Source organism: Coregonus lavaretus (genome assembly GCF_964263955.1).
Source record: "Coregonus lavaretus genome assembly, chromosome: 25".
NCBI classification, from domain to species: domain Eukaryota; kingdom Metazoa; phylum Chordata; class Actinopteri; order Salmoniformes; family Salmonidae; genus Coregonus; species Coregonus lavaretus.
The window spans coordinates 3167164-3239252 of NC_140012.1; the positions used below are offsets into that span (position 1 = coordinate 3167164).

The following is a 72089-nucleotide window of genomic DNA, read 5'->3' on the forward strand; positions in this document are numbered from 1 at the left end:
CAGTCATTACTATGGTAGTCAATATTTGAATGAGAGCTTTATCTTTTGAGTGATAAATCAACGGGTTGCCTGTTTTGTCGCATTGACTTGTTTTTGCTCATTTCATCATGGGGCCCAGAACTTTAGCCTCCATTCCCTTATTTACTAGTAAAGTAATGTGTGGGGCAGCACCGGAAACATTATACCATTTTGTCACAAAGTCTGAGCAGTCCCTGTCTGTTACTTCCATTGCCGCTCCCTGTTTTCCTATAATTATGTACTGAGACATAATTGGTACTGATTTCCCGTTTGCGTTTAACAACCACAGCTGTTCCAAAAGATTATCACGATAGGGATCATATTGCATTGTGCAATGATCTATCTGCTTCTGGTATCTGAGCCTGAATAAACCTACCCCATTTCTTGACTGTCTTATCTACTTCTGTCTCAATGCCCCCTAACCAATATACATTTGCTGTGCCCTGTGTCATTACCATTTGCAAGTTTAACCCTGCTTTATCTATAATCACCCCTTCAGAGGAACACCGAATTTGTATACCCATTTTGCATAGAGCATCTCTTCCTAATAAGTTGACAGGGGTGTGTTCTGATACTAGTATAGAATTTGTCGTCTCCGGAGGAGACTGCAGCCACCATTCTTGTATCGGGTCACGGGTGCTGTTACTGGAGCCTGGATTTTCTTCTTCCCTTTGTCAGTTCTTCCAGCTGGAGTTGAGTCAGCTTTCTTTGAATGTCTCTCCCCTGTTCCGTGAGTCTTTGTTCATCCTTCCTGTGTTTTTCTACTGCATCAGCGGTCACAGAATTCTTTGTGTGATTTTGAGGTTAGTCCTACCACATCCTCCAGCCTGCTTTTCACTGGCTGGGGCATGGCCTCTATCACTGAGTTTTGGAACAAAGTTGTCATCAGTGGGTCCCCCTCTGGATTTCGTTCTGTTTCCAGTCTCCATCGTTTGAGTTGTTTGTGTAGATAGGCAGCTGGATTCTCTGTTTCCCCCAGTGTTCCCCCTTTTAGTGACAGGATCAATTCTTGACGGATATTCCAGTCTCAGTGCTCTCCAGACTTCAGGGCGGTGTGAGTCAAAGTCCGTCCCGTCTCCTTGCATGTCTCTCACTTTCCTCCTCAGGTCACTGTTCCCCAGTATATCCTCCATCTTTGCCACTCCTACCACCCTTGCCAACAGTGCCTTTAGATCCACCACAGCCAGCAGTTTCCCCATGGTTTGTTCCTCAAAGGTCCTTATCCATTTTCCTGCCCCATCATGCAAATCTGGCAGGCGGGCAACCAATCCTTCCAGGTCCTGTGATCCCCACGGAACATAATGTGCCTGGGTACCTTTTATTAAGATTGGACATTGCGCCTCATATCTTTCAGGTTTTTCACTGTTCTCCTATTCCGCACTCTTCCCTCTCTTTTTTCTTGGTTATAAACTCCCTCCCTTGATTCAGCCGCTGCTCTTTCTTCTTCCTCATCTAGTTCCCTGCCAGTCTGTTGTCTCAACCAGTTCTGTTCTATTTCCTTTCTTTCTTCCTTTTTCATCAGTTTTCTCATCATTTTGTCTATTTCTCTTTCTATCAGTTTGTTTGTTGCTTCAATAGTTGTCATATCTTCATCCGGAGATTCCTCATCGTCTTCCTTCGTCACCTTCATTTTTCCTAAGGCCTCCTTAACCCTCCATAGCAGTCCAATCTTTTTGGATTTATTTATTTGTTTGATTCTTTCAGGTCCTTTTCTCTCCTTAGAGAAGGTGTTTCCCTTCCTTCTTCCATTTCTATTTCTCCTTTTATTGATACACTCCGGACACCTGTGGATATTTTCCACCGGTGTACGGCGGAGGTCCCATGGACCAGTCCATATTCTTTCTGTTTGTTTTCTCATCATCCTTTCTCAACATGTTTCTGGCTCCCTGTATATTTTTCAGCAGTCCTTCTCCTTCTATTTTAAACATGTTTAGTACCTCTTTTTCTCTTTTGGCCTTTCTCTTCTTTCCTGTGTCATTTGTTTTATAATTTTTTATTAGTGTTTCCATTTCCTCACACACCGAGACGTCAAACGCTCCTCCTTCTGGCCATTTGATGCCCATCTTCCTGGTGCGTCGTTCCCATTTTTAGATGTTTTTATTATTTCTTCCTTTTATAGGGGATAACAAGCACTCAGGATTTTTACTGCCGTTTGGTTCATATCTATAGCTTGTATTCTTGAACTCCCCAATGCCAGTCCCAAGTTCAACCCCCTTTTGGCTTCTTGTAATATCCATACTATTTTGTTCCCTAGTTCCTTTTTACCTTATTTGCTTTTTCCTATTGTTAATTTGTCCAGACTCTTGATTCTCCTAGCCAGAACTTAGTTATCGTAAATGTGTGTGTTCGGTTTTCTCTTATATCTCCTGATGTCTTTTGTGTGGAACACCTCATAAATCTTCTTTTTATTCTTCTTTTTCTTATTTCCAAACCACTTGACACCATGTATCTTTCCACTCTTAGTACTTTAATGGGCATTCACGCACCATTCACTCTTCCTCTCCCAGTGCGAGACTGGGTGCGTCCTCTCTGCCAGGTTACACTTAAGCAACGATCCAGGAGAGGTGCGCAGCCCCTTCCCCACCCAGGACAAGAATCTCTTTCACACTTCCAGTATTTTTTAATCAGACACTCATTCACGTTCTTCCTTTCCAGTGCAGACTGGGTGCGTCCTCTCTGCCAGGTCACTTTTATGTGACGATCCAGGAGAGGTGCGCAACCCCTTCTCCACTCGAGACAGAAGCTTTCACACTTCTTACTTTCAGTACTTTAATCACACATCCATTCACACTTTTCCCCCTACTGCAAATTGGGTGCGTCCTCTCTGCCAGGCCACTTTAATATGACGATCCAGGAGAGGTGCGCAACCCCTTCTCCACCAGAGCAGGAATTGTTTTCACACTCACTTGCACTCTCACACTTCCATACGCTTTCCTAAGCGACCTGCAAATTCAACCCATTTCCTGATTCACTTCCTCAACACAAAAAAAGCAGTATTATACAGGATTTTTGCCTACCTGTGCAGTCCTCTTAGTGATACACTTCCTCGACACACTTAGAGTGGTATCCGCAGGACTTTTTGCCTACCTATGCAGCCCTCTTAGTGATATACTTCCTTGACACACTTTGAGCGGTATTCGCAGGACTTTTTGCCTACCTATGCAGCCCTCTAGTGATACACTTCCTTGACACACTAGAGCGGTATTCGCAGGACTTCTTATTTATTTTCTGATCGCCCAAACTGATTGGCAGCCGCTCACGCTGAAATGAATCAGACAGAATGACCAGCAGGACGAACAAATGAATCAGACGAATTGCACAAATGCCTCAGATGAACAACCGAGTGACCTCGATGAATTGAATGCACAAATTGAGTCGGACCAGTTGACCAAGATGAAAGAGTTGCTTTCACAAACTCAAGCAGGTCCAATAAAGCCACTCTTCTACAAAACGAGTCAGACAAAACAATCGAATCAAACGGATTGATCAAGCTGATCAGATGAGCAACCTGAATGAGACAGATGAAACATCCAACTTGACCACAACCGAATGAATCACAGCCGCTCAAGCAAACCACCCACCTGCTCGGGCTGAGCAGATATTTTCCTACTTAGGCTTTTTCTATGTATTGCAACCCTCAAGGCTTTTTATTTCTTTATTATTTTGCATGCATTTTTTTATTTCAAAAGCTCCCAGTTTCTGTTTTTCTAGTTCTTAAATTTGGAGAGACCTACTTGGTGTCCTGCAGCTGAGGCCGGGCCCCGGAGTGAACCACACAAACTTTATACTATTAAGCAAGAATTTGCTTACATTTTTAGTGGCCACTTGTTTGTGTAGTTCGTCCAAGCCATCCACAGTCACAGGTGTTCACCATCTCTGGTCCCTGTTTGTCACTCCTGGCAAGCTCGCCATTTATGTGGTAGAAATATTAGTTAAATAATATCTCTCAGAAACCGGAGCCTGTGAATTCAGAATATACTTTATTACAAAGTAACAAAGCCAAGCTGGTCCATGGAGCAACTTTTATAACTTCTCCTTTTATACAGTTTCATGCTTACACAACATGCATAGTCATGCTTATACAACATACATAGTTACTCCTCTTTATGTAAACGGTCTTTCAGTGCCACGCCACCATTAGCTTTCAAAGTCTACATGTCATCTCTCTAGGCAGGGCCTTTACCTCTTATCTCATTATATTGGTGGCGTGACTCTGACACTTTCCCAAAAAAGTATATACATACATACGTTAAAGGACAGTTACACAATGTATCGACTATAGTCACTATCCAGGCATGCATCTGGATTAAAAAGTGTCAATCATGTTTATTCTGTTTTGCCCTTATCATTTCATAACATATGTACTAGAAAATTACCCATAGTGACTGGTCTCAGACGATCCCGCAGATGAAAAAGCCGGATGCGGAGGTCCTGGACTGGCATGGTTACATGTGGTCTGCGGTTTTGAGGCAGGTTGGACGTACTGTAAAATTCTCTAAAATTAATTTGGATGCGGCTTATGGTGGAGAAATTAACATTAAATTCTCTGGCAACAGCTTAGCTCTGGTAGACATTCCTGCAGTCAGCATGCCAATTACACACTCCCTCTACACTTGAGACATCTGTAGCATTGTGTTATGTGACAAAACTGCACCTTTTAGAGTGGCCTTTTATTGTCCCCAGAACAAGGTGTGCCTGTGTAATGATCATGCTGTTTAATCAGCTTCTTGTTATGCCACACCTGTCAGGTGAATGGATTATCTTGGCAAAGGAGAAATGCACTCTAACAGATGCTCTCTAAAATTGTGCACAAAATGAGAGAAATAAGCTTTTTTTTAATTATTTGTATGGAAAACATGGGAACAACACTTTACATGTTGCATTAAAAATTGTTCAGTGTAGTTTCTAACTCATTAAGTTCTAATTTATATTAAGTGATACTTAACAGTCTTCACCATTAAGAACCCCTTTAAAGGGTATCTTAATGTAAAGTGTTACCAAAACACAAGACATGGAACAACGTTGGCAAACTTAAGGTTGGGTACACAGTTGACTGTGTTGAGGAACAAAATGATAACTAAATGAATGACCTCGAGTGGTGTAGAGCAGTGGTTCCCAAACTTTTTTCGGTACTGTACCCCTAAAACACTTTGACCTGCCTGAAGTACCCCCACATGTGCGTGCGACCGGCGTGATCCATAGATTAGGTGTAAATTTGAAAAGAAAATAGGTCAAGTTTGGCAGACTTGTTTTCAATGTCAGGGAAGTAGGAGTTGAACACACTGTTGAGTTTGGATAAATGTGAGCTTACTATTTGCACCATAGGAGCTCTGTCAACATCACCTGTAGAAAGTTAGGTGTCAAGCTGCTGGAAACAACTTATATCCCCATCTTCACAGTTCCTTTCCCAGAGTTTGATCTTCTTCATGAATCCACACACTTTGTCATACATGTTTAGAATGTGTGTGTCTTTACCTTGCAGTTAGATTCAGCAACATAGACAAGGCGGGCTACCCAGTCTGTCCTCGAACACAGCCACAAAGGGGTGTGAGTGCTCATACAGAAAATCACTTCGACGCGCAGTTCAAAAAGCCTCTGTAGCGTTTTCCCTCTGGATAGTCAACAGACGTCGGTGTGAAGTAGTAGCTGCTGGTGTTCAGTCCCACTGTCATCACAGAGCCTTTGATACAGTCGGTAATTCAGAGGCCTAGACTGGATAAAGTTACTTTCACTGTGTCATTCAAAACATCATGTAACTCAGGATTCTCTTGCTGGCCAATGCCTTTCTGTGAATGATAGTGGGATTTACCTCCATGTGGGCAATTAATCATTTCACTCTCCCAGGCAAACTGCATAGAAAATCGACCAGAATTATCTTTTCACCACTTGATCAACGCCCATGTCATCGATCCTACGGCACACTACATTTTTTGACAATGGTACAGCCTTCACTGCATCAGCAGCTATCTTATCATAGTTTCTGTGAGGATAACAGCAGCAGGCACTAGCGCACGGAGCAAAGGATCACGTGCACTTGGCGCGAGCAGATGATAAACCATTGATCCAACGGGCGGGCGCGCAGAGGCCAGGTATGACAGTGCCATGGCACACGCACCATAAATAAAGTAAAAAATGAGGCCTATAAATATAAAATAACTAGAGATTTCATACCAGTGACCTCAGTAAACGTTTTCCTGCCTATTAAGATTTAAATAACATTAACATATATTTTGTTAATATATAATTTTTCCTTCAGATTTTGTTAAAGATCTTCCCACGTACCCCTGGTTGGGAAACATTGGTGTAGAGAATGACTATGCCAGGTCACTTACCATTCACAGCATACTGATGTTAGCATCTGCTTTGGATAGAGCATTGAGAGCATTTTAAAATATGATTACAATTATGAAATAATATAACATTAGCAAGATTTTTAATACTACATTGCCATACATCAGGGTTCAAATCACGCTAACATTGATATTCCTGTTCTATGTAGAGTTCACTGCTCCCCGTAGACCCCTGTAATTCAAACCCTGCAAAAGATAATTGTGAGTCAATCCAATCACCAAAATGTGAGTTCTTGCCAGTCTTTAGTGGTTCAAACCAGACTAGACTCTTCACTATACCAATCAAGTCCAGTCGTACATTTTTTGTAACAAATGTTTTTATTGGCTTCTCTAATCAGTTTATAAATGCAATAACATGTACAGCCCTGGAAATCATATCACAAGGGTCTAGAACAAAAAGGACAGGGATGGGGAGGTGTCGGCTACAACATTTGGTGTTGTGGTGACAATCAGAAAAAAGCCATACAAAAACATCACATCATGCATATTGGAAGAAACAAAACGAAAATAATGAACACACATTTTTAGTGTTTTTGTACATTTTTGTAAACAATATCCTTCTAGAGATCATATGAAAACATTTATGGCAAGTAACAAAAATAAGGGATATAACAACATAAGAGAAATTAACATTTCTATGAGGCATCTAGAATACAACACTGCTTGGTGTGAAAAAAAAAGATAATACATTTTGCACTTCAATGAGTCAATTGCTCTTCTATAATTGTAAACACAAGCGGTGTTACATGATTATACAATATGTTTAACCTACACTACAAGTATTTTCACTACATACATGAAACGTGTGTCCCTGCTTTGTGACGCTTCAACAGTGATATGAGGTATATTTAGGTCAATCCTATCGTCTGATTCTCTCAGCCTCCCGCTCTCTTTTTTCTTTAAACGCATAGAGTGTGTTTTGGAGTGAAGTAGCTGGTCGGTCAGTCTTTTGTTCCCTGTGATCTGAGCAGCTTCAAAGTCTATCAGCTGTGGAGCTCACAGACGTTGGAAAATATCAACACTGGCTGCCGAGAGAGAATGGCTTGAGCCGCAGAAGACAAAGGCCATTGTTTTTTCTCGCAAAGTTTGAAAGACAGCATTTTGGGTTGGATGCATAACGTGAAGTTGAGCCTGTATCACTGAGGTTATTTTTTAGTATCAGGCCTGATTTCATAGGGTGAGGACAGATTGAGGTGCAGTGAATACTTGCACTTTCAAAACATTCTGTAAAAATGAACTCTTGCTTGGTTAAAGACATGCTACTTTGGCGACTAGTAAGTATTATTTTTACCTCCAGCTTTGAGCTGGATGTGTCGTTGTGTAGTTCATACATGCATAATATATATGAACAGAATCACTGTCTTACCTCAATTAGCCATGAAATCCCTGGTTTGAAATATATTTTTCTGGAAGCTGTGAACCGCCATTTTCCTTACATTTACCCCCACGTGGGACAGCCCCCTATCAATTCAAGTTTCAGCAAATGAGCTTCAGCCCCTCGCCATCTGAGTGACGCACACACAGTATAGCGAGAGAGCGGGTAATGACATTGTGCACATATCTGCACATTTGTGACATAGTACGCAATTTTCATGGACCACCTTTGGCTCGTGGGCATTACTTTGAGAAATCCTGGCTAAAAAGTACTCAAAAGTACCAGAGAATATTTTAAAGAATAAATACAGGAAAAATAGTTCGATTTTTTGCATCCAGTAGTCTTAGTACATCAGTGGGAATAAAAAAATTGTGGAGTTCCAGCATAATATCTGCACCTCTCGAAACAACTTAAATACAAAGAGGTACTCTCAGAACAATGGGTAACATACAATTATAACATATCATAATTTGTACAACCCCTCCACCTGACCAAACCGCAAAAAGACTAAAGCAAAAATACATCTAAATGCCCATGGTCATTCCCGTTCAACACCCTCACGCCCTATCCCACCCACCCCTGTTCAATTTTCTCCTCTAATAAAAATAATTTTGTTTTGCTCATCCTTAATTGGGTCAGGTTGTTTTTCATTTTCAATGAAGATTTAGTTTTTCAAAAGTGCTTGTTTGATTTCCATTGACAAAAAAAGGTAACAGCCAGGAGTGGAGGGCAAAGCGGTAAAAATGTTAGCGTGTGTTTTACATGTGGCCCTTTATGGAGGAAATGTGAGCAGTTGTTTTCACATTGACACAGAAGTACCATAATCTCTACACAGCTGCAAGTTGCGGAAAGGGTTGTTCGATGACGAAAACTGAACAGGAAGAGCCATTGAATTTGTTGCAGTATTTTTGTTCTGCCCTCCTCGAGGGATAAATAGTAACAAAGCTTTGTAGTTTCAAAGTACACCTGTAAAAAGTGTGCCAATTGCATCTCATAATACAAAGTTCTCCTTATTACACAATTTTGCCTTAATTCCTGAGTAATACAATTCTTGTAACAGACAACATATAACTTTTTTTTGCCATTTGAATTCTGGGCCTTTCCCTGACAAACTTCATTATTATTATTGTAATTATCAACATCATTCATTATTACTTTACAACTGTATGATGATTGGTAAAACAATGGTTTACACAGAAATAAAAATAATTAAGCAAGTTCATAGCTACCCCCTAATTTTTTGTTTTAAATTACATAAAAATCTAGGTTAAATTCATATCATAGCAACTACACTAACAAAATAAAGACTAAATACAGATTAAAAAAAGAGAATATCAAAAAATTGCATTTGAGGCCTTGAAGACCTTCCCTGGTAGAGTTCTCGTTATCAACATTTAAATGGCAGTGTTTACATTTTTTCCCCCCCCTTGCTACAAGAACAAAATGAAGAGGGGTATAAGGACACGAAGAAAAAAACAACACCCACAACTAGGTTCACCTAGTTTTAACCTTTACCTGAAACTTTGGCTTGTTGCGGTTTTCGATCCTGTACTAACTGGCTCGCTGACGTCAGCTAACAAACTGGTATACCCTGAGAATTCTGACACGGTAGTCCGTATTCGGTGGTCGACCTCGGCCCTGGGGTCAGCGCTGTAGCCCAGTGGGGTATGGCGGCCCGACTTGAACTGGGAGCCAAAGGCCTGGGCGAAGTTCTCGATCTGGTAGGTAGCCCGCAGGTCCACTTCCTTGGGTGCATCCAGGTCGGAGTAGTTGCCGGAGCCATTGGTGCCGTTGCTCCTGTTGCCCTTGGCACCCTGCTCCTTGGGGGCTCCGCCGGCAGCCGTCAGCTCCTGGGGTGTGAGCTGGAACCCAGGGGAGTGGTGCTGCTTCTCCAGCTGCTCGGTAAGCTCCTGAGAGGGGGTGAGCTGCTGGTGGCCACTGAGGTGGAAGGCCGGCTGGGAGGGGGAGCCTACCAGCATGCCATAGTGGGACTTAGAGGATGACAACGAGGAAGAGGAAACTGCGGGGATGGGCAACGGCGAGGAGATGGCTGACGGGTAGCCACATTCCAGCGGGGATGTAGTGTAGACATGCTTGTCAGGGAAGAGGGGCCCCGTGGGGCTGGAGCTGCTAGAGAGCAGAGGGAAGGGCCTGCTGGGGCCCAGAGTGGGGAAGGGCCCGCTGTGGCTGGTGCGCTCCAGGGCCTGCAGCAGGAATTTGGAGTACTCGCTCATCACCACCTGCTTGTCGCCGCCGTTGGGTGAGTCGTCATCCAGCTCTGAGGTGACAGGCGCAGCCGGCTGCAGGTCCACGTGGTGCGGGCCACTGCTGTCGGTGAGGTCAAAGGTCACGTCGTTGTGGTGGTGGTGGTGCGTGTTGTCTGACTTGTGGCTGTAGTGGTCCAGCAGGCTCTGGAGCACCTCGTCTGGGATGCCTGACTTGTCGTGGTGCTTGAGGTCCAGGGGCAAGGCGTCCAGCATGGCCAGGGTGGGCTCGTTGTGGTGGCCCAGCGAGCCCTGAATCACACTGCTGGACTGGCCCATGTGGAGGGAGGGCACCCCATAGTCGTTGTTGGCCATATGTTGAAGGTAGCGACGCTTCTTCACAAACTGCATGGCGTCATCGTAGTTGTTGCTGGTGGCTGACAGGCCCTGCTTGATGCCCCCACCGGAGGAGCCCTGGAGGAGGCCCATGGCCTCGAGCCCTGAGCCCCCCACAAGCTCCATGGAGCCCTGCTTCTGAGACAGCAGCTTCTGCCCCTCGTCCTCCATGGAGTGGAGGTGCTTCTTGGCCTTCTTGAACACCAGCTTGGGTGTGAGGCCCTGCATGCTGGGCCCGAGGTCGGAGTCCTGCAGGCCCCCTGACGACGCAGTGGCGGCCGCAGCCTTCTTACGCTTGCGCTCGCTGCCTTCGCCTGCGTTTTTGGACTTGCCCCTCTTGCGTCCAGAGGTGGTGGTAGCATTTCCCTGAGTGAGTGAGTAGTTACCCTGGCTCATGTCCGTGTCGGCCAGCTGCAGCATGCTGGGGTCTAGGCCCTTCTTTATGGCTTCTCCACAGGACCGCTTGTGCTTCAGTAACCGATCCGTCCTCGAGAAAAACTACAGGGGGAACGGGGGGAGACGCACAGTAGAAAACAATTTCTAGTCACCCGATTGAGAAAATCGATCAACGACAACAAAATGTATTTGCCCACTGTTAGATGCACCCAAAGTCCTCTCGACCAATCGTTACTATTCAAAACAATTGATGACAGAGCACATTGCAAGCATCCAACAGTGTGGATTGCCCATGATATTTTGAGCAAACAAATAGGCTAGATTGAGACAAACCGCAAACATCAGTGTGACATCATGAACTGGCATTGTCAATCGGACCTGGGTTCAAGTACATGGGTATTTAAGTATTCGTTATTTAAATACTTATTGTCTGTGTATTTGAGAGACTTTCAAATAAATGTGGCCAAATCAGCCTATTTCTATTTGAAAGTTAAATTCCTTTAAATGGCTGAAACCATTTTCAAATACTTATCTCCAAATACATTATCTGAAATACGCCTAGGACCAAACAAACCTGAGTTTTAATGCATGGCGTATTGACATGTGTATTTGAGTATTTTCAAATACATGCCAATATTCAACTACTTGAAATCTATGCCATTTTTCTAAATACTTACTTTTAAATGTCTTTGAAAATAATTGAAATACCCTAAATAGTATTTAAACACAGGTCTGTTGTCAATCAAAAATATTTGTATCTGCTTTGAGGGTAAATCCTAGCTACCCTTGTGACTAACTGACTGACCTGTTGGCAGGTGTCACATCTGTATGGCTTCTCTCCGCTGTGGGTCCTCTTGTGCCGCTCCATGTGGTACTTCTGGATGAAGCACATGTTACACTGGTCACAGCTGAAGGGCTTCTCTCCTGAGAAATGAATGGGACAACATTGGCAGTTAGAACCAAATGTACTCACTCAAAGCTAGGGCTGAGCCATTAACCGATATTACTCCATTCAAATGTTTTTGTTGTTGTTGTATTTTACAAAATTTTTCGATCGTCTCATCGCTGCAACTCCCCAACGGGCTCGGGATGCGAAGGTCGAGTCATGTGTCTGTAGTGACGCCTCTAGCACCGCGATGCAGTATCTTAGACCGCTGCGCCACTTGGGAGGCACTACATTTTCAATTTTTAACAACTAATTGACTGACATTGGTTCAATTATTTGTTTTTATTTATTATTATTTTATTTTTTTACACCAAATACAAACATATACATACGAACAACAACTTATAGACGCACACAACGACTACATCTCCTCTGCCCAGACCCGCATGCTCACACCTCCATCCCTAGTGCCTGCATTATTGTTTACCACATGGCCTTAAATTGTACCAATTCGTTTCTCTCGGTCACCGATGCTATTTCAATAATACATCATTAGATTTTTCCATTGTGTTAATGAAGGTGGATTAATTGATTTCCAAGTATTTCATATCAGTTTTTTTCAAGATGAGAAGAGAATTGTCCAGCCCATTGGGTATCTCACTATATCCCCATATGCCATGTCTTGAAATATGCAGACAGACATTGTAATATTTCTGACAGCCAACTTCCTAGCTCCGCCCATAACTTTTGGACTTTATAGCATTCCCAGAAAGCATGGATTATTGAATCATTGTTAGTTTTACACTTAAAACATGACTCTGCCGTTGGGCTGTAGAATTTGTGATTAGTTTATACTGAATTAAGCATACATTTTCGTTAACTGTAATTTCATTAGTTATGCTCCAACTTCCCCTCCCATCTTGTGCCAACATCAGTTCTTTCAAGTCTTGGTTTCAATAGTTTATATTGTTTTCTAAGAGTTTGTCAGTTGGATATGCTCTCTGCAAGGTGTTGTACAGTGGGGAAAAAAAGTATTTAGTCAGCCACCAATTGTGCAAGTTCTCCCACTTAAAAAGATGAGAGAGGCCTGTAATTTTCATCATAGGTACACGTCAACTATGACAGACAAAATGAGAGAAAAAAATCCAGAAAATCACATTGTAGGATTTTTAATGAATTTATTTGCAAATTATGGTGGAAAATAAGTTTTTGGTCAATAACAAAAGTTTCTCAATACTTTGTTATATACCCTTTGTTGGCAATGACACAGGTCAAACGTTTTCTGTAAGTCTTCACAAGGTTTTCACTCCCTCCAAAGATTTTCTATGGGGTTGAGATCTGGAGACTGGCTAGGCCACTCCAGGACCTTGAAATGCTTCTTACGAAGCCCCTTCTTCGTTGCCCGGGCGGTGTGTTTGGGATCATTGTCATGCTGAAAGACCCAGGCACGTTTCATCTTCAATGCCCTTGCTGATGGAAGGAGGTTTTCACTCAAAATCTCACGATACATGGCCCCATTCATTCTTTCCTTTACACTGATCAGTCGTCCTGGTCCCTTTGCAGAAAAACAGCCCCAAAGCATGATGTTTCCACCCCCATGCTTCACAGTAGGTATGGTGTTCTTTGGATGCAACTCAGCATTCTTTGTCCTCCAAACACAACGAGTTGAGTTTTAACCAAAAAGTTATATTTTGGTTTCATCTGACCATATAACATTCTCCCAATCCTCTTCTGGATCATCCAAATGCACTCTAGCAAACTTCAGACGGGCCTGGACATGTACTGGCTTAAGCAGGGGGACACGTCTGGCACTGCAGGATTTGAGTCCCTGGCGGCGTAGTGTGTTACTGATGGTAGGCTTTGTTACTTTGGTCCCAGCTCTCTGCAGGTCATTCACTAGGTCCCCCCGTGTGGTTCTGGGATTTTTGCTCACCGTTCTTGTGATCATTTTGACCCCACGGGGTGAGATCTTGCGTGGAGCCCCAGATCGAGGGAAATTATCAGTGGTCTTGTACGTCTTCCATTTCCTAATAATTGCTCCCACAGTTGATTTCTTCAAACCAAGCTGCTTACCTGTTGCAGATTCAGTCTTCCCAGCCTGGTGCAGGTCTACAATTTTGTTTCTGGTGTCCTTTGACAGCTCTTTGGTCTTGGCCATAGTGGAGTTTGGAGTGTGACTGAGGTTGTGGACAGGTGTCTTTTATACTGATAACAAGTTCAAACAGGTGCCATTAATACAGGTAACGAGTGGAGGACAGAGGAGCCTCTTAAAGAAGAAGTTATAGGTCTGTGAGACCCAGAAATCTTGCTTGTTTGTAGGTGACCAAATACTTATTTTCCACCATAATTTGCAAATAAATTCATTAAAAATCCTACAATGTGATTTTCTGGATTTTTTTCCCTCAATTTGTCTGTCATAGTTGACGTGTACCTATGATGAAAATTACAGGCCTCTCATCTTTTTAAGTGGGAGAACTTGCACAATTGGTGGCTGACTAAATACATTTTTTCCCCACTGTATATCTTCCCTATTAGGAATGTTAACTGTTAGTTAGCCACCGAAAATAAATTGGACTGATCATGCTTTTCGGTCTATAGGTTAAGTTGCATTATTTTGTGGAATGAAATTGGCATGTGTATTTTTGTGTCTTTGGTGTGAAATCCAATTTGAACTGTAATACAACCAAGAATGCACTTGGAAGCTTTCACATCCGCTAGAGGCCTTGCCTGGGAGCTGAGGGAAAATGAAGCATGCCAAACGCAGCTCTGTGTGGGACCATTTCGTTCAAAAGGGTGATGAAGTTTGCTGCAAGCTTTGCAATGCTTATTAAAATTCAGCAGCAGTACCAGCACGACGAGGCATCACATCAAGAACAAACACCCGCGCGCCATATCGGTAGAGGATGCTTGCAGCCGACCATCACGTTGATTCTAGCGGGGAAACTGTGTGATGCGTGCCAGTCTGATGTGATCACACAGTTGGTGTGTAGAATGATTGATAGCGATATGATGCCAATCGGTGTGGTCGAGGGAGAGCGCTTAAGGGAGTTCATTCGTTACCTTGAGCCAGAGTACTGCATGCCATCAAGAGGTACGATAACAAATTGAATTGAAAAGCACTACAAGAAGAAAAAAGTGCTGAAAGTGATGCTAGCCACAGCCGACAAGTTTGCTCGCACAACTGACTGTTGGACTGGACTGCGCTGCCCATTGAAGATCAACATCACCATGACATGCCACTTTGACGTTGACTGGGTGATGGAATCAACGGTCATCCTGACACTGAGTCTATCCATCAGACACACAACTGACAACCTCGCGGAGAAGCTGACCAGTGCTGTTGAGACACGGGGACTCAATGACGCACACAACATTGTGGCAGCCAATTCTCCTGCTCGCGTCCCCTGGGACTCCTTACCATACTATGCACACACAATTCAACTCGCCATCAACGACGGCTTCAATATGTATGTGTGTCGCGTGATTGTTGCTACTGGGAGGCTGGTTAGACACTTTAACCATAGCCATCAAGACATTGGAAGCCAAGCAAGTCCAAATGCAGCTGCCGCAGCACCACCTGTTCCAGTCATGTAAGACACGCTGGAACGCGGTCTGTGACATGTTTGAGAGGTTGGTGGATCAGAGGTGGACAGTGACAGCCGACCGGACCATCAAGGCCTCTCGCGCTCCCAGACGATCACTGGCAAATAATGACGGAGATCAAGCCTGTCTTGGCAACCCTGAAATGCACAACCACTGTCATGTCACCCCATCACATTAATCCTCCTGCAAACACACCTCCTCTGCAGAGAGGATGACAGCTGGTGGGTGTTAGAGTTCAAGGGTAAAGTTTGGGAGTCCCTAATCTATATTAAAATGAGGCTAATAGTGTTATTAAAATCACTACAGAGAGGGAAAAAAGTATTTGATCCCCTGCTGATTTTGTACGTTTGCCCACTGACAAAGACATGATCAGTCTATAATTTTAATGGTAGGTTTATTTGAACAGTGAGAGACAGAATAACAAAAAAATCCAGAAAAACGCATGTCAAAAATGTTATACATTGATTTGCATTTTAATGAGGGAAATAAGTATGACCCCCTCTCAATCAGAAAGATTTCTGGCTCCCAGGTGTCTTTTATACAGGTAACGAGCTGAGATTAGGAGCACACTCTTAAAGGGAGTGCTCCTAATCTCAGTTTGTTACCTGTATAAAAAGACACCTGTCCACAGAAGCAATCAATCAATCAGATTCCAAACTCTCCACCATGGCCAAGACCAAAGAGCTCTCCAAGGATGTCAGGGACAAGATTGTAGACCTACACAAGGCTGGAATGGGCTACAAGACCATCGGCAAGCAGCTTGGTAAGAAGGTGACAACAGTTGGTGCGATTATTCGCAAATGGAAGAAAGACAAAAGAACTGTCAATCTCCCTCGGCCTGGGGCTCCATGCAAGATCTCACCTCGTGGAGTTGCAATGATCATGAGAACGGTGAGGAATCAGCCCAGAACTACACGGGAGGATCTTGTCAATGATCTCAAGGCAGCTGGTACCATAGTCACCAAGAAAACAATTGGTAACACACTACGCCGTGAAGGACTGAAATACTGCAGCGCCCGCAAGGTCCCCCTGCTCAAGAAAGCACATATACAGGCCCGTCTGAAGTTTGCCAATGAACATCTGAATGATTCAGAGGAGAACTGGGTGAAAGTGTTGTGGTCAGATGAGACCAAAATCAAGCTCTTTGGCATCAACTCAACTCGCCGTGTTTGGAGGAGGAGGAATGCTACCTATGACCCCAAGAACACCATCCCCACCGTCAAACATGGAGGTGGAAACATTAGGCTTTGGGGATGTTTTTCTGCTAAAGGGGATAGGACAACTTCACCGCATCAAAGGGACGATGGACGGGGCCATGTACCGTCAAATCTTGGGTGAGAACCTCCTTCCCTCAGCCAGGGCATTGAAAATGGGTCGTGGATGGGTATTCCAGTATGACAATGACCCAAAACACACGGCCAAGGCAACAAAGGAGTGGCTCAAGAAGAAGCACATTAAGGTCCTGGAGTGGCCTAGCCAGTCTCCAGACCTTAATCCCATAGAAAATCTGAGGAGGGAGCTGAAGGTTCGAGTTGCCAAACGTCAGGCTTGAAACCTTAATGACTTGGAGAAATCTGCAAAGAGGAGTGGGACAAAATTCCTCCTGAGATGTGTGCAAACCTGGTGGCTAACTACAAGAAACGTCTGACCTCTGTGATTGCCAACAAGGGTTAAACCACCAAGTACTAAGTCATGTTTTGCAAAGGGGTCAAATACTTATTTCCCTCATTAAAATGCAAATCAATTTATAACATTTTTTACATGCATTTTTCTGGATTTTGTTGTTGTTATTCTGTCTCTCACTGTTCAAATAAACCTACCATTAAAATTATAGACTGATCATGTCTTTGTCAGTGGGCAAACGTACAAAATCAGCAGGGGATCAAATACTTTTTTCCCCTCACTGTATATTGTAGGCAAGTAGTAGCCAATTGTTAGTCATTGTCTTATTGAAAGAATTAGTAGAACGAAAACGATTCATTTTTTCACATTTATGAACGATTTTTGAAGGATAGGATATGCAAAACGGTATATTTATTTCACAGGTGGACGCTGATAATCTGACCTCAATGGGACACCTCATCGCATCGATGTTGGACCCTCGCCACAAGCATCTGCAATTTATTTTGCCAGCTGAGAGTGTAACCGCAAAAACAAAGCTGCTCGAGTTGGGAGGGTCGGTGGACTTGGCATCCACTGACACAGATGTGACTGCGTCAAATGGAGAGGCCCCTGATGCTGCTGAGAGAGAGGGTGACGGATCGAGCCAGGGAGCTTTGGGTCCTCAGCGGCAATGTGGGAACGACAACAACGCCATGCTGTTACTCCTTGGGTGTGACTACAGCCCCCCACTTGAGAGAGGGGCAGAAAACGAGGTGAACAAGTACTTGAGAGACATCTCCCCATCACTCGATGAGAATCCACTTCACTGGTGGAAAGTCAACAGCGCAAGATTCCCGAGGCTCGCCACTTTAGCAAGGCGCTACTCATCCATTCCCGGGACATCGGTGCCCACAGAGGGTGTTCTCAGCTGCTGGATTGTCAACAGACTGTGCACAAGACTAACCCCACAGCACGTTGATCTTCCGCAACAAAAATGGTTGACACCCAGAGTAAAGTTAAACTATACAAATATAGGCCTATTGTTTTCTTAGGCTACATTTATTTGCCACAGTATTTGTTTCAAGTGTAGGCATACAATTTGCTGACGATAGTCCACTTCGAAGGGTCTACTGTTAATTGAAAGAACAATATTAATGGTTTTGTAAATAAATTGGAAATGCTAAATAGATTGTTGTTTATTTATTTTCAATGGACAGCACCTCGAATGTGGCGCCAGAGCACATGCGAAACAGGTATAGTCAGCGGAGCTCTGTGGTGCTGAATGAAAAGTGCCTCTGTCTTGTATTTTCTGTAGGGCACGTCATTTTACGGTTTTGAGAAAATTTAACCACTTGTTGACCGGTTAATGAGGGTTGGTTAGTTGGGTGAAATTTGCATCCCTATTACCTATCATATGAAAATCCTTTTCTGACTCAAATAAGATTTCCTCAAGGTTGCATTGATGTCCAAATCATTACAAATCGACATTTTGTGATATAAAACATTTTAGCTGCATGTATTTAAAACGATCTACATTGGTCAGTCCAAAATTACTTTTTAATTCTGTAATGGAAATAAATGTATTTCCGGTTACCAAGTCATTTACGGTTTCTCTGCCTTTAGTTTTCCACGTGGAGCAATTTATCTGTAAATTCTGAAAAGCTATGTAAGGACTGTTCCATAAGGTTGTGTTTATAGGGAGTGATATTGGTTCTTGTCGAATCCAGTGCATTCGGAAATTATTCAGACCCCTTCATTTTCCACATTGTTACGTTACAGCCTTATTCTAAAATTGATTAAATTGTTAGTTTTTTTCATCAGTCTATACACAATACCCCATAAAGAAAAAGCAAAAACAGGTTTAGAAATTTTTGCAAATTTATAAAAAACAAAAAACAAATCCCTCATAAGTATTCTGACCCTTTGCTATGAGACTCGAAATTGAGCTCAAGTGCATCCTGTTTCCATTGATCATCCTTGAGATGTTTCTACAGCTTGATTGGAGTCCACTAGTGGTACATCCAATTGATTGGACATGATTTGGAAAGGCACACACCTGTCTATATAAGGTCCCACAGTTGACAGTGCATGTCAGAGCAAAAACCAAGCCATGAGGTCGAAGGAATTGTCCGTAGAGCCCCGAGACAAGATTGTGTCGAGGCACAAATCTGGTGAAGGGTACCAATAAATGTCTGCAGCATTGAAGGTCCCCAAGAACACAGTGGCCTCTAACATTCTAAAATGGAAGAAGTTTGGAACCACCAAGACTCTTCCTAGAGTTGGCCGCCCGGCCAAACTTAGCAATCGGGGGAGAAGGGCCTTTGTCAGGGAGGTGACCAAGAACCCGATGGTCACTCTGACAGAGCTCCAGAGTTCCTCTGTGGAGATGGGAGAACCTTCCAGAAGGAAAACCATCTCTGCAGCACTCCACCAATCAGGCCTTTATGGTAGAGTGGCCAGACGGAAGCCACTCCTCAGTAAAAGGCACATGACAGCCCGCTTGGAATTTGCCAAAAGGCACCTAAAGGACTCTCAGACCATGAGAAATAAGATTATCTGGTCTGATGAAACCAAGATTGAACACCTTGGCCTGAATGCCAAGCTACATGTCTGGAGATAACCTGGCACCATCCCTACGGTGAAGCATGGTGGTGGCAGCATCATCATGCTGTGGGGATATTTTTCAGCGGCAGGGACTGGGAGACTAGTCAGGATTGAGGGAAAGATGAACGGAGCAAAGTACAGAGATCCTTGATGAAAACCTGCTCCAGAGCGCTCAGGACCTCAGACTGGGGCGAAAGTTCACCTTCAACAGGACAACAACCAGAAGCACACCGCCAAGACAACGCAGGAGTGGCTTCGGGACAAGTCTCTGAATGTCCTTGAGTGGGCCAGCCAGAGGCCGGACTTGAACCCGATCGAACATCTCTGGAGAGACCTGAAAATAGCTGTGCAGTGATCCTCCCCATCCAACCTGACAGAGCTTGAGGATCTGCAGAGAGTAATGGGAGAAACTTCCCAAATACAGGTGTGCCAAGCTTGTATCATCATACCCAAGAAGACTCGAGGCTGTAATAACTGCCAAATGTGCTTCAACAATGTACTGTGTAAAGAATACTTATGGAAATGTAATATTTAAGTTTATTTTTATACATCTGCAAAAATGTCTAAAAACCTGCTTTGTCATTATGGGGTATTGTGTGTAGATTGATGAGAAAAAACTATTTAATCAATTTTATAATAAGGCTGTGACGTAACAAAATGAGGAAAAAGTCAAGGGGTCTGAATACTTTCCAAATGCACTGTACCTTTCATTTTCTTCCATATCGTTATAGTGTTCTTAACTATGAAGTTCATGTTCATAGCTTTATCCTTTGAAAATAGACATGAAAATATTCTGGGGATGAGCATGCGCATCTTCAATATGTATGCATCGTTCCTCTTTATTGCATTTAACTATATGTCGCAAGTAAAAGCCTTGGGTAGCGAGTTGATGCAATTCCATGACTGGAAGGTTAAAAACACCCTCAGACTTAGGAAGAAGTAGAAATTTCATTTTTATTCTATTCATTGTCTTAGCCCATATAAAGTCTGTTATACTTTGTAAAGAATGTCTTTGTGCAGTAATTGGTATTACCGAAAATTAAAATTAAACTTTGGGAGCCATGCCATTTTAAAAGAGGTTAATTCTGCCTGTAAGATTTATGGGAAGATTATTCCATTGAATCTCTTAAGGATCGGACCCTTTCTTTCAATTTTCGCCTAAAATGACATACTCAAATCTAACTGTCTGTAGCTCATGACCTGAAGCAAGGATATGCATATTATTGATACCCCTTGAAAGGAAACACTAACATTTGTGGAAATGTGAAATTAATGTAGGAGAATAACACATTAGATCTGGTAAAAAAACACAAACAAAAAAAACATGCGTTATCTATTTATTTTTTTGTTCCATCATCTTTGAAATGCAACTGAAAGGCCACAATATAATATTGCAGTTTAGGCGCAATTTCGATTTTGGCCACTAGATGGCAGCGGTGTGTGTGTGCAAAGTTTCAGATTGATTTACATTTTTACATTTATGTCATTTAGCAGACGCTCTTATCCAGAGCGACTTACAGTTACTGAATACATTTTTTTTTTATATACTGGCCCCCCGTGGGAATCGAACCCACAACCCTGGCGTTGCAAACGCCATGCTCTTTTAACTGAGCTACATCCCTGCCGGCCATGCCCTCCCCTACCCTGGACGACGCTGGGCCAATTGTGCGCCGCCCATGAGTCTCCCGGTCACGGCCGGCTAACGACAGAGCCTGGATTCGAACCAGGATCTAGTGGCACAGTTAGCACTGCGATGCAGTGCCTTAGACCACTGCGCCACTCAGGAGACGTGTGCCACTCATTGATCCAGTGAAGCATTGCAATACTGGACTATTTTGTATCAAGTCTGCCCAAATGTGCCGAATTTTCAAGTACATACAAAAATTATATGGTAATACAAAATGTAAGTTTACACACTCCCAGGAATGTCATACATGATGGATCATTAGCTTATACACTAACTTCTACACATCTAGATGGCTGGCTGGGTGGGGGTGAGTGTGGAGCCAGAGACAGCAGGGGTTCAAACTGTAGAACCCAGTTCCTACATTTGAATATAAAAATTGATTTTATCAAACAAAACTATGCTACATTTTATCTCTGGGACCCTTAGGATGACAAATCAGAGCAAGATTACTGAATGTAAGTACATTATTTACCTTCAGAGGTGAATGTATCAAACCAGTTGCCGTGATACATTTTTGTTGTTTTGCACTCTCCTCAAACAATAGCATGGTATTTTTTCACTGTAATAGCTACTGTAAATTGGACAGTGCAGTTAGATTAACAAGAATTTAAGCTTTCTGCCCATATAAAGACATCTCTATGTCCTGGAAAGTTTGCTGTTACTTACAACAGTCATGCTAATCACGTTAGCTCAACCGTCCCATATAGGAGAGACCGATCCCGCAGAGGTTAATTAGATCTGCTTTCATATGGTTGAGTAATGGAATAAAATTATCTTTACATAGTTGCCACTTATTAACCCTTTAGACCCCAATATAATTATAGAAAGCTGCTGTAGATTACTGAGAATTTCAAGGTAACTGTAAATGTAAAATGAGCTTTGAGGAGGATTATTTAAGATACTGTTTGAAGAGGTAGGGTTTCAGAGGTTTTCGGAAGATGGGCATGGACTCTGCTGTCCTAGCCTCAGGGGGAAGCTGGTTCCACCCTTGGGGTGACAGGACAGAGAAGAGCTTGGACTGGGCTGAGCGAGAGCTCAGGAGGTATAGAAAACACACACATAGTTGACAAAGCTACAAAAGAGCAAAATTAGATAATCTGTAAATAACTAGGTAAGATACTCAAGTGAGAGAGTGGTGTGGAGCCTTCATCTCTTTCCTTCCTCGAACAACTCAGCAGAACCTTCTTTGTTTCGGCGATGGTCTTAGTTTTACGACAAAACCGCCACTTACAGCTGCCGCTGAGAAACCAGGGGAGACTGAAGAACTAACACTAATAGCTAATTGCCTGACAGAGGTGGAGAGCACACCTCCCTGTACAAATTGCTGATTGCCTAGAAGAGGCAAACAGACAGCTCAAAAACAAAGAACAAATGACAATTACATGATAACTTAGTTTTAAAGAACACAACCTCTTCTTTGATATGACACCACATTCATGTCAATAGGAATAACACTCATTTTGTCTTCCATTGTGTAAAGATACTCACTATCAAAAAACATAACACTCAACACAACAAAAAACCTAGAGTATTTAAATTGTAGTACATTTGACTAAATTACTAACTCAAAATGTACCAAGTATGATATATTATACTTATAAATATTATTTACATATAAATAAAACAATTATCCATAATGTGACCAGAATACAATATTCAGAAAGTATTTCAAAACCCACACAAAGTAGGCTATTTGATTGACAACAAATCTTACTTTTGTAACAATGTGCTCCTGTAAGTCGCTCTGGTTAAGAGCGTCTGCTAAATGACTAAAATGTAATGTAAATGTAATGTAAAAATGCTAACAACTAGTTTCTACACATCTCCCACTCTTTGCCCTGCGTCCACTCCAGATGCACATCACACACCCACTTGCGCCCTTCAAACTGCACCTGCTTTCTTATGAGTTACAACTCAGGCCACACGCCCTGGTGCCACACTCTTGGCTCCCCTCTTCCTGATACTGCAGCTATATCATAAAGTGAATGCACAAGCTGCATTTTGAATGCCTTCAGGGACCACCGCCTGCGGTTTCTGGGAAGGGGCCTTTGCAGGTTCCCCCACACAATGTACGCATTTATGATGGCAATGTTGAGCATCCCCCAAAACACATACTTCCACCATTTTCTACCTGTGCGTCCAACATTGTATTAGCTCCTCAGTTGGTCAAGCCCGCCCATTTTCTTGTTGTAGTCCATTACAAGCTCTGGACAGATATACAGTTGAAGTCAGAAGTTTACATACACCTTAGCCAAATACATTTAAACTCAGTTTTTCCCAATTCCTGACATTTAATCCTAGTAAAAGTGCACTGTCTTAGGTCAGTTAGGATCACCACTTTATTTTAAGAATGTGAAATGTCAGAATAATAGTAGAGAGAATGATTTATTTCAACTTATTTCTTACATCACATTCCCAGTGGGTCAGAAGTTTACATACACTCAATTAGTATTTGGTAGCATTGCCTTTAAATTGTTTAACTTGGGTCAAATGTTTCGGGTAGCCTTCCACAAGCTTCCCACAATAAGTTGGGTGAATGTTGGCCCATTCCTCCTGACAGAGCTGGTGTAACTGAGTCAGGTTCGTAGGCCTCCTTGTACGCACACGCCTTTTCAGTTCTGCCCACACATTTTCTATAGGATTGAGGTCAGGGCTTTGTGATGGCCACTCCGATACCTTGACTTTGTTGTCCTTAAGCCATTTTGCCACAACTTTGGAAGTATGCTTGGGGTCATTGTCCATTTGGAAGACCGATTTGCGACCAAGCTTTAACTTCCTGACTGATGTCTTGAGATGTTGCTTCAATATATCCACATCATTTTCCTTCCTCATGATGCCATCTATTTTGTGAAGTGCACCAGTCCCTCCTGCAGCAAAGCACCCCCACAGCATGATGTTGCCACCCCCGTGCTTCACGGTTGGGATGGTGTTCCTCGGCTTGCAAGCTACCCCCTTTTTCCTACAAACATAACAATGGTCATTATGGCCAAACAGTTATATTTTTGTTTCATCAGACCAGAGGACATTTCTCCAAAAAGTACGATCTTTGTCCCCATGCGTAGTCTGGCTTTTTTATGGCGGTTTTGGAGCAGTGGCTTCTTCCTTGCTGAGCAGCCTTTCAGGTTATGTCGATATAGGACTCTTCACAAGGTCCTTTGCTATTGTTCTGGGATTGATTTTCACTTTTCGCACCAAAGTACGTTAATTTCTAGCAGACAGAACGCGTCTCCTTCCTGAGCGGTATGACGGCTGCGTGGTCACATTGTGTTTATACTTGCGTACTATTGTTTGTACAGATGAACGTGGTACCTTCAGGCATTTGGAAATTGCTCCCAAGGATGAACCAGACTTTTCTGAGGTCTTGGCTGATTTCTTTTGATTTTCCCATGATGTCAAGCAAAGAGACACCGAGTTTGAAGGTAGGCCTTGAAATACATCCACAGGTACACCTCCAATTGACTCAAATGATGTAAATTAGCCTATCAGAAGCTTCTAAAACCATGACATCATTTTCTGGAATTGTCCAAGCTGTTTAAAGGCACAGTCAACTTAGTGTATGTAAACTTCTGACCCAACTGGAATTGTGATACAGTGAATTATAAGTTAAATAATCTGTCTGTAAACAATTGTTGGAAAAATGACTTGTGTCATGCACAAAGTAGATGTCCTAACCGACTTGCCAAAACTATAGTTTGTTAACAAGAAATTGGAGGAGTGGTTGAAAAACGAGTTAATGACTCCAACTTAAGTTTATTTAAACTTCGACTTCAAATGTAAGTTCCTACCACTTTTAAAAACAACTCCAAAACCCCTGCCACTGTCAACTGTGTGGTAGAAGGGTGAATGGTGGGACTTTGGGCAGACACACTCCATGGAAACGTAGGCTCCCCTCTCGGGTGTGATCTCACTCTTCCCCTCTCGGGTGTGATCTCACTCTTCCCCTCTCGGGTGTGATCTCACTCTTCCCCTCTCGGGTGTGATCTCACTCTTCCCCTCCCTCCTCTCCCTACTTCCGCCTCTCCCCCTCCTCCCTCCACTCCCTCCCTCCACTCCCAACCCCTCCCTCCACTCTCCCCTCCCTCTACGCTCCACATCTACCCCTCCAATCATCTCCAACTCCTCCCTGCCTTTTGCTGCTGAGCCCTGACTCTCCACATCACTTCCTACACTTTCACTGACCTAGAGGAACAGAGTAACAGAGGGAGAGGAGCAACAAATAGAATACAATTGTGGTCAGCAACATAATCTCTCTCTCCCTCTCACACCGACTCTTCCTTCCTCTCTTTTTCTCAACCATACACACTCTTCCTAATAAGGGGCTTCCATAATAAATTGTGTGATATAGTTACACGCCTCCCATTTCTCTCTCATCAACTCTTACCTGACAGACTAACTACAGTGTTCGTCAATGTTAGCTGATTAGTTACGAAGCTCAGTTCCCAAATTAATTGCATCAGTAGAAAACAGGACAAAACAAGCAACTTGTTAGCTGGCTATGTAAACAAATATCCAACTCATCATATGAGGTCCAGTGCGTTGGCATCTACTACCCTAACACGACAGCAAAGCTGTCAAATAATAGGAAAATTAGGCAATGTATAGCCTATGAATAAATTGCACCTAGCAAGCATGACAAACCATAACCGAAGCCCAACAGATAAACACATTACTCTAACCTTCATTTCGGTGGCTAGTTAGCTGGTTGTCTGTATGGCTAGCTAGTGAAAGTGACAGCTGAGGTTGACGCTTAGTGAGCGCAGCCCAAATTTACCGCTACACACAGTGTTCTTGCATGACAAACTAACTAGTTAGCTAGTTAGCTATAGCAAACAGCTTGGGCCGTTTCCCTATGAATTACATCGGTAGAAACAAGACAAAACAACCAACTAGTTAGCTGACTATATACAGCTAAACACTGCAACTATTTCCATGAGACAGAGAGCAATCAATCGAGCTCCACCGCTGATGTGCTCGCCTGTACCAACCAAGTTATGACATGACAGGACTTCCTAATCTCAGAGCTATTCCCCAAGTTTCACATCAAACATCGACAACACCAAACATATCTGCTGTTTAGTTATTTCACCCACCTCGACATTGTCGCTTTTCAAAGTGCAAGGACGTGTCCGAATCTGTATCACCAACCAACATAGATACAGCCGCTTTCATAGTGAAAAGTCATGTCCGCATCGACGCCGTCATTTTCAGTAATGAAGTAAAAAAAAAAAAAAAACAGCATACCCCATTTCTGGTTGATGACAAAAGCAACGCGAATACGACAGGTTGTTAGCAAGTTAATTTTGCGATATTGACACAGATAGTTAGAAAAACAAGGCCATTCGAGGCCGCTATAGTAATATCAAGAAAGGATGTCGACTGCCACTATGGGTTCTAAAGATTTAAGCATCCTAAGTATTTAATACTTTTTGGTGGTCCATTTTAAGGATTGCTGTAGATCGGGAGTTATTTTTATTTTACCTACTGCCATTATTTCGTTTGGGTCCTGTCTAATTGTTTCTGCAAACGGGACATCACCATCTTGTTCCCCTTTCTATAGCAATTTCATCAGATAACGTATTATTTGTGTATATTTTAGCTTTAGGACATTTATACAATATTTGTATTACATTTATTATTTTTAGCTGGAAAGTTAAAACCTTCCAGAGTTTTGAATAGAAAAGGCCATTCAAGACAGTCAAAAGACTTTTCAGTATCAACAGCCATTATTGATATTTACATTTTAGTCATTTAGCAGACGCTCTTATCCAGAGCGACTTACAGTTAGTGAGTGCATACATTTTTCATACTGGCCCCCCGTGGGAAACGAACCCACAACCCTGGCGTTGCAAGCGCCATGCTCTACCAACTGAGCTACACAGGGATAAAACGTTCTTGTTTTTTAGCGTATTGTATTAAACTGAAACATGTCAACTTGTCTATTTTTAATATACCATGTTTGATTGATATGTATCTGGTAAGACTTTTGCCATTCTATTGTTTATAAGCTTTGTTATTTTATTGTCACAATTTATTAAACTTCTGGGTCTATAATCAGCAGAGGACTCTCCACATTTTCCTGGTTTTAATATAACTGACATAAGTGTGCAAAGCTGTCATCAAGGCAAAGGGTGGCTACTTTGAAGAATCTAAAATATAACATATTTTGATGTGTTTAACACTTTTTGGGTTACTACATGATTCAATATGTTTTATTTCATAGTTTTGATGTCTGCACTATTATTCTACAATGTAGAAAACACAAGTACAAATAAAGAAAAACCCTTGAATGAGTAGGTGTGTCCAAACTCTTGACTGGTACTGTGTGTGTGTAATAGATATAGATATATATATATATATATATATATATATATATATATATATATATATATATTCTTTTTTATATACAGTGAGGGAAAAAAGTATTTGATCCCCTGCTGATTTTGTACATTTGCCCACTGAAAAATAAATGATTAGTCTATAATTTTAATGGTAGGTTTATTTGAACAGTGAGAGACAGAAGAACAACAAAAAAATCCAGAAAAACGCATGTCAAAAATGTTATAAATTGATTTGCATTTTAATTAGGGAAATAAGTATTTGACCCCTCTGCAAAACATTACTTAGTTCTTGGTGGGAAAACCCTTGTTGGCAATCACAGAGGTCAGACGTTTCTTGTAGTTGGCCACCAGGTTTGCACACATCTCAGGAGGGATTTTGTCCCACTCCTCTTTGCAGATCTTCTCCAAGTCATTAAGGTTGAGGCTGACGTTTGGCAACTCGAACCTTCAGCTCCCTCCACAGATTTTCTATGGGATTAAGGTCTGGAGACTGGCTAGGCCACTCGAGAACCTTAATGTGCTTCTTCTTGAGCCACTCATTTGTTGCCTTGGCCGTGTGTTTTGGGTCATTGTCATGCTGGAATACCCATCCACGACCCATTTCAATTCCCTGGCTGAGGGAAGGAGGTTCTCACCCAAGATTTGACGATACATGGCCCGTCCATCGTCCCTTTGATGCGGTGAAGTTGTCCTGTCCCCTTAGCAGAAAAACACCCCCAAAGCATAATGTTGCCGCCACCACACTTTCACCCAGTTCTCCTCTGAATCATTCAGATGTTCATTGGCAAACTTCAGACGGGCTTTCTTGAGCAGAGGGACCTTGCAGGCGCTGCAGGATTTCAGTCCTTCACGGCGTAGTGTGTTACCAATTGTTTTCTTGGTGACTATGGTCCCAGCTGCCTTGAGATCATTGACAAGATCCTCCTGTGTAGTTCTGGGCTGATTCCTCACCGTTCTCATGATCATTGCAACTCCACGAGGTGAGCTCTTGCATGGAGCCCCAGACTGAGGGAGATTGACAGTTCAATCTCACCAAGCTGCTTGGCGATGGTCTTGTAGCCCATTCCAGCCTTGTGTAGGTCTACAATCTTGTCCCCGACATCCTTGGAGAGCTCTTTGGTCTTGGCCATGGTGGAGAGTTTGGAATCTGATTGATTGATTGCTTCCGTGGACAGGTGTCTTTTATACAGGTAACAAACTGAGATTAGGAGCACTCCCTTTAAGAGTGTGCTCCTAATCTCAGCTCGTTACCTGTATAAAAGACACCTGGGAGCCAGAAATCTTTCTGATTGAGAGGGGGTCAAATACTTATTTCCCTCATTAAAATGCTAATCAATTTATAACATTTTTGACATGCGTTTTTCTGGATTTTTTTGTTGTTATTCTGTCTCACTGTTCAAATAAACCTACCATTAAAATTATAGACTGATCATTTCTTTGTCAGTGGGCAAACATACAAAATCAGCAGGGGATCAAATACTTTTTTCCCCCTCACTGTACACATTTTTAACCCCTTTTTTTGGGTAGGCACAAAACTAGATCCATACTACTTCCGGTTACATTCAGACAAGTCCCATGACACTTGTTTGTGGCAATCTCCCCTTTCCACAGCGGCGTCAGAGTTCGTAGCCCAAACGGTTCGGACGCTAAAAACAAAAGTTAGCACATCGACGGTACTGAATTCAGACGAGTCCTGTGGGGCTTGAGGGGGTCATAGAGCAAAACGGAGAACACCGTGTTTGTAGGACAAACCGCTGTAGGCCAAGACGTTTTGGTGAGAGATGCAGAAGGCCGCCATAGTGGATTGAGACGTAGCCCATGCAAAAAAAAAGCTTAACCTGCCGGATTTTGATAGCAATTTCTTTATTATGTTACTTAGATTGATGACTCCAGGGGCTTAGAAGCATCCCAAATTATATTGGGGTTCGGCTTTCCTCTGTCCTCTAGGTCTACATTTGTAATGGTAAAGATTTTAATTTCTTAATTTACATATTTAATCAATTGCAGGTCCAGAAGATGCGCTCTGTTAATTCACCAAGCTCTGTCGCTAAGTGTATTTTTATTGGCATAATTACATGACACTGGAGAATGATAGGATATTACTATATCATTAATTTTTGAATCCAGTAAATTATTGAGCATTAAAAAAATTAAGTCAATTCTTGAATAGCTTTTCTTACTTTGAGAAAAGAAGGTATAGTCTTTCGTAGTTGGGAAAAAATAATCTCCAGGTGTGCTGTTAATCATTTGTAGAGATGAAAAGGTTCAGCCTCTGGAGGCTCCCTAAGTTTACCTTTTATTACATCTGTCAATCTTATCGAATGTTAATTTAGGCCACCTGCTAAAATAATTGTTCCTGTCTGGATTTTATCAAAAAATTGTGGGATATACAATGAAATCATTGTGTATTTTTACTGTGTAGGGTACAATAAAAAATTAGGAAACAGCCTTCTTGGTACATGTGCTGGTATATAACGTAAAATGGTGTATTCCTATTTATCAGGATGCCTACGCTGTTATTACAGTAGGTGGCAGCATCGGCTCCCCAACCCAGCTCCTCCTTAAATGTTCAATTTCTCTTTTATGTAACACTTGCAAGAAAACCACATCTGCTGACAATCTAAGTCATCATTGAAGAACCAAGTAATACATTTTAGCAGACATGACATACACTATATACAGTGCATTCGGAATGTATTCCTCAATCTACACACAATACCCCATAATGACAAAGTGAAAACAAGTTTTCAGAAAATGTTGCAAATGTATTAAAAATAGGTGAACCTATTTCCATTGATCATCCTTGAGATGTTTCTACAACTTGATTGGAGTACACCTGTGGTAAATTCAATTGATTGGACATGATTTGGAAAGGCACACACCTGTCTATGTAAGGTCCCACAGTTGACAGTGCATGTCAGAGCAAAAACCAAGCCATGAGGTCGAAGGAATTCTCCGTAGAGATCTGAGACAAAATTGTGTCAAGGCAGAGATCTGGGGAAGGGTACCAATACATTTCCACAGCATTGAAGGTCCCCAAGAACACAGTGGCCTCCATCATTCTTAAATGGAATAAGTTTGGAACCACGAAGACGCTTCCTAGAGCTGGCCGCCGGGCCAAACTGAGCAATCAGGGGAGAAGGGCCTTGGTCAGGGAGGTGACCAAGAACCCAATGATTACTCTGACAGAGCTCCAGAGTTCCTCTGTGGAGTTGGGAGAACCTTCCAGAAGGACAACCATCTCTGCAGCACTCCACCAATCAGGCCTTTATGGTAGTGGCCAGACGGAAGTGGACACCCCTTCAAATTAGTGGATTCGGCTATTTCAGCCACACCCGTTGCTGACATGTGTATAAACGGCCCATGACAGCCCACTTGGAGTTTCATAAAAGGCATCTAAAGACTCTTACCATGAGAAACAAGATTATCTGGTCTGATGAAACCAAGATTCAACACTTTGGCCTGAATGGCAAGCGTCACGTCTGGAGGAAACCTGGCACCATCCCTACGGTGAAGCACGGTGGCGGCAGCATCATGCTGTGGGGATGTTTTTCAGCGGCAGAGACTGGGAGACTAGTCAGGATCGAGGGAAAGATGAACGGAGCAAAGCATAGAGAGATCCTTGATGAAAACCTACTCACGAGTGCGCAGGACCTCACCTTCCAATAGGACAACAACCCTAAGCACACAGCCAAGACAACGCAGTAGTGGCTTCGGGACAAGTCTCTGTTATGTCCTTGAGTGGCCCAGCCAGAGCCCGGACTTGAACCCGATCGAACATTTCTGGAGAGACCTGAAAATACCTGTGCAGCGACGCTCCCCATCCAACCTGACAGAGCTTGAGAGGATCTGCAGAGAAGAATGGGAGAAACTCCCCAAATGCAGGTGTGCCAGGCTTGTAGCGTCATACCCAAGAAGACTCAATGCTGTAATCGCTGCCAAAGGTGCTTCAACAAAGTACTGAGTAAAGGGTCTGAATACTTATGTAAATGTGATATTCCAGTTTATTTTTAATATATTTGCAAAACTTTCTAAAAACCTGTTTTTACTTTGTCATTATGGGGCATTGTGCGTAGATTGATGAGGAATAAAAACAATGTAATCCATTTTAGAATAAGGCTGTAATGTAACAAAATGTGGAAAAGGTCAACGGGTCTGAATACTTTCCGAAGGCACTGTATACACAAAGGTATGTGGACACCCCTTCAAATTAGTGGATTCGGCTATTTCAGCCACACCCGTTGCTGACATGTGTATAAAATGAAGCACACAGCCATGCAATCTCCATAGACAAACATTGGCAGTAGAATGGCCTTACTTTAGAGCTCAGTGACTTTCAAAGTGGCCATAGGATGCCACCTTTCCAACAAGTTAGTTTGTCAAACGTATGCCCTGCTAGAGCTGCCCCGGTCAACTGTAAATGCTGTTACAGTGAAGTGGAAACGTCTAGGAGCAACAACGGCTCAGCTGCGAAGTGGTAGGCAACACAAACTCACAGAACTGGACCACAGTGCTGAAGCGTGTAGCGCATAAAAATCGTCTGTTCTCGGTTGCAACACTCAATACCGAGTTCCAAACTGGCCTCTGAAAGCAACGTCAGCACAAGAACTGTTCGTCGGGAGCTTCATGAAATGGGTTTCCATGGCCGAGCAGCCGCACACAAGCCTAAGATCACCATGCGCAATGCCAAGCGTCGGCTGTAGTGGTGTAAAGCTCGCCGCCGTTGGACTCTGGAGCAGAGGAAATGCGTTTTCTGGAGTGATTAATCACGCCTCACCATCTGGCAGTCCAGTGAAGGGAAATCTTAACGCTACAGCATACAATGACATTCTAGACGATTCTATGCTTCCAACTTTGTGGCAACAGTTTGGGGAAGGCCATTTCCTGTTTCAGCAAGACAATGCCCCCATACACAAAGCAAGGTCCACACAGAAATGGTTTGTCGAGATCGGTGTGGAAGAACTTGACTGGCCTGCACAGAGCCCTGACCTCAACACCATCGAACACCTTTGGGATGAATTGGAACACAGACTGCGAGCCAGGCCTAATCGCCCAACATCAGTGCCCGACCTCACTAATGCTCGTTGCTGAATGGAAGCAAGTCCCTGCAGCAATGTTCCAACATCTACTGGAAACCCTTCTCAGAAGAGTGGAGGCTGTTATTGCAGCAAAGGGGGGGACCAACTCCATATTAATGCCCATGATTTTGGAATGAGATGTTCGACGAACAGGCTGTGGACATTCCATAGAATGGGAGGATCATAGTATAAATACATAGTTATTGTATACATTAGATATATACAGCACGTGTTTGTACATGAGGTGTAATGCCTTTTTAGTGCATAGTCCTCTCCTAATGTTCCCCCCAAAAATCTGTGGATACATACATTGTACATATATTTAAAGACTACAACTTAAGTGCTGTGGTTGGTTTGTATTACCTTATAAGGTAAAGTATAGAGGCTGGTGGGGGTCTACTTGGGGTGAGTGGGTCTTCAGAGAGACTGAAATGGGATGAGTGGAGGCCCCACGAACACCTCAGAGAAGTGTCTGATGCCCTCCCAGTCACCCCATCCCAATCTCCCGGATATAGTCCCTCTCCATTCTCACCAATACCTACCATTAAAATCTTAGTTATAATGACAAACATGGAATAACAATAATTCCACATCCTTTCCTAATCTGCCAGAGCTCTTAGTTAGTTTACAAGTCCCACCCTCCCATCCTTCACCAACCTTGCCCCTCCCCCCAAGCTTATCACCACCTTCTCTCCTTGTCCTCCCAAGCCAAGTTTATCCCAACCTCAGTCTCCCCCCCCCCCTTTTCAAAACACATTTACACTCTATACATTTACTTACTCATCCATTCTACTTTAGTCACACACACAACATAACCTATGCCCCCGCACAGCCACTCTCCCACCCTCCTTCACATTCCCATTCATATGCAGACACTCTATAGAATTGACAATTAGACTTACATGCTATATTTCCTCTTTTATATTGTATTTTCAGTGTCAATGTATCATTGGCATCGGCTAATTCTATTGTTACTTCCTAGAGAAGAACAGCTACTTGGGGACAACAGAGTCTAGATTGTATTGGAATATTGAAGGAATATTGTTTCAAGTTACGATTAGCTGTCTTGGGCATCACAGTATGTAGCCTAGTGTGCTTATCTGTTTTTTCTACTTCTGCCTCTCCTCAGGCCACTGGGCTCCCTTTCAACTGGAAATGTTTCCTGCAGCCTGTTCAGGTCTTCACCGGCACTTGTGAACTCCATTCTCTGTGTTCCCTTCCATACCCACAGTACTGCCGGGAATCAGAGTTGAGACCTTTTTCCTCCAGTGACTGTCTGATTGGAATGAATTGCTTGTATTTCTTCCCTAAGCCTAGCAGACAGGTTCTGGACGAATCAAATGGACTGTCCCTTGATCTCCTTTTCCCCCTGTGCCCTCAGAATGTTGACTTTGGTCTGATAGTTCCACAGCTTAAAGATTACCATGTAAGGGTATTTAGCATTCTTCTGCTTCACGCTGATCCAATGTCATCGCTCCAGATCCTCCAGTGATACATCCACACCAAGCTCCTCCGATATTTTTTTTATTTTACCTTTATTTAACTAGGCAAGTCAGTTAAGAACAAATTCTTATTTTCAATGACGGCCTACACCGGCCAAACCCTGACCATAATCCATTGCGTGCATACTTGTTCGGCCTGCGTTTCTTTTATGCCGGCTACGTAAAAGAGAGAAGAATGCACGAGAGGGATACAGAGCCGTTGCTTCGCGAGTTCTCTACAAGAAAATACATTATATAAGTCAGGGATAGGCAAACCTGGTCCTAGGCACTTCATGTTTTTGATTTAACCAACCTGGAAAACCAGGTGTGTTGAACTTAGCTAACTGAGCAGTTCGGTGATAGCCTAAGTAGCTCAGTGTGGTGCCTGGCTGGGACAAAATCCTGCAGTACCTGCGGCACTCCAGGAACAGGGTTGGCTACCCCTGATCTAAGTGATTAATCGTTTTTATTCAGCAGTCATAAAAGTTGCCTTATTTACTTTCAATAACTACTGAAATTGTGATTTTGTCAGACAGCAGCTCTATAGAGATGAAATTATATCTTGGAATTAAATAATGAAGTCATCAAATAAAACTAATGTAATATACACAACTGAAATATTTTATTAAAGTAAAGTAATGTGAATAAATTATGGTTAATAAGTGATAAGCAGTAATGGGGCAGTCACTAACATGGGACTTTTATAAAAAAATGTATTCTGTGTTGTTACAGAATTCAACACACAATGCAAAGAGCATTTAATGTAAAAAATATATAAATCACAACCGAAATCCAAAAACGTGATTTTTAAAAATAATCTAACCAAAACGACCTCACAAAGCATGAAATGCTCAGCTGATTTTTAATTTTTTTTTAAATTATGCACGCTGGGTTCAATTAGAAATAAATAAAGGCTAAATAAAAATCAATTTGGGAAGTAAACTGAAATTCCAATTTTGTCTCTTTGAATTTGAGTTTAGTTCCTGAATTGACTGAATTTATATGGAATTGACCACAGCTTTGACTGTCATAGGTAAAGGGCAAGACTCACCGCTGTGGATCTTCTCATGCCGCTGCAGCAGGTACTTCTGGATAAAGCTCATGTTACACTGACTGCACCGGAAAGGCCTCTCACCTGTGCGATCAGAAATACAATCACCCACTCTCCACATTAATTGACTATCAGTGGGGGAAAGCAGAGGTTGGCTTCACTCAAGAAGGGTGGGGAGTGTCAGTTGATTAAACTGGATAATTTGGAGTAACACCACAAGAAGAAGAAAATGTTAGGGCAAGTTAAAGAGTGAAATCTTAAAAGGGATGGTTCACCCAAATGACACATTTACATTTGTTTCCTTACCTTGAAAGCAGTCGGACAAAAACAGCAATCCACGCTTTGGTGGCAGTGTCTAGTTCACAGAAACTAAAGCGTGGATTGCAGTCTCTCCTTGTCCATAGACCACATTCAAGTTAAGGACATTTATATATACATTTGTAATTTGGCTAAACATTCACTTTAAACAAACAAAAAAAAGAATTTCCCTTTGCGACAAAGAGTCAGACCTGCAAGAAATGTGAGTAATTTACATTAACAGAGCATTTAGAGAATATCCATTGCATCACACCAATGATCTCATCTATGCTACTCAAATCAGTGATAATGGGTGCCTTCGTTTTAGTTCACCTGGTGCCTTGGGTGGGTGAGGATTTCACTTTAGGACCAATAGATTGATCTAAAAAGTGCACACTTCACCCACCTGGTGCCACGGTCAAGCTAAAACAAATGCACCTGGTGAACAACAAAGAATTCTCATGCAAAAAGCAATGAAAGCCACTCACCTGTGTGAATGAGCACGTGTCTGCGGAGGTGGTAGGAGCTACGGAAGGCGGCGTTGCAGTGCTCGCAGATGTGTGGTTTGGAGTTGGGAGACAGGCTGGCCCCGTCGCCATCCAACATCTGTGCGGGGGCAGGACGGAATGAAAGGTCAGAATAACTTGTTTGTGCTGTTACGTCGAAGTATAAAAAACATGTGTGAGGGGGTTAACATGAGCTGATTACCACAAAAGTGAACTGTTGTGCGACGTTTTGGTAATGCAAATTAATGTGAATGCTAGAGATGTGTTGGGTTCTACCTTGGGTTCTCCACGTTTTCTTCTGGCTTTCCCTTCCCCGTCGCTCTTCCGTCTTCTTCCTGACGACTCTTTTGGCCCTTTCTCTGGTCTTCCAGACATCTGAGGACAAGGACGAGATTGGCCATGTATACAGATACGTTCTTATGATGGGATATACCATACAAACCCATACAGTGTGAATATTCTCAAAGGAGCTATAGGTCCTTTACTGTTAACTAATTTCTATCTTTAGAGAGGGAGTCAGGGATTTTTCTGCCATAGAAACCCTTGAGCGGGCTGTAAAAAACTAATCAGAATGAGTTTTTGCCCGGAAAAGTGCTTTATTACAGACATAAATACTCCTCAGTTTCATCAGCTGACTGGGTAGCTGGTCTCAAACGATCCCGCATGTGAAGAAGCCGTAAGTGGAGGTCCTGGGCTGGCGTGGTTACACATGGTCTGCGGATGTGAGGCCGGTTGGACGTACTGCCAAATTCTCTAAAACGACGTTGGAGGCGGCTTACGGTAGAGAAATTAACATTAAATTCTCTGGCAACAGCTCTGGTGAATATTCCTGCAGTCAGCATGCCAATTGTACGCTCCCCCAAAACTTGAAACATTTGTGGCATTGCGTTGTGTGACAAATCAGCACATTTTAGAGTGGCCTTTTATTGTCCCCAGCACAAGGTACACCTGTGTAATGATCATGCTGTTTAATCAACTTCTTGATATGCCACACCTGTCAGGTGGATGGATTATTTTGGCAAAGGAACATATTCACTAACAGGAATGTAAACAGACTTGTGCACAAATTGGAGAGAAATAAGCTTTTTGTGCAAATGGAAAATTTCTGGGATCTTTTATTTCAGCTCATGAAATATGGGACCAACACTTTACATGTTGCGTTTATATATGCATGTACAGTGCATTCGGAAAGTATTCAGACCCCTTGACATTTTCAAAAATGTTCTACGTTACAGCCTTATTATAAAATGTATTAAATTGTCCCCCCCCCCCCCCGCCGATCCTGACTAGTCTCCCAGTCCTTGCTGCTGAATACCATCCCCACAGCATGATGCTGCCACCACAACCATGCTTCACCGTAGGGATGGTGCAAGGTTTCCTTCATATGTGACGCTTGGCATTCACGTCAAAGTGTTGGATCTTGGTTTTATCAGACCAGAGAATCTTCTTTCTCATGGTCTGAGTCCTTTAGGTGCCTTTTGGCAAACTCCAAGCGGGCTGTCATGTGCCTTTTACTGAGGAGTGGTTTCCATCTGGCCACTCTACCATAAAGGCCTGATTGGTGGAGTGCTGCAGAGATGGTTGTCCTTCTGGAAGGTTCTCCCATCTCCACAGAGGAACTTTGGAGCTCTGTCAGAATGACCATCCGGTTCTTGGTCACCTCCCTGACCAAGGCCCATCTCCCCCGTTTGTTCAGTTTGGCCGGCCGGCCAGCTGTAGGAAGAGTCTTGGTGGTTCCAAACTCCTTCCATTTAAGAATGATGGAGGCCACTGTGTTCTTGGGGAAAATAATGTTGGGTACCCTTCCGCAGATCTGTGACTCGACACAATCCTATCTCAGAGCTCTACGGACAATTCCTTCGACCTCATGGCCTAGTCAGAATCTAGGGAAAGATGAACAGAGCAAAGGACAGAGATCCTTAATGAAAACCTGCTCCAAAGTGCTCAGGACCTCAGACTGGGGCGAAGGTTCACCTTCCAACAGGACAACGACCCTAAGCAGACAGCCAAGAAAAACGCAGGAGTGGCTTCGGGACAAGTCTCTGAATGTCCTTGAGTGGCCCAGCCAGAGCCCGGACTTGAACCCGATCGAACATCTCTGGAGAGACCTGAAAATAGCTGTGCAGCTACGCTCCACATCCAACCTGACAAAGCTTGAGAGGATCTGCAGAGAAGAATGAGAGAAACTCCCCAAATACAGCTGTGCCATGCTTGTCGCGTCATACCCAAGAAGACTCAAGGCTGTAATCGCTGCCAAAGGTGCTTCAACAAAGTACTGAGTAAAGGGTCTGAATACTTACAGTGAGGGAAAAAAGTATTTGATCCCCTGCTGATTTTGTACGTTTGCCCACTGACAAAGACATGATCAGTCTATATTTTTAATGGTAGGTTTATTTGAACAGTGAGAGACAGAATAACAACAACAAAATCCAGAAAAACACATGTCAAACATTTTATGAATTGATTTGCATTTTATTGAGGGAAATAAGTATTTGACCCCTCTGCAAAACATGACTTAGTACTTGGTGGCAAAACCCTTGTTGGCAATCACAGAGGTCAGACGTTTCTTGTAGTTGGCCACCAGGTTTGCACACATCTCAGGAGGGATTTTGTCCCACTCCTCTTTGCAGATCTTCTCCAAGTCATTAAGGTTTTGAGGCTGACGTTTGGCAACTCAAACCTTCAGCTCCCTCCTCAGATTTTCTATGGGATTAAGGTCTGGAAATTGGCTAAGCCACTCTTCTTCTTGATCCACTCCTTTGTTGCCTTGGCCGTGTGTTTTGGTTCATTGTCATGCTGGAATACCCATCCATGACCCATTTTCAATGCCCTGGCTGAGGGAAGGAGGTTCTCACCCAAGATTTGACGGTACATGGCCCCGTCCATCGTCCCTTTGATGCGGTGAAGTTGTCCTGTCCCCTTAGCAGAAAAACACCCCCAAAGCATAATGTTTCCACCTCCATGTTTGATGGTGGGGATGGTGTTCTTGGGGTCATAGGCAGCATTCCTCCTCCTCCAAACATGGAGAGTTGAGAACAAAATCCAGAAGAATGCATGTCAAAAATGTTATAAATTGATTTGCATTTTAATGAGGGAAATAAGTATTTGACCCCCTCTCAATCAGAAAGATTTCTGGCTCCCAGATGTCTTTTATACAGGTAACGAGCTGAGATTAGGAGCACACTGTTAAAGGGAGTGCTCCTAATCTCAGTTTGTTACCTGTATAAAAAGACACATGTCCATAGAAGCAATCAATCAATCAGATTCCAAACTCTCCACCATGGCCAAGACCAAAGAGCTCTCCAAGGATGTCAGCGACAAGATTGTAGACCTACACAAGGCTGGAATGGGCTACAAGACCATCGCCAAGCAGCTTGGTGAGAAGGTGACAACAGTTGGTGCGATTATTCGCAAATGGAAGAAACACAAAAGACCTGTCAATCTCCCTCGGCCTGGGGCTCCATGCAAGATCTCACCTCGTGGAGATGCAATGATCATGAGAACGGTGAGGAATCAGCCCAGAACTACACGGGAGGATCTTGTCAATGATCTCAAGGCAGCTGGGACCATAGTCACCAAGAAACAATTGGTAACACACTACACCATGAAGGACTGAAATCCTGCAGCGCCCGCAAGGTCCCCCTGCTCAAGAAAGCACATATACAGGCCCGTCTGAAGTTTGCCAATGAACATCTGAATGATTCAGAGGAGAACTGGGTGAAACTGTTGTGGTCAGATGAGACCAAAATTGAGCTCTTTGGCATCAACTCAACTCGCCGTGTTTGGAGGAGGAGGAATGCTGTCTATGACCCCAAGAACACCATCCCCACGTCAAACATGGAGTTGGAAACATTATGCTTTGGGGGTGTTTTTCTGCTAAGGGGACAGGACAACTTCACCGCATCAAAGGGACGATGGACGGGGCCATGTACCGTCAAATCTTGGGTGAGAACGAGAACCTCCTTCCCTCAGCCAGGGCATTGAAAATGGGTCGTGGATGGGTATTCCAGCATGACAATGACCCAAAACACATGGCCAAGGCAACAAAGGAGTGGCTCAAGAAGAAGCACATTAAGGTCCTGGAGTGGCCTAGCCAGTCTCCAGACCTTAATCCCATAGAAAATCTGTGGAGGGAGCTGAAGGTTCGAGTTGCCAAATGTCAGCCTCGAAACCTTAATGACTTGGAGAAGATCTGCAAAGAGGAGTGGGACAAAATCCCTCCTGAGATGTGTGCAAACCTGGTGGCCAACTACAAGAAATGTCTGACCTCTGTGATTGCCAACAAGGGTTTTGCCACCATATCTGGATTTTTTTGTTGTTATTCTGTCTCGCACTGTTCAAATAAACCTACCATTAAAATTATAGACTGATCATGTCTTTGTCAGTGGGTAAACGTACAAAAAATACTTTTTTCCCCTCACTGTACATAAATAAAAGAAAACACCAAGATGGGCGCCTTAAATGTTCTACCTAATTCAGCTGCACCGACCTTGCCCATTGCCACACCCACCACCTAAGCTCCTTTTTTATCCAGAAAAAAACTCTGGAAGTACCAAAGTGGAAAATGTCAAAGCATACGTGACCACTCAACAAACTATATGTATTGAGTGAGGCTGCTTTTCAGCCACTAAAACTACAATGCCCACAACAAACATGGCTTCCTTACCAGCTCTCCCATTCGGCCGTTGCTGAGGTCATGCAGCAGCATGTTCTGATGGTTGTGGTGGTGGCCTCCACCAAACTGCATATCCAGCATCTCGTTGCCCTTCCCCATGCCCCCTCCTCCTCCCCCACAGCTGCCACCCAGCCCTCCTACACCATAGAGGGGCACACGGTAGTCTAGCTCGCTCATCCGCTCTTGCTTGATGCCCATGCCATGGAGGAAGCTGCCGGCGTGGGCGTCGGGAGGCGAGTCACGCTCCTTTTTTAGGATCATCTCCTGGGGTTGGTTGCCCCCCATGACCGACTGCGAAGCCAGGCGGGTGAAGCTGGTGACAGGCGGCAGGTGGCTAAACATGAGCATACCGGGGGCGAAGTTGGGGTCCATGCCCCCGTTGCCTCGCAGAAACTCGTTGCCTAGCTTGTCTTGGATAATACTCATGGTTGTTCAGCAAGTGCAGGTGGGGAAACACTAGATGGGGCCAGTTGGGGATGTCCTGGAAGAGAAGGGAAGAAAGGTTATCAGGCTATGTATAGATCCACGTTATGGAAACATCTTGAGTGAGATAATACAGTGGCTTGCTAAAGTATTCACCCCCCCTTGGCATTTTTCCTATTTTGTTGCCTTATAACCTGGAAATAAAATGGATTTTTGGGGGGTTTGTATCATTTGATTTACACAACATGCCTACCACTTAGAAGATGCAAAAATATTTTTTCTTGTGAAACAAACAAGAAATAAGACAAGAAACTTGAGCGTGCATAACTAGTCACCCCCCCCCCCCCAAAGTCAATACTTTGTAGAGCCACCTTTTGCAGCAATTACAGCTGCAAGTCTCTTGGGGTATGTCTCTATAAGCTTGGCACATCTAGCCACTGGGATTTTTGCCCATTCTTCAAGGCAAAACTGCTCCAGCTCCTTCAAGTTGGATGGGTTCCGCTGGTGTACAGCAATCCTTAAGTCATACCACAGATTCTCAATTGGATTGAGGTCTGAGCTTTGACTAGGCCATTCCAATACATTTAAATGTTTCCCCTTAAACCACTCGAGTGTTGCTTTAGCAGTATGCTTAGGGTCATTGTCCTCCTGGAAGTTGAACCTCTGTCCCTGTCTCAAATCTCTGGAAGACTGAAACAGGTTTCCCTCAAGAATTTCCCTATATTTAGCGCCATCCATCAATCTCTCAATTCTGACCAGTTTCCCAGTCCCTGCCGATGAAAAACATCCCCACAACATGATGCTGCACCACCATGCTTCACTGTGGGGATGGTGTTCTCGGGGTGATGGGAGGTGTTGGGTTTGCGCCAGACATAGCATTTTCCTTGATGGCCAAAAAGCTCAATTTTAGTCTCATCTGACCAGAGTACCTTCTTCCATATGTTTGGGGAGTCTCCCACATGGCTTTTGGCGAACAACAAATGTGTTTGCTTATTTTTTTCTTTAAGCAATGGCTTTTTTCTGGCCACTCTCCCATAAAAGCTCTGTGGAGTGTACGGCTTAAAGTAGTCCTATCGACAGATCCTCCAATCTCCACAGTGGAGCTTTGCAGCTCCTTCAGGGTTATCTTTGTTATCTTTGTTGCCTCTCTGATTAATGCCCTCCTTGCCTGGTCCGTGAGTTTTGGTGGGTGGCCCTCTCTTGGCAGGTTTGTTGTGGTGCCATATTCTTTCAATTTTTTATTAATGGATTTAATGGTGCTCCGTGGGATGTTCAAAGTTTCGGATATTTTTTTATAACCCAACCCTGATCTGTACTTCTCCACAACTTTGTCCCTGACCTGTTTGGAGAGCTCCTTGGTCTTCATGGTGCCGCTTGCTTGGTGGTGCCCTTGCTTAGTGGTGTTGCAGACTCTGGGGCCTTTCAGAACAGGTGCATATATACTGAGATCATGTGACAGCTCATGTGACACTTAGTTAAATAAAGTCCACCTGTGTGCAATCTAATTATGTGACTTCTGAATGTAATTGGTTGCACCAGATCTTATTGAAGGGCTTCATAGCAAAGGGGGTGAATACATGTGCACGCACCACTTTTCCACAATGAATGTTTTAGAATTTTCTTGAAACAAGTTATTCTTTTCATTTCACTTCACCAATTTGACTATTTTGTCAATGTCCTTTCAATGAAATCCAAATAAAAATCATTTAAATTACAGGTTGAAATGCAACAAAATAGGAAAAATGCCAAGGGGATGAATACCTTTGCAAGGCACTGTATATTATTAGACGAGTTTTCTCCTGTGGCTACTTGCAAGAGAGAAAGAATCTAACAAAACAAGACAGTTATACCGATGAGGCTATAGGCTGCAAGCCTGCAATCTTGTAGTAAGGTGTTGGTTTAACCCTGACCATAGAGCTAGACTGATCCCAGGTGCATGTACAATCAGTGTGCTTACAGTCATCCATGAATTACTTGATTGAATTTATTGGGCTTTGCCTATCTAGAACACGATTGAATTTATTGGGCTTTGCCTATCTAGAACACGATGCTTGAGTAATTGCTATTTCTATGGAGTGAGGCTATGAAATAGTGGCTGGGTAAAGGTTATCAAGCTAAACCTGTGTGTTGTGGTTCCTTTTAAGACGTTTTAACGCACTGCTTCTCAAATCAAATCTTATTTGTCACAAGGGCTGAATACAACGTGTGTAGACTTTACCGTGAAATGCTTGCTTCTTGTTTAAGCAATTTGAAGCAAATATAATTGGCTAATGTTCTACGTAGCATAGCCCACATTTCCAAATTCCTGGCGGCTATGGCTAAATGTTTCCTATGATCATTCTTGAGATGTTTCTACAACTTGATTGGAGTCCACCTGTTGTAAATCGAAATTGATTGGACATGATTTGGAATGGCACACACCTGTCTATAAGGTCCCACAGTTGCCAGTGCATGTCAGAGCAAAAACCAAGCCATGAGGTCGAAGGAATTGTCCGTAGAGCTCCGAGACAGGTTTGTGACGAGGCACAGATCTGGTGAAGGGTACCAAAACAATTCTGCAGCATTTAAAGTCCCCAAGAAAAGTGGCCTCCATCATTCTAAAATGGAAGAAGTTTGGAACCACAAAGACTATTCCTAGAGCTGGCTGCCCGGTCAAACTGAGCAATCAGGGGAGAAGGGCCTTGGTCAGGGAGGTGACCAAGAACCTGATGGTCACTCAGACAGAGCTCCAGAGTTCCTCTGTGGAGATGGGAGAACCTTTCCGAAGGACAACCATCTCTGCAGCACTCCACCAATCAGGCCTTTATGGTAGAGTGGCCAGATGGAAGCCACTCCTCAGTAAAATGCACGACAGCCTGCTTCGAGTTTGCCAAAAGGCACCTAAAGGACTCTCAAACCAAGAGAAACAAGATTCTCTGGTCTGAGGAAACCAAGATTGAAATCTTTGGCCTGAATGCCAAGCGTCACCTCTGGAGGAAACCTGGCATCATCCCTACGGTGAAGGATGGTGGTGGCTGTGTGGATGTTTTTCAGCAGCAGGTACTGGGAGACTAGTCAGGATCGAGGCAAAGATGAACGGAGCAAAGTACAGGGAGCTCCTTGATGAAAACCTGCTCCAGAGCGGTCAAGACCTCAGACTGGGGCGAAGGTTCACCTTCCAACAGGACAACAACCATAAGCACACCGCTAAGACAACGCAGGAATGGCTTCGGGACAAGTCTCTGAATGTCCTTGAGGGGCCCAGCCAGAGCCTGGACTTGAACCAGATCGAACATCTCTGGAGAGACCTGAAAATAGCTGTGCAGCGACGCTCCCCATCCAACCTGACAGAGCTTGTGATGATCTGCAGAGAAGAATGGGAGAAACTCCCCAAATACAGGTGTGCCAAGCTTGTAGCGTCATACCCAAGAAGACTCAGTACTTTATTCAACAAAGTACTGAGTAAAGGGTCTGAATACTTATGTAAATGTTATATATATATATATATATATATATATATATTTTTATATTATACATTTGCACACATTTATAAAAACCTGTTTTTGCTTTGTCATTATGGGGTATTGTGTGATGAGGGAAAACAACTATTTAATCAATATTAGAATAAGGCTGTAACGTAGCAAAATGTGGAAAAAGTCAAGGGGTCTGAATACCTTCCGAATGCACTGTGTTTTCAAAATGCATACTGTCTCAAGCTCATTGCTAAGATGTGTGACGCGCTGACGCACCGTTGCCTATATGCACTTGAATGGCGAATCCCTCCACGCGAGGTAGAAAACCAAATGGCCAATAACCGATCCTCCTACTAGGCCTTTCATAAACACTTTAAGACAAATTAAAGTTATGAACAGTAGCCTTATTCCCAAATATTCTAATAGCCGAAGAATGTACTGTTGTCCTAAAGTTGCCACTTTCTAAAAGAACAAGAATGAAAGTCGGAGTCTATAGGCCTAGGCTATTCTCAATCACAGCTTTATGCGAGATAGAACAAACAATAGCCTATTAAGGGAGGATTATCATCCAGTTCTGAAGACTGTAGACTTTGCTTCTATCCAGCCCATGATTTATAACCTAACTCACTAAGGCAAGACAGCCCGTTCCTCATCAGTTCAGTGTCACTTTGCGCCATCATGTGCGCGAGACAGACACACACCTGTTCCATCCTGAATCTCCAACAGAAACAAAGATTTGAACAGATTTGCCTGCACTTAGGCTTTCAACAACATTCTTTCATCATGATTTGTCCAGTTGTAGCATGCGATTTCACGCTATAGCCCAATGGTGATTTTTTGCTAAATTTATTCATTTTAAAAAATTGGGGGACTTGGCTCATAGGGGGCAATACCATCGTATTACACAGTTTTATGAGTAAATAATCATGATAGGACAAAGGTTGACATCGCCCAACCATATTCTCTACTGTACTGTCCAAGCTTGTGAACCCAACTGTGGATTGTGACTATGATTTCCCCATTGTAGCCAATTCTATTGCAGAAATTCCATTTCAGATTCTTTAGCAGAATTTCTCATTTTAATCTCTTAATTCATTAACAAAATGGATACCAGTAAAAACACTAACTAATGGGTAAGTCTACTTGTACTTCTTACTTCTGAACGTTCATTATCCTCCTTTGCAGTGCTTAATTTGTAAATTGGGAAGTGCCGGAACAAAAAGTGAGCCAGACGGGGTGACCTGGGGGGCTCTGAGGTACCGGAACGCATTATTATCACCGTTTTTTTAAACACCTATATAATAAAGCATTGCATGCATTATCATCACTTTTGCGTATTGGCATAGAGCAGTAGACGCGCTTCCAGAAGCTGCACACATTGGGCGGGGAAAAATTGTAGCCTGGGGTCCGGAAAAAATGTGACGTTTAATAAACTGATTTCATGCGATTCTATGTAATTTTAGATGACCGGAGACTTTGGCATAATCTTTTTAAATACCTCACAAATGATCGAAATGACAGGCTACTTTGACACTGACAAACTGAAAATCTTAGATCAATAAAAATGACCTTGTCTTTGAATCCATCAAAAGCCTAGGCCTAGGTGTGTGGAAACAATCAGTGTACAATATGAGTAGGAAATTATAGTTCTAAAAAAGCTTTCCAGTTTCACTGACTCACCCAATGATGCGCAGCCCGGTGATGGCCGATGCGCTCGTGCCAAAAACGTATCTCTAAAGTAAAACAATGCTGTTCGCTCAATAGGCCTATTTGGAAGGGTATAGCTTGTTTATTTATTTTTGTACACTTATTTGACTGAGAACACACTCATTTACAGCAATAACCTGGGGAATAGTTACAGGGGAGAGGAGGGGGATGAATGAGCCAAATTGGAAGCTGGGGATGATTAGGTGGCCATGATGGTATGAGGGCAAGGTTGGGAATTTAGCCAGGACACCGGGGTTAATACCCCAACTCTTACGATAAGAGCAAAGGGATCTTTAGTGACCACAGAGAGTCAGGACACCCATTTAACTTCCCATCCGAAAGACGGCACCTTACACAGGGCAATGTCCCCAATCACTGCCCTGGGGCATTGGGATATGTGTTTTTTTTTTACCAGAGGAAAGAGTGCCTCCTACTGGCCCTCCAACACCACTTCCAGCAGCATCTGGTCTCCCATCCAGGGACTGACCAGGACCAACCCTGCTTAGCTTCAAAGGCAAACCAGCAGTGGGATGCAGGGTGGTATGCTGTTGGCCACTGACAGATTAGTCTTCTCTTTTCAACAGGATCCATTTGCTTTCCATTTGTGTTTTCCCACAATGGTATTACAAATATTGCGAAAGGCCCATTTTGGCTGCATGCTGCTCACTGACAGATTTGCCGCGTGTTCCCAACTGTAGGCATGCCTTGTTATTGGGCTACACAATCCACAGCTAGGCTATTTTTTTAAAATAAGCTGTTGATCTGCTGTGGCTAAATTATAGGCCTACGCCTGGTGTAGTGTTCGGAATTATTTAATTTATTTCCGAACAAACAGCAGTCATTCTATAACTTTGGCAAATGTATTTCAATTCATCAGGGGTGCTGCGGCACTTAGAGCACCCTTCCCGCGGCTATGATTCTATAAGGAAATAAATGACTTAGTGCAACACTGGAGATGAGAGTTGCAGGCTCACGTCTATCAGAGCAGAGAGAGGGAGAGAGAGAACATCAAGTGATTCTCATTCTAGTTATGTGAGAGATACAGGCACGCTTCTGTCTCTCACCAAAGCAAAGGCCACGCGTTGGTCTATATAAGCTACACCCAAACTATAGGCTAAACCCAGGCCGGCCCAACACAACTCAATTGTTAGAATATCAGGCACATATTCACGTTACGTTTTTTTAGGGGGCAGGAGAATTACAGAAGATTATACTTAAATTAACACAGATTGCTTTTATTATAATCTTTACATTGCAAACAGTGAAATTAATTTGTTCCGGCTCAAATTAAGCACTGCGCCCTCATGAGGGAAAGAAATGAGAAAATATCTTCAAGGTGTTGTTTTTTTGTAACGGAATTTCAAGGCAATGTTTCTTAAACTTACAGAATGCAGAACAATTTCTCCAAAACTAAATCTGTGTTGATATTAGTTGGCAGGGGTCTTTAATTCAACATTACTATGGCTTGATGTATTTCTAATACTAAGTCTGTTTCTGCTAGAGGTTTTCCAAAAACCCTTTTCCATCTCTTTGACCCAAAATCAAAGCCTTTGCTTAGTCCTAATTTTTAGAATGGAAATGGTGGGAAAATGTACATGTGCCTTAATTTCTCAAAAATATTGACTGTTAGCTTTCATTTGACATGCTCCTATGAACTTCACACATTGGTGCTCATGGGTCCTTTTTCATGTAAATGACCAGCTGCTGCTACCAGACTTATTATGATTGCTAAATCCTGCACAATTTAATCACAATCCCCAAAACACATGTAAATATTGGACTATAAATTGTGCCTTCCTGTATTATACCTATGCTAAAATGTTTATTATATTCTACTGAGACATTTACTTTATGTTAATATTCTTATAGTTGTTGCATTGTTGAGAAGGAACCTGCAAGTAAGCATTTCGTTGGACGGTGTATACCATGTGTATCCCGTACATACCACTAATAAAACTTGAAACTAACTACCTCTGTCTCAAATGACCTTGTGCTCACCTATTACCAATTAGACATCACCATAACATTAGGCCCATGTGGAATAGTGTGCGCCATTTCGCCAGTGTAAGACAGCCATCATCACCAATCAAATGTAGGCTACCTATGAAACATTATATCCAAATCACGTGTTGCTTGCTACATTTTGTATCACCTACAGCTTGGATTGTAGCCAAACAAAAAAACTGTTCTGCAATGTAAAATTTGCAATTGTATATTCTCATTAAAAATGACACTGACTGACAATTACCTCAACTTTATTACAGGGGATGTGAACGCCATGAATTTGCTGCCCTTGGCAAATGGAATATAAGAATACAGAACCGTAGGCTGAAATCACTGCCTGCAAAGTACATCAAATGACACGGTCCACTAAACTAAAGCAAACCATATTTCACCATGGATTTAGCCACAATTTGGTGTAACGTCGTTGGAGTAAAACTGCTAGCTGGCTGACTATTCCAGATGCCTCTTGAATGGCTCAGGCGCAAATGTATTGTTTAGTCTAGCCGACCATTTGGCTACGTGACATTGAATTTTATGGTAAGCGGTTGGGCTTTTGTGATGCATAGCCAGCAACTAGCTAGCCTGCTACAAATAGCTGTCCTGGTCAACTGTTGATACAAAGCACGTTTCTGTCACATAAATGCAATACTATCAAAACGCAATAACACATATGACAACAAATCGACTCATACATTATGAAAATAGAAGCTAGAAGGCGAAGGCTCAATCAATAATGGGTACGCGTTAGTAAACTAGTTACCCTAATGCTAATTCGCCATATTAAACCATTGTATCAAATTCAGGTAGCTAGTAGCTAGCTAATCTCATGCTGGCAAAACATTAGCCAGGGATTCAACGTTACCGTTCGCACGACCTAATTTGTCCAAAGGAAAGATTTGTCTTATTAAAACCCAAACACTAAGGTTAACTAGTTCACGGTGTGATAGGAGCACGTTTTATTTCCCCGTTTATGAAAGACGATTGGCTTGCTGTCCTTGGCTGGGACGACGCTCGTGAAATAAAATCTGACTAACTAACGTTAGCTAGATAGTTATCTCTGACGCTCGAGACTATTTATCGAGATAGTGTTACATTTTAGTCATTTAGCAGACGCTCTTATCCAGAGCGACTTACAGTTAGTGAGTGCATACATTTTTCATACTGGCCCCCCGTGGGAATCGAACCCACCACCCTGGCGTTGCAAGCGCCATGCTCTACCAACTGAGCTACAGGAGGCCTCTAGCTGTTTGTTAGCTAGCTAACGCAGTATAACCGTAGCTCTAATTATAGCATTCCTCAAGGTTTGCGGTGCAAGTTAACTTTAGATCCCATACTGCAAATAGTACGGGTGCTATGAGCCAAATTTGTGCTTACCAGTTAGCTAAAGCTAACGAGCTAGTCGCTCCAACTGAAACCCCGCATTAATTTATGGCCCATGCAACAGAGAAACAATGATGCTCGGCTTTGAGTGCATCTCTCGCTTGCTGAAGCGATTTGTGTCTGACATTTCCACCGCTTATAACTCGACAAATTTCAAGAAATATTCAAAAATAAAGGTCAATTTCAATAAACATTTACCTACACATGACCGCGACTGGCTTTAAACGTTCGTATTTTCTTCCCTTGTTCGTTCCTTTGAGGTGTTATAGCCAAAACATTGTTCTCTTGCGGCCGATGCTTTCTTCCATCTTGTCCTGGCGCGGGGAATTATGGGTCTAGCGGACTGGTCGTGAGAGGAGCTGCTGCAGTAGGACTAGAGATGGCTAGTGTCACTAAAAGGTAGCGCTACAAGCTTTTCCATTGTCAGGTCAATATTGTGGACTGGAATATTGTCCACTATATTCAGTTTTATTTAATTTTATTGTGTTTCACTTTTAATTCTGTATGGGCAATCATCATTGCACTGTAGATGAAACACATGCAGTTGGGCTTCTGATGACAGAAGTCACAAAATTGTTGAATTTAGTGAATTAATCAATTGATTTATGAATTGTACTATTATAAGGCCAGTGTAGTCTTTCTTGATATCATATCATTATTTGAAATGAATGTGATGACAGGCTAGGTTTCTCTCTCTCTCTCTGTGTCACATATAGAGATCTAGCTTAACTTTATCCGGCAGTCAGTCATGTATGTATGTATTCAGTTCATTTAAATAAGTAAAGAAGTATTCTTTATCAATATTGCAATGTTTCCAGATGTTTTTCAATGTATACATGATTATTGAAATGTTTTCTACGGTGAAGCAAGTTTCAAGGAAGTTGAAACTGCCTCATCCACCTTGGACGACAGGGACTCTGGTATTGAGTGAGATTTGTTTCTTTATTCTGTGTGTCTACCATGATCTGTGTGTAAATTCAACATAACTCACAAATAAAACTGTTATCTGTGAACATATTAAAATATTTCACAAATTAAACCATAATCTGTAAATATGTAAAAAAAGATCTTACAAATATTCACCATAAATCACAAATAAATCCATGATCTGTAAATATGTTCAACATAGCTCACAAATAAAACTCAAATTTGAATAAATGTAGAAAGATTTGTGAGCAAATGTTCAGGCAACATCCGCACCGAGCTAAAGGCTAGAGCTGCCACTTTCAAGGAGTTGGACACTAATCCAGACGCTTATAAGAAATCCCGCTATACCCTGAGATGAACCATCAAACAGGCAAAGCGTCAATACAGGACTAAGATTGAATCCTACTACACTGGCTCTGACGCTCGTCGGATGTGCCAGACAAGCTAAATGCCTTTTATGCTCGCTTCGAGGCAAGCAACACTGCAGCATGCATGAGAGCACCAGCTGTTCTGGACGACTGTGTGATCACGCTCTCCATAGCCGATGTGAGCAAGACCTTCAAACAGGTCAACATTCACAAGGCCGCGGGGCCAGATGGATTACCAGGACGTGTACTCAGAACATGCGAGGACCAACTGGCAAGTGTCTTCACTGACATTTCAACCTCTCCCTGACTGAGTCTGTAATACCTACATGTTTCAAGCAGACCACCATAGTCCCTGTGCCCAAGAAAGCGAAGGTAACCTGCCTAAATGACTACCGCTCCGTATAACTCACGTCGGTAGCCATGAAGTGCTTTGAAAGCCTGGTCATGGCTCACATCAACACCATCATCCCGGAAACCCTAGACCCACTCCAATTCGCATACAGCCCCAACAGATGACGCAATCTCAATCGCACTCCACACTGCCCTTTCCTACCTGGACAAAATGAACACCTATGTGAGAATGCTGTTCATTGACATTCAACACCATGGTGCCCACAAAGCTCATCACTAAGCTAAGGACCCTGGGACTAAACACCTCCGTCTGCAACTGGATACCTGGACTTCCTGACGGGTCGCCCCCAGGTGGTAAGGGTAGGCAACAACACATCTGCCACGCTGATCCTCAACACGGGGGACCCTCAGGGGTGTGTGCTTAGTCCCCTCCCGTACTCCCTGTTCACCCATGACTGCGTGGCCAAGCACGACTCCAACACCATCATTAAGTTTGCTGATGACGCAACAGTAGTAGGCCTGATCACCGACAACGATGAGACAGCCTATAGGGAGGAGGTCAGAGACCTGGCAGTGTGGTGCCAGGACCACAACCTCTACCTCAATGTGATCAAGACAAAGGAGATGATTGTGGACTACAGGAAAATAAGGACCGAGCATGCCCCCATTCACATCGACGGGGCTGTAGTGGAGCGGGTCGAGAGTTTCACGTTCCTTGGTGTCCACATCACTAACAAACTATCATGGTCCAAACACACCAAGACAGTCATGAAGAGGGCACTACAACACCTTTCCCCCCTCAGGAGGCTAAAACGATTTGGCATGGGTCCTCAGATCCTCAAAAAGTTCCACAGTTGCACCATCAAGAGCATCCTGACCGGTTGCATCAGTGCCTGGTTGTTACAGGAGGGGGTCGCAGTTCTGGAGCGATCCACTAGGTGTCCTCCTCCGACAACCTTAGGCACCTCCTCACTCACAGTCTGGACTAATCATGATCCTATTGGTGTCACCTGTGTCTACCTGTTCACCTGTGTATTTATGCCCTCACTTCCCTGTGTTCCCTTGCTCAGTTTTCTCTGCTAGTTTCTCGATGCCAAGCAGTACGAATCAGTGTCTGATCGCAAGACGTATGTACAGGTACTTGAGAAGTGTTCTCCCTGTTTCATTGTTGTTTCAGTCGCAGTTAGTATTAAGTATTTTTGCTGTCAGCTTGTTTTTGGTGACCAATTTGCTCCTTCTTTATTTTATCGTGACAAGTCTGTTATATTGTATCCTGGCCTTGGGACCACCAGTAAAGATCCTTGTTTCACCATCTCTGCCTACTGCCTACTGTCTATCCTGCACCGCACCTGGGTCACACCTCACACCAACCCTTACACCTGGTATGGCAACTGCTCAGCATCTGACCATAAGGCGCTACAGAGGGTAGTGCGTACAGCCCAGTACATCACCTGGTCCAAGCTTCCTGCCATCCAGGACCTATATGCTAGGCGGTGTCAGAGGAAGGCCCAAAAAATTGTAAAAGACTCCAGTCACCCAAGTCATAGACTGTTCTCTCTGCTACCGAATGGCAGGTGGTACCGGAGCGCCAAGTCTAGGTCCAAAAAGGCTCCTTAACAGCTTCTACCCCCAAGCCATAAGACTGCTGAACAATTAATCAAATGGCAACCCGGACTATTAACATTGTTTTTACACTGCTGCCCCTCACTGTTTATTATCTAGGCATAGTCACTTTACCCCTACCTACATGTACAAATTACCTCGACTAACCTGTATATGGCCCCGTTATTGTTATTTTATTTTGTATTTTATTTTTTACTTTAGTTTATTTAGTGAATATTTTCTTAACTCTATTTCTTTAACTGCATTGTTGGTTAACCTCTTATGGATCTGACCCTTTTTTTCAATTTTCGCCTAAAATGACATACCCAAATCTAACTGAACCTGAAGCAAGGATATGCATATTCTTGATACCATTTGAAAGGAAACACTTTGAAGTTTGTGGAAATGTGAAATTAATGTAGGAGAATAACACATTAGATCTGGTAAAAGATAATACAAACAAAAAACCATGTGTATTTTTAGTTTCCATCATCTTTGAAATGCAAGAGAAAAGCCACAATATGATATTGCAGTTTAGGCGCAATTTAGATTTTGGCCACTAGATGGGAGCAGTGTGTGTGAAAAGTTTCAGATTGATCCATTTAAGTATTGCAATGCTGGACTATTTTGTATCAAGTCTGCCCAAATGTTTCAAATTGGTCAATTGATACATTTTCAAGTACATAACTATAGAGAACATACAAAAATGATATGGTAATACAAAATGTAAGTTTACACTCTCCCAGGAATGTCATACATGATGGATCATTAGCTTATACACTAACTTTCACACATCTAGATGGCCGGGCGGGGTGGGTGTGGAGCCAGAGACAGCATGGGTTCAAACTGTAGAACCCAGTTCCTACATTTGAATATAAACATTGATTTTATCAAACAAAACTATGCTACATTTGATCTCTGGGACCTTTAGGATGACAAATCAGAGCAAGATTACTGAATGTAAGTACATTATTTACCTTCAGAGGTGAATGTATCAAACCAGTTGCCGTGATAAGTTTTTTGTTGTTGTGCACTCTCCTCAAAACAATAGCATGGTATTTTTTCACTGTAATAGCTACTGTAAATTGGACAGTGCAGTTAGATTAACAAGAGCTTTCAGCCCATATAAGACATCTCTATGGTCTGGAAAGTTTGCTGTTACTTACAACAGTCATGCTAGTCACATTAGCACACGTTAGTTCAAAAGCTATGGATGCAGAGTTTATGTTTGAGATGACAAGGGAGGGCTGCGGGCGGACTGCTCCTGGAGAAGATAGGGTGTGATGTTTAAGCATGTACTGAACAGTGTATTGGAAGCAGTGTTAGGGTTGTATAATAAGGTGTGGAGGACTGGGGTGATACTTGTTGGGTGGAAACGTGCTGTGGTGTTGCCTTTTGTAAAACCAGTAAAGTGTGTTTGATACTTTTCCACTCATTCCGCTCCAGCCATTACCACGAGCCCGTCCTCCCCAATTAAGGTGCCACCAACCTCCTGTTGCATTGGGAGACGTTTGTATAACTGGATCATGGACTTCCTGTTTGATCGAGTCATACGGGTGAGGGTGGGGTCTGAATTGTCAATGTGGTTTGAAGTGGACAATGGTACTCCTCAGGGAAGTGTGGTTAGTCCGGTGTTGTTCACCCTGATGATAGATTACATATTTAAGGAGGTGGGAGAGGGAGTGGGTGTGGCCTTGTATGCTGATGATGGGGCTGTATAGAAGAGAGGTATGTCTTTGTCTACATGTTTATCTATGTTTACAACAAGCAATGGGAAGATATCAGAACAGGGACGTTGGGGAATAATAACATATTGTATGAGATACATTTGTACTGTAGTGAAGCCGTCTCTCTATAGTAATGCAAGGTCTCTTTCATAATCATGTGAAACGTCAATTACTATGGAAATGCTGGGATGTTTTTTTCTATGAAAATGATGTTTAATGTAATTATGATGCAACTATCATTCAACTATGATGGTGATACGATATGGATTACAATTATCATCCTGAATGTTGAGGCTATACTCACTTCATGTTACACACAGACACTCAACCATGCAAATTGGCTGGGTTATTATTTATTTAGGCAGCACATATTATAGTCTTACTCTTACCCAGACATCATACACACTCTCACTAAATCACATCCAATATCACACACATCATGTCACGATCGTTGACACATGATGAAACGGACCAAGGCGCAGCGTTGAATGCGAACATTTTATTAAATGAATGAACACACGATCAAAACAACAAAACGAAACGTGACGTCCCTGGTTACATAAACAAACCAACACGGAACAAAAACCCACAAACACAAAGTGAAAAACAGACAGTTTAAATATGGCTCCCAATCAGAGACAACCAGTCAACAGCTGACACTCGTTGCCTCTGATTGGGAGTCACTCAGGCAAACATAGAACACAACAAACTAGAACACCCAACATAGACACAGAACACATAGAATGAACACACCCTGGCTCAACATATAGAGTCCCAGAGCCAGGGTGTGACACATCAACCTACTCAGATCTACTACACACATAATATTTTGACTCAATTTTCTAACATCTGTGGCATAAGCTCACAGGCAAACACGCAAGGGAATAAAACAAATATTGCTAGAACCTGTTTCTTGAATTCTAAACATCAGACATTTGAAATCTTTATTTTTGACCGTCATAATACCTCTTATGGCAGTAACTTTACAAGCACTAATTATGGTACATTTAGACTGAGAATAGTATCTAGTTATGGTAAGGGGTGAAATAAGTATAGCCAGTTATAATTGTAACGGCTTAGCAGATAAGAAAAGAAGATTAGTCTTTACGTGGCTAAAAGAAAAGGAATATAACATATAGTGTTTACAGAAAACTCACTCTACATCCTTAGATGAAGTTGTGTGGAAAAAGGAATGGGGAGGTGAAATAATGTTCTGTCATGGACAAAGGAACTCAAAAGGTGTGATGATATTAATGAACAAAAATGTAAATCCGAATGTGCAAATAGTCAGAAATGATTCGCAAGGAAGGTGGATCCTTTTGAATATGAAAGTGGATGAAAAACAGATTTGGCTCATTAATATATATGGTCCAAATCAGGATGATCCATACTTCTTCGAAAATATTGATACCAATTTATTGAACTATAACACAGTGTTAAGTACCTCAATGGACCATAAAGGAAATCACTCTACAAACTATCATCACTGTGCCCTTAAGGACATCACAAATATTATGGACACATTAGAAATAGTGGATATTTGGAGACTAAAAAACCCTGACCTAGTGAGATATACATGGAGCAGACTTAACCAATTCTGTCGTCTTGACTACTTTCTTGTCTCTTTCTCTCTTGCATCAAAAGGTTTAAAAAATATTGATAGGAGACAGAATGCGATCGGATCATCATCTAATTGGCCTTCACATAACTCTTACAGAATTTCCACGTGGACATTGGAAATGTAATCATAGTCTACTGGAGGACAATTTATTCTTAACTAAGACAAAATAATTTATAACTGAATTTTTCCAGTACAATATAGGGTCAGCAAACCTTTTTTTGTTTGGGATACCTTTAAATGTACCTTCAGAGGTAATTCAATTCAATATTAATCAATAATAAAAAAGCAGTTTCTGTCTAAAGAGACAAGACAAACAAGGGAAATACATGAACTAATAGTACAGGTAGATAGCAATAAAAACGGTACTACAGAGATACAAAATAAGTCAGAGGAAAAACAAAAAGAACTGGAGGAACTTATTCAATAATTATCTAATGTAATGTATTACAAAAATAAAGCAAACTGGATGGAATATGTAGAAAAATTCACAAAATTCTTAATGAATCTCCAACACAGGAACGCTACCAAAAATAATTTGCAGAAACTCGTTACTAAAGACGGAGTCATCTATTATTCTCCAAATTATATTTTAAAAGAGGAAGCTAAATATTTTTACCAGATGTTTTCTTTTCTGTCTCATCCTCACCCTCTAAATGATGATTACTGTAAGGAATACTTTCCAAATAATACAAACATTTAAAATTAACAAATGTACTAAAAGATCAGTGCGAAGGCTAAATTACTGAGGAATAACTTTTTGAGGCTATTCAATCCTTTCAGTCTAGAAAATCCCCAGGGCTTGATGGCATACTGGTAGAGGTATATCAAGCCTTTTTTATATACTCAAAGCTCCATTATTAGCTTGTTTTAACTACTACTTTAGAAATGGTAATATGTCAGGTACTCAGCAGGAAGGTCTGATTTCACTATTATTAAAACAAGACGTAGATGGCAAATATAAAGATCCAGTCCATCTAACAAACTGGAGGCCTCTTACACTTCAATGTTGTGATGCAAAAATACTAGTGAAATGCATAGCACTCAGAATTAAAAAGGTATTTTCATCCTGATCAGACAGGTTATTAACATGGATGATACATTGGAGATAATATACTATAACTACTAGAAATAATAGAACAACATGAATCATCTATGAAGCCAGGCCTGATATTTATAGCAGATTTTGAAAAGGCCTTTGATAAAGTAAGACTGGATTTTATTTATAAATGCCTTGAATTTTTCATTTCGGTGAGTCTCTTATAAAATGGGTAAAAGTAATGTATATCAATCCAAGGTGTAAAATAGTAAATAGTGGCTACTTCTCAGAGAGTTTTGAATTGTCAAGAGGAGTTCAACAAGGGTGTCCGCTGTCACCATTTCTATTCATTATGGCCATCGAAATGCTAACTATTAAAATCAGATCAAATAACAACATTAGAGGATTAGAAATCCAAGGCTTAAATTAAAGGTGTCCATGTATGCAGATGACTCAAGCTTTATATTAAGTCCGCAAGCTAGATCCCTACAATGTCTCATTGAAGATCTAGATAACTTTTCTGGACTCTCTGGACTAAAACCTAATGATGATAAATGCACAATTTTACGTATTAGATCTTTAAAAAACACAACTTTTACATTACCCTGCAGTTTACCTATAAAATGGGTTGACGGTGAAGTAGACATATTTGGTATTCATATTACAAAATATATAAATGAGCTCTCCACAATGAATGTCAATAGAAAAATAGTAGAAATAGACAAGCTATTATTATTGTTATTATCATTACCTTTCTATTAATGGATTACACTGATTAACTCCTTAGTCATATCTCAGTTTACTCACTTACTTTTGGCGCTGCCTACTCCTGATGATTAGTTTTTCAAATCATATGAGCAAAACATATTTTGCTTTTTCTGGGATGTTAAACCAGACAAGACAAAGCGTGCCTATCTACAGTGCATTGGGAATGTATTCAGACCCCTTGACTTTTTCCACATTTTGTTACGTTACAGCCTTATTCTAAAATGGATTAAATAGTTTTTTTCCCAAATCAATACGCCATAATGACAAAGCAAAAACAGGTTTTTAGAAATGTTTGCAAATGTATTAAAAATACAAAACTGAAATATGACATTTACATAAGTATTCAGACCCTTTACTGAATACTTTGTTGAAGCACCTTTGGCAGTGATTACAGCTTCGAGTCTTCTTGAGTATGACGCTATAAGCTTGGCACACCTGTATTTGGGGAGTTTCTCCCATTCTTCTCTGCAGATCCTCTCAAGCTCTGTCAGGTTGGATGGGGAGCGTTGCTGCACAGAGATGTTAGATCGGGATCAAGTCCGGGCTGGGCCACTCAAGAACATTCAGAGACTTGTCCCGAAGCCACTCCTGCGTTGTCTTGGCTGTGTGCTTAGGGTTGTTGTCCCGTTGGAAGGTGAACCTTCACCCCATCAAGGATCTCTCTGTACTTTGCTCCGTTCATCTTTCCCTTGATCCTGACTAGTCTCCCAGTTCCTGCTGCTGAAAAACATCCCCACAACATGATGCTTCCACCACCACACTTCACCGTAGGGATGGTGCCAGGTTTCCTCCAGAGGTGACGCTTGGCATTCAGGACAAAGAGTTCAATCTTGATTTCATCAGACCAGAGAATCTTGTGTCCTTTAGGTGCCTTTTGGCAAACTCTAAGTGGGCTGTCATGGTGGAGTGCTGTAGAGATGGTTGACCTTCTGGAAGGTTCTACCATCTCCACAGAGGAACTCTGGAGCTCTGTCAGAGTCACCATCGGATTCTTGGTCAGCTCTGTGACCAAGGCCCTTCTCCCCCGATTGCTCCGTTTGGCCGGGAGGCCAGCTCTAGGAAGAGTCTTGGTGGATGCAAACTCCTTCCATTTAAGAATGATGGAGGCCACAGTGTACTTGAGGACCTTCAATGCTGCAGACATTTCTTGGTACCCTTCCCCATATCTGTGCCTTGACATAATTCTGTCTCGGAGCTCTACGGACAATTCCTTCCACCTCATGGCTTGGTTGTTGCTCTGACATGCACTGTCAACTGTGGGACCTTATATAGACAGGTGTGTGCCTTTCCAAATCATGTTCAATCAATTGAATTGACCACATGTGGACTCCAATCAAGTTGTAGAAACGTCTCAAGGATGATCGATGGAAACAGAATGCACCTGAGATCAATTTCGAGACTCATAGCAAAGGGTCTGAATACTTATGTAAAACAGGTATTTCTGTTTTTAATTTTTTATAAATGTGCTTTGACATTATGGGGTATTGTGTGTAGATTGATGAAAAAAAAAATCAATTTTAGATGAAGGCTGTACCGTAACAAAATGTGGAAAAAGTCAAGGGGTCTGAATACTTTCCGAATGCACTGTATATAATGAATATGAACTGGGTTGGTTGAGATTATTAAATATAAAAGTACTAAATCTCTCCCTAAAAGCTTCACTTATACAAAAGTTTTACTTGAACCCTAAATGAGTCTCAAGTAGATTACTAAGAAAATATCACCCATTGTTTAAAAATAGCATTTTTGCCTTTGTGCAGATTGCCATGTCTCATTTTCGATTACAGTGATCCCTCGCCACTTCGCGGTTCACTTATCGCGGATTCGCTATTTCGCGGATTTTCATAATGCATTTTTTTTTTTTTTTTGGTGCATTGTGCTCTGCATTCTGATTCGCTAAAAACTCACTCCCGCTTCTTGTATCAAAACATGCTACGAATTGTGCTATCATTTTGTCATCTCGTGCAGTTATGTGTACGTACATAAAACAGCTTGGCAAATTTACATTAAGTTGGCCAAATTATCTTGTAATTTCGAACATCTTCTAAACCCATAATGTCGACGAAACGGCCTACACGTGAGTCACTGTATTTGTATACATGTAATAGTTGCTAATTGTAAAAAAAAAAAAAGTTTTCTATTTCGCGGATTTCACTTATCGCGGGTCATTTTCGGAACGTAACCCCCGCGATAAACGAGGGATTACTGTAATTGAAAATGAAACCTTTTTCAAAATTAATTGAAAATGAAACCTTTTTGAAACCTTTTTCAAAGTTGTCTATCCGACCCCCAATCATATCCTGCCACTGCCCTCATGAGGTTCAGCACCTTCCTACACTTAACTTCAATATACTCAACATGTCTCTTCCACGTAAGCATCTCATCAAACCACATACCTAAATACTTAGACACCCTACCTAAAGTGCATTCGGAAAATATTCAGACCCATTGACGTTTTCCACATTTTGTTACGTTACAGCCTTATTCTAAATTGGATTAAATTGTTTTTTCCCCTCATCAATCGAAACACAATACCCCATAATGACAAAGCAAAAACAGGTTTTTAGTAATTTTTACAAATGTATTAAAAATAAAACAACTGAAATATAACATTTACATAAGTATTCAGACCCTTTAATCAGTACTTTGTTTAAGCACCTTTGGCAGCGATTACAGCCTCGAGTCTTCTTGGGTATGACGCTACAAGCTTGGCACACCTGTATTTGGGGAGTTTCTCCCATTCTTCTCTGCAGATCCTCTCAAGCTCTGTCAGGTTGGATGGGGAGTGTTGCTGCACAGCTTTTTCAGGTCTCTCCAGAGATGTTAGATCGGGTTCAAGTCCGGGCTCTGGCTGGGCCACTCAAGGACATTCAGAGACTTGTCCCGAAGCCACTCCTGCATTATCTTGACTGTGTGCTTAGGGTCGTTTGCTGGTAACAATTTCAATTTCATCCCCCTGAAAAGATAAAACCAATATTACAACAAATATTATGGTTGAACTCAAATGTGCTGGTTGATAAAATATCTGTATTTATGGAAAATATGTTTGGTACCAAAATATGTCTGCAGCATTGAAGGTCCCCAAGAACACAGTGGCCTGCATCATTCTTAAATGGAAGAAGTTCGGAACCACCAAAACTCTTCCTAGAGCTGGCCGCCCGGCCAAACTGAACAGTCGGGGGAGAAGGGCCTTGGTCAGGGAGGTGACAAAGAACCCGATGGTCACTCTGAAAGAGCACCAGAGTTCCTCTGTGGAGATGGGAGAACCTTCTAGAAGGACAACCATCTCTGCAGCACTCCACCAATCAGGCCTTTATAGTAGAGTGGCCAGACGGAAGCCACTCCTCAGTAAAAGGCACATGACAGCCCGCTTGGAGTTTGCCAAAAGGCACCTAAAGGACTCTCAGATCATGAGAAATAGCATTCTCTGGTCTGATGAAACCAAGATTGAACTCTTTGGCCTGAGTGCCAAGCGTCACGTTTGGAGGAAACCTGGCACCATCCCTACGGTGAAGCATGGGGGTGGCAGCATCATCCAGTGGGGATGTTTTTCAGTGGCAGGGAATGGTAGATTAGTCAGGATCGAGGGAAAGATGAACGAAGCAAAGTACAGAGAGATCCTTGATGAAAACTTGCTCCAGAAGGTTCACGTTCCAACAGGACAACGACCCTAAGCACACAGTCAAGATAATGCAGGAGTGGCTTCGGGACAAGTCTCTGAATGTCCTTGAGTGGCCCAGCCAGAGCCCGGACTTGAACCCGATCTAACATCTCTGGAGAGACCTGAAAAAGCTGTGCAGCAACACTCCCCATCCAACCTGACAGAGCTTGAGAGGATCTGCAGAGAAGAATGGGAGAAACTCTCCAAATACAGGTGTGCCAAGCTTGTAGCGTCATACCCAAGAAGACTCGAGGCTGTAATCGCTGCCAAAGGTGCTTAAACAAAGTACTGATTAAAGGGTCTGAATACTTATGTAAATGTTATATTTCAGTTGTTTTATTTTTAATACATTTGTAAAAATTACTAAAAACCTGTTTTTGCTTTGTCATTATGGGGTATTGTGTTTCGATTGATGAGGGGAAAAAAACAATTTAATCCAATTTAGAATAAGGCTGTAACGTAACAAAATGTGGAAAACGTCAATGGGTCTGAATATTTTCCGAATGCACTTTAGGTAGGGTGTCTAAGTATTTAGGTATGTGGTTTGATGAGATGCTTACGTGGAAGAGACATGTTGAGTATATTGAAATTAAGTGTAGGAAGGTGCTGAACCTCATGAGGGCAGTGGCAGGATATGATTGGGGGTCGGATAGACAAACACTGTATACTGTATTTCCAAGATTTCAATGTTAGAGTATGTAAGCGGTTAACTGATTATGTGTCAGTGTATGCGGCCGAGTTGATGACCATGATTATAGGTTTGAGATGGGTGGAGGAGGTGGAACCACTCAGAGTGGTGATCTGCTCTGATTCGGCTGCAGTGTTGAGTTGATGATGCTGTCAATGGGATTGGAGAAGATGGGAGTGGTGGTAAGCTTTTGCTGTGATCCCGCCCATGTGGGTGTGGAGGGTAATGAGAAGGCTAATGTGGTGGCTAAGAGTGCGGTGAGGAGAGAGGGGGTAGATATTCAGGTCCCACTGGTCCGCAGGGAAGTCAAGTCCTTGATCCGGACAAAAGGGCTTGATCTTTGGCAAAGGGAGTGGGATGCTAGTAGTAACGGGAGGCAATTTTATTGTGTGCACCGGTCAGTTAAGGAAGAGGTGGGGAGTATGGGATGTGGGAGAGAGGAAGTTGTGTGGAGTAGACTAAAGTTTGGGCACACAGGTTAGAATACCCCGTTGTGGATGACAGGGAGACATGAAACAGGTCTGTGTGATGAGTGTTTAGTGGAGGAAACAGTGGAGCATGTGTTGATATTTTGTGAACTGTATCACATAGATAGGGAGAGATTGTGTGAAAGGATTAGAGAGGCTGGATGGGGTTGGGGTTTGGGTGGTGTGAGGAAAGGGGAGGGAAGTGGTGTCTAGGGCTCTATTTCACTTTCTTAAAGGAACAGGACTAATGAAGAGAATTTAATGTAGGTCGGCCGTGACTGGCCTCACATTCCAGTACAGTAGGTGGCAGTGTATGCCCCTTAAAAGATGGATGCGATCCGCCAACCAAATCTCAAAGAAGAATAAGAAGAATCTCAGATGACAGTCGGCTATCTCCATTCATTGGGATAATTTTTGTGGCACGCAGAGTGTTTACATCACGGAATTCTCATCTGGCCATTTCTTGGGAGAATATTTTCCAGGAGGATCATTAGGACAGCTAAGAGGGAGTATTGGCACCGGTTCTGTGGAAACATAGGCAGGACCACTCCTGTGGGAGAGGTATGGGGGATGATTAAGAGGATGAGAGGAGAAGAGATTGGGGTCTCCCTGTGCTGAAAAGTGGGGAGATTGCTGCAGTGAGAGATATGGAGAAGGCAGAGATGTTAGCCCAGGCATTTGTGAAGGTGCACAGCTCAAATAAATTGACAGAAGAGGGGCAGCGTGGGAGAGAGAGGGTCAGAGGAGAACATCCGGGGGTCCTGGATCAGAGAGAGATGGTGGGGGATACATTCAATAGCCCTTTTACGTTGGCTGAGATGAAGAGAGCTTTAGCTAAAGCTGGGGTAACATCTCCTGGGAAGGATGAGATGTGTTACATCATGATGGCTCATCTCAGTGACACTGCAATGGGGAAAGTATTGGGCCTTTTACAATAAGGTGTGGCAGGAGGGGAAATTGCCTGGAAGTTGGAAGCAGGCGGGAGTGGTGCCAATACGGAAACCTGGGAAAGACCCTACTAGTCCTTCAAGCTATAGGCCGATAGCGTTGACATCTCACGTATGTAAACTTATGGAAAGGATGATAACAGAAAGGCTGACACTCTCTGGAAAGTAGAGGACTAATGTCACCAGATCAAAGTGGGTTCAGGAAAGGCAGGGGAACGATGGATCCTGTACTGTGCCTTGAGTCAGTCATATGGAAGACACAGGCAAATAAGGAGGTGGTGGTAGCCATTTTCTTTGATGTAGAGAAGGCTTATGATATGATGTGGGAGGAAGGTCTACTTATCAAGCTGGATAACATGAGGGTTGGAGGAAGGGTTTTTAACTGGATAAAGGATTTTCTTTTTGGGCGATCAATACAAGTGAGGGTGGGGAGCTCTATGTCAGAAAGCTATGAGGTGGATAATGGTATCCCCCAGGGAAGTGTCATTAGTCCTTTGTTGTTCTCCATTATGGTTGACGATGTATTCTCCCAGGTGAGACCAGATATTGGGAGGTCATTGTTTGCGGATGATGGAGCGCTGTGGAAGAGAGGGAGAAATATTACCCATACAACCAGAAGAGTTCAAGAAGTGATTAGTGAAGTAGAGCAGTGGTCCCTCAGGTGGGGCTTCAGGTTTTCAGTTGAGAAAACACAGACTGTGTTTTTTTCTAGAAGGAAGGTTGGGGAGGAAATATACTTCAAGTTGTATGGAAGGAATCTAGAGAGGGTGGGAGAGTTTAGGTTCCTGGGGGTCTGGTTTGACATTCGAATGACATGGGCGGAGCATATTAACAGAGTGGTTGTCAAAGGAAAGAAAATATTGATTGTGATTCGTTGCTTGTCAGGAATGGAGTGGGGGGCAGATAGAATGACGTTGAAAATAATATATATACAGTGGGGGAAAAAAGTATTTAGTCAGCCACCAATTGTGCAAGTTCTCCCACTTAAAAAGATGAGAGAGGCCTGTAATTTTCATCATAGGTACACGTCAACTATGACAGACAAAATGAGAAAAGAAAATCCAGAAAATCACATTGTAGGATTTTTAATGAATTTATTTGCAAATTATGGTGGAAAATAAGTATTTGGTCAATAACAAAAGTTTCTCAATACTTTGTTATATACCCTTTGTTGGCAATGACACAGGTCAAACATTTTCTGTAAGTCTTCACAAGGTTTTCACACACTATTGCTGGTATTTTGGCCCATTCCTCCATGCAGATCTCCTCTAGAGCAGTGATGTTTTGGGGCTGTCGCTGGGCAACACAGACTTTCAACTCCCTCCAAAGATTTTCTATGGGGTTGAGATCTGGAGACTGGCTAGGCCACTCCAGGACCTTGAAATGCTTCTTACGAAGCCACTCCTTCATTGCCCGGGCGGTGTGTTTGGGATCATTGTCATGCTGAAAGACCCAGCCACGTTTCATCTTCAATGCCCTTGCTGATGGAAGGAGGTTTTCACTCAAAATCTCACGATACATGGCCCCATTCATTCTTTCCTTTACACGGATCAGTTGTCCTGGTCCCTTTGCAGAAAACAGCCCCAAAGCATGATGTTTCCACCCTCATGCTTCACAGTAGGTATGGTGTTCTTTGGATGCAACTCAGCATTCTTTGTCCTCCAAACACGACGAGTTGAGTTTTGACCAAAAAGTTATATTTTGGTTTCATCTGACCATATGACATTCTCCCAATCCTCTTCTGGATCATCCAAATGCACTCTAGCAAACTTCAGACGGGCCTGGACATGTACTGGCTTAAGCAGGGGGACACGTCTGGCACTGCAGGATTTGAGTCCCTGGCGGCGTAGTGTGTTACTGATGGTAGGCTTTGTAACTTTGGTCCCAGCTCTCTGCAGGTCATTCACTAGGTCCCCCCGTGTGGTTCTGGGATTTTTGCTCACTGTTCTTGTGATCATTTTGACCCCACGGGGTGAGATCTTGCGTGGAGCCCCAGATCGAGGGAGATTATCAGTGGTCTTTTATGTCTTCCATTTCCTAATAATTGCTCCCACAGTTGATTTCTAAAAAACCAAGCTGCTTACCTATTGCAGATTCAGTCTTCCCAGCCTGGTGCAGGTCTACAATTTTGTTTCTGGTGTCCTTTGACAGCTCTTTGGTCTTGGCCATAGTGGAGTTTGGAGTGTGACTGTTTGAGGTTGTGGACAGGTGTCTTTTATACTGATAACAAGTTCAAACAGGTGCCATTAATACAGGTAACGAGTGGAGGACAGAGGAGCCTCTTAAAGAAGAAGTTACAGGTCTGTGAGAGCCAGAAATCTTGCTTGTTTGTAGGTGACCAAATACTTATTTCCCACCATAATTTGCAAATAAATTCATTAAAAATCCTACAATGTGATTTTCTGGATATTTTTTTCTCAATTTGTCTGTCATAGTTGACGTATACCTATGATGAAAATTACAGGCCTCTCTCATCTTTTTAAGTGGGAGAACTTGCACAATTGGTGGCTGACTAAATACTTTTTCCCCCCACTGTATATAGCGCTGTTAAGGTAATCAATGGATTATGGAAGTATAGCATATGGATCAGCAGCTCTGACAGCTAGATGTTATCCAGGCCCAAGCCCTAAGAATATGTTGTGGAGCACTCAGGACGTCCCCTGTGGCAGCGATGCAGGTAGAGTTGGGAGAGATGCCATTAAAGTACAGAAGACAACAACTAGCCATGACATATTGGGTAAATCTACAAGGACATAAGGTTACACATCCTACAGAAAAGGTGCTCCTAGAGTTCTGGGAACATGAACACAATCTGAATACAAGCTTTGGGTGGATAGGCAACTGCATGGCGAGAGAGATGGGGATGTTTGGGAGGGAGTTTAGCCCCTCTGTGGTTCTTCCTGCTATCCCACATTGGTTTCTCCCTCAACCAGTGATAGATCTAGGGTTGCTTGAGAGGGTAAGAGATGTTGAGGAAGGAGTAGATTCAGTTGTAAGTGAACATTTAAGAACACAATACTATGCTTTCTTGAATATATTCCCAGATGGATCTAATGACCCTAAAACAGGGAGGACAGGAGCAGCTTTTAGTGTTCCTGAGTTTAAGGTGGCAGTGACAAAAAGAGCAACTGATCATTTATCTGTTTACACAACGGAGTTGTTGGCCATACTATTGGCTGCAGAGTGAGTGGGGGAGGTGAGGCCAGACAGGGTAGTCATCTGCTCTGACTCCTTTGCAGCACTGATGAGCTTAAATTCATGTGTGTCTCAGTGCAGACAGGATGTATTGTATGAGGTTTTACAGTGCTTGTATAGGGTGAAACAGATGGGGGTATTTGTGATGTTCCTCTGGGTACCAGCTCATGTGGGAGTAGAGGGGAATGAGGAAGTGGATATTATTGCCAAGCAGGCTCTTAAACATCCTAATGTTTTGATGGAATTGTCAATCAGTAAAGCAGAAGCCAAGGGATTAATAAAAACAGTGGTTAAAAATGAGTGGCAAGAGTTGTGGAACAGGGAGAGAAAGGGAAGACACCTGTATAAGATCCAGGAAAAGGTGGGGGCAGGGAGGTCCTCAGGCCGAGAGAGAAGGGAGGAAAGTGTAGTCATAAGGCTGAGACTGGGACACACAAGGCTAAATAGTACATTGAAATTGGTGGGGAAACATCCGACTGGGAGGTGTGATCATTGTCAGGAGGAGATGGAGACAGTGGAACATGTTCTATTTCCTTGCCAGAAATATGTGAGAAAAAGGGAGCGATTATTATTAGCTTTGAGGAGTAATGGGGTTGAAGAGCCAGGATTAAGTGAACTGCTGGGGAAATCTTCAGGGGATGTAGTATTTAATTATGTATTTCGTTTCCTTAGGGAGACGAGATTATTGGGTAGGAGTTAGACCTTCACTGTCTCTGGTCCACACTCCAGTCCAGTTGATGGCGGTAATGCACCTTAAAGTTGGTTGCCAACCGCCGTATAAAATCCACAGAAGAAGAAGAATACTTTAGACTTCGGAGTGGGTGTGATAGTTGAGGGTACAACAGATTTGAAAAGATGGCGGAGGCGGACGATGAAGTGATTGTGAATCTAATGGTGGTAGAATCAAGGAGGATTGTAGTATTATTCAAAATAATGGAAAAAGGAGAAAAGTAGGATACAGTGCAGAGAAAGTCCCTTTATACAGTGGGGAAAAAAAGTATTTAGTCAGCCACCAATTGTGCAAGTTCTCCCACTTAAGAAGATAAGAGAGGCCTGTAATTTTCATCATAGGTACACGTCAACTATGACAGACAAAATGAGAAAAAAAAAATCCAGAAAATCACATTGTAGGATTTTTAATGAATTTATTTGCAAATTATGGTGGTAAATAAGTATTTGGTCAATAACAAAAGTTTCTCAATACTTTGTTATATACCCTTTGTTGGCAATGACACAGGTCAAACGTTTTCTGTATGTCTTCACAAGGTTTTCACACACTGTTGCTGGTATTTTGGCCCATTCCTCCATGCAGATCTCCTCTAGAGCAGTGATGTTTTGGGGCTGTCGCTGGGCAACACAGACTTTCAACTCCCTCCAAAGATTTTCTATGGGGTTGAGATCTGGAGACTGGCTAGGCCACTCCAGGACCTTGAAATGCTTCTTACGAAGCCACTCCTTCGTTGCCCGGGCGGTGTGTTTGGGATCATTGTCATGCTGAAAGACCCAGCCACGTTTCATCTTCAATGCCCTTGCTGATGGAAGGAGGTTTTCACTCAAAATCTCACGATACATGGCCCCATTCATTCTTTCCTTTACACGGATCAGTGGTCCTGGTCCCTTTGCAGAAAAACAGCCCCAAAGCATGATGTTTCCACCCCCATGCTTCACAGTAGGTATGGTGTTCTTTGGATGCAACTCAGCATTCTTTGTCCTCCAAACACGACGAGTTGAGTTTTTACCAAAAAGTTATATTTTGGTTTCATCTGACCATATGACATTCTCCCAATCCTCTTCTGAATCATCCAAATGCACTCTAGCAAACTTCAGACGGACCTGGACATGTACTGGCTTAAGCAGGGGGACACGTCTGGCACTGCAGGTTTTGAGTCCCAGGCAGCGTAGTGTGTTACTGATGGTAGGCTTTGTTACTTTGGTCCCAGCTCTCTGCAGGTCATTCACTAGGTCCCCCGTGTGGTTCTGGGATTTTTGCTCACCGTTCTTGTGATCATTTTGACCCCACGGGGTGAGATCTTGCGTGGAGCCCCAGATCGAGGGAGATTATCAGTGGTCTTGTATGTCTTCCATTTCCTAATAATTGCTCCCACAGTTGATTTTTTCAAACCAAGCTGCTTACCTATTGCAGATTCAGTCTTCCCAGCCTGGTGCAGGTCTACAATTTTGTTTCTGGTGTCCGTTGACAGCTCTTTGGACTTGGCCATAGTGGAGTTTGGAGTGTGACTGTTTGAGGTTGTGGACAGGTGTCTTTTATACTGATAACAAGTTCAAACAGGTGCCATTAATACAGGCAATGAGTGGAGGACAGAGGAGCCTCTTAAAGAAGAAGTTACAGGTCTGTGAGAGCCAGAAATCTTGCTTGTTTGTAGGTGACCAAATACTTATTTTCCACCATCATTTGCAAATAAATTCATTCAAAATCCTACAATGTGATTTTCTGGATTTTGTTTTCTCAATTTGTCTGTCATAGTTGACGTGTACCTATGATGAAAATTACAGGCCTCTCTCATCTTTTTAAGTGGGAGAACTTGCACAATTGGTGGCTGACTAAATACTTTTTTTCCCCACTGTATCTTGTAGGAGTAAGGTTTGTTAATGAGTAGCAGCTTATCGAAATACCAATCTTGACGAATCCATTTGAGCTATCCAAACTGGTGGAGAAAGTGATGGATGAAGTGAAGGATGTGAGGATCACGAGAGGCGGGTTTGTTTTGATTTCTTGTACTTCTGCGGATCAGAAGGAACGTGTGTTGCGGCTCTCCCAATTTGAAAAGTTTGACGTGTCGTGTGTGTTTCTTCGGAATTAGGCACCCCTCAAGGGGGTAATATCTGGCGTCTCGTGGGAAGTCGATGTTAAAGAGATTAAAAATATTCCTGAAGTGATTGCTGCACGTCGGATAAATCGAGTGGTGAATGATGAAAAAGTGAAGAGTTTATCTGTTCTTTAGTTTTTTGATATGGAGTCTCTCCCTACTCAAGTGCAGTTAGAGGATATAAACTACATAGTCAGAGCATTTATGCAGTGCAGTGTGATCACTATAAAGCTTTTGGTCATGTGTCAAGGGTTTGCAGAAGGGAGAAACCGAGATGTCCAAGTTGTGGAAAATATAATTTAATGTGTTATAAAAGTGATGAAAAAGTGAAATGTTGCAATTGTGGTAGAAACCATAAAGCCACATCTTTTGAATGCCCGACAAGGGTAAAAGAAAATGAGGTGGCCAAAGTTAGGGTTGTACAGAGCATTTCCTACGCAGCAGTGGTTAAAAGGGTTGAGGGTTTGAATGGTGCTCCTGAAGAGTCCATGGTGGTGGATAGGCCTTCAATGCAAGTTGCAGGTGTTGCCTTTCACCAAGATGATCCTGACATTTTAAAGGTTAAAAAGGTGGACTTTGTGGCCTTTATCGCAATGGTGATTAATGGCACTGCCAAGGTGGAGAAAATATATAGGAAGATAGAAATCATTGTGGTTGCGGCAGAACTGTTCCTGGGGCTGAAAGATTTCTCGGCAAAAGAGTTACATGGAATATTGTCAAAAGCCGTACCACCATCATGCCGGAAACCCCAGACCCACTCCAATTCGCATGCCGCCCCAACAGATTCACAGATGACGCAATCTCAATCGCACTCCACACTGCCCTTTCCCACCTGGACAAAAGGAACACCTATGTGAAAATGCTGTTCATTGACTACAGCTCAGCGTTCAACACGATAGTGCCCACAAAGCTCATCACTAAGCTAAGGACCCTGGGACTAAACACCTCCCTCTGCAACTGGATCCTGGACTTCCTGACGGGCCGCCCCCAGGTGGTAAGGGTAGGCAACAACACATCTGCCAAGCTGATCCTCAACACTGGGGCCCCTCAGTGGTGCGTGCTTATTCCCTTCCTGTACTCCCTGTTCACCCACGACTGTGTGGCCAAGTACAACTCCAACACCATCATTAAGTTTGCTGACGACACAACAGAGGCAGGCCTGATCACCGACAAAGATGAGACAGTCTATAGGGAGGAGGTCAGAAACCTGGCAGTGTGGTGCAGGACAACAACCTCTCCCTCAATGTGAGCAAGACAAAGGAGCTGATCGTGGACTATAGGAAAAGGAGGTTGTGTTTTCTCTTGCTTTTCAAGTCTTGTGCTATCACTCTCTTAGGAACCAGAAGGAGGAAATGGAGAAAGTAAAAAGCTCCAGATGACATGTCATTACCAGTTGTACAACAAGAGGGAGAATAAGAGTGTGCATAATGTGATTATATATCAGAGGCCATAAGTCTCGTAAGGTGTAAACATACAAATCAACGGAGAATGTTAATCATGTTTTATTTTCTGTTCGTTTATAAGTAATTTCAAAGTTTATATAATGTTGAACAGTATGGAGTTACTATTCAAAAAGGAGGGACTGATGGATTCTAGCTTGAAATATACTTACTATACTAGAAATTAATGAGTACATAAGGAATGTATATGGTGGGGTCCATGGAGGGTGGATAAGAACTAGGGGTTTGGAAAGGCAATCAACTGGTTGTGGTCACTGATAAGGTTGGATAGCCGTGGATTAGGGAGGAGTGAGGAACAGTCCTATTACACACACCACTTAAGTTTCTGCCTAGCAATAGAGATGTATTGGCTGTCTAGATGTGCAAGGCATTGACTCCGCCTAGTAGGAGGGTATAAACACTTGTGCTGGTGGAAACATGTCTTTCTTTGTCTTTGCAGCTGTTTGACCCAGTGAGTGAATAAACTTGGTTTGAGATTTTACTAGTTGTCTGTTAGTTTTTCACTCTGTTTGTCAGAACCTAACACCATGGTATAGATGATGCTCATGGAAATACCATGTTTTTAACCTGCATGGTACCAAAAATGATCATATGGTACCATCTTTATTAATTATGCATTACTATGGTACAATGGCAGTATAATTCATTAAATAAATAAATCCACCAAGGTCAAAAGAGGTTGGTATTATATTGATGCATTTATCTACCATTATGTGCAAGTTTCTGATAAAGTCAGAGGCATAAGGCTACTAATTGGTCATAGTTTGTCTGTATCATCAAAGAAAAAGGGAAAAAGTTCCTGTCAAAAAGGGGTAATATTTTCTGTATTAATAGTACTGTTTTTTTCTCATGTTTGGGTTTCCTGTGTTGCCAACCAGAAATGTGGGAGTATGTCATTTGAAATATATGGTAGCGTAATCTTTGGTATGT

The 72089-nt window shown here is 42.6% G+C and overlaps 1 protein-coding gene across 1 annotated transcript; it reads right to left on the reverse strand.

The window, feature by feature from the left end:
• Nucleotides 1–6674: 6674 nt before the first annotated feature.
• LOC311100377 (zinc finger protein 281-like) lies at nt 6675–49811 on the reverse strand. Its single transcript, XM_084141270.1, has 7 exons — nt 49716–49811; nt 40539–41028; nt 36149–36247; nt 35855–35972; nt 35070–35153; nt 11545–11663; nt 6675–10841 (listed from the first exon to the last, which is right to left on the reverse strand). Exons 2-7 carry the CDS (start codon nt 40971–40973, stop codon nt 9255–9257), a joined length of 2442 nt encoding a protein of 813 aa, XP_083997396.1. The 5' UTR covers nt 40974–41028; nt 49716–49811; the 3' UTR covers nt 6675–9254.
• Between the last annotated feature and the right edge of the window lie 22278 nt (nt 49812–72089).

Coding starts and splice junctions, on each gene's coding strand:
- LOC311100377 (XM_084141270.1), bottom strand. CDS start 40,973: ATGAGTATTATCCAAGACAAGCTAGGCAACGAGTTTCTGCGAGGCAAC. Junction 36,248..40,538: donor ACGGCCGAATGGGAGAGCTG/GTAAGGAAGCCA, acceptor CCTTGTCCTCAG/ATGTCTGGAAGACCAGAGAA. Junction 35,973..36,148: donor GAAAACGTGGAGAACCCAAG/GTAGAACCCAAC, acceptor GCCCCCGCACAG/ATGTTGGATGGCGACGGGGC.